This window comes from Vitis vinifera, chromosome 14 (assembly GCF_030704535.1).
Source record: "Vitis vinifera cultivar Pinot Noir 40024 chromosome 14, ASM3070453v1".
NCBI lineage: Eukaryota > Viridiplantae > Streptophyta > Magnoliopsida > Vitales > Vitaceae > Vitis > Vitis vinifera.
This window is the reverse complement of record NC_081818.1, coordinates 9,478,578-9,550,666: the sequence shown is the minus strand read 5'-3', so window position 1 is coordinate 9,550,666 and position 72,089 is coordinate 9,478,578. Positions and strand designations below refer to the sequence as shown.

Here is a 72,089-nt window from a genome sequence, read left to right as displayed (position 1 = left end):
CTAGAGGATACCAAACTCCATCATCCTCTTGTTTACCCTTTGCTATTTAGATTTGCTCAAACATTTTCTGCTCCCATCTTTTGTAGGATTATACAGGTTTAGAATTCTGCCCATTCAGTACTATTCTTTCTGAGGACTAAGATAATTTATCAATAAGCCTAGGAATTTACAAATCGTCTTTGGAAATGCAAGAACTCAAAGCCAGACTAAGGTCTAGTCTTGCCCATCTATAAACTGCACTTAATTTTCCTTCCAAAGCTTCAACAAGGATATTTTATTCACTGATGTCATAACAAAAGAGGAAAAAAAAAAATGGTATTTCAAGCACAAGAACACAACTGTTTTGCGTGATTTAGGCATGCATAGCTATCCGGAGAACAGTGACAACCTGCTGCTGACGGGTGCAAATCAAAGAGGCATACAGTGCATTCCCTCTCGTTGATGGCACCAAAATTGGTATCCATCTTCAATGCCCATGAAGAAACACAAAGAAATTCCCTCATCATATGCTTCATCTCAACACGTGCCTTGAGCGTTCTTGCTAAGATTCCATCCTTTCCACAGACCTATTTCCATCTTAAGTTATCCAAAGTATTTTTCTTCAATAAAGTTCCCAATTAGCTCTCACCACTTCATCCCTGTTCATGTACAGTCGTAGGCACCGTTCTATCAAATTCTGGACAAGTTCAATATCTTCACGCAAAACTTTCCTGCTATCATTGCTTGAAATGCATATTGAATCTGAGTCTGCCACGGGAGCCTCTATTGTGTTGTTCTGGTGGTCACTTTGGGACTCATGTGAAACTTGGGTTGAGGACTGTATTTCTTGTGCACTCTGTGAATCCTGTAAGATCTTTATTACATCCGAATGCAAGTTGAACTTGTCTCTCTGTTTAGCTCAAGTATCTCCCAGCTGCAGCTAAGGTTATCTGATTACTAAGTTCAAAAGTTTGCAACTTGAGATAAATTCATCTTACTGTTTAAGCATATATCCTCAACTGAAAGCTCCTCATTTTCATCTTTCATGCTGATCAGCATTTGTTCATTGTTTGGCATAAATTGAAGATCAAAATAATCAGGCACATGTTGACTTGAAGGATAAAAAAAGGTGAACCGTCTGCACTGATACAATACTGCACAGCTGAATAATCCTCAGTGGTTTCATATACAACATCAGGAATTTGACAGATGCTGGACTCTGTATGATTGACATCGTGTGAAGATATATCGGCATCTCTGAAAGATATTGTCATAGATGCACATGAATATTTTCCTCCTGTAACTAGGTTCCTTGTACTCTTTTCAATTGCAGGCCCATAACTTCCTGAACCTTTGTCTGAGTTCTCTGTGACCATGCTGTTTGAAGCATATTCAGAATGAATTTCCACTCCCATGTGCTTGAATTGAGCTTCAGTTTCACCATTAAGGTGATTAAGATTCAAACCATTGGTATAATCTGAAGCATTGTTAAAATTTCCTGCAGCAAAACTAAATGCAGTTCTACAATTAGGTTTTTCATATTGGATTTCCTTGCTATCAATTCTGTTGTATGACTGAGCATCTTGAGAAACCCCACTCCTCTCCTTGTTTGCTTGTTTTCCTCTCTCCGCTGGTTCCTCCATTCTGTTTCTTCTCAGATAAAGGCCTACAATGATCTCGAGCATACTGCCATGCGTGCATCTATCATAGAATAGGGTGAAAATTCTGATGCTTTTCATCAGACGCTAGCTTAAAGTCCAAGATAGATGAGAATTTCTGTCAAAAAGATTTAAGCCCACTGGACTCTCCATGTTGTAATATCCTTGCTTTGTGATCACATATTGTTGATTGCCTCAAGTCAACTAGCTGAATAGAACCTCTTGAGCTGTTATATGCCAGCAGATTATAGTGAATCGAATGGAACTCAACCGCTGTTATCACCTCAGTAAGATCCTCCCTGTTTGATGGTTTCATGATATTAAAACATTGATCATTGATTTCCAGGTCCCACAGGTTTAATGTCTCGTTTGTTGAAAGAATAAATAGCGATCCACTGGGTGTTGTACACCACCTTACTTTGCTGATCTTCTCTTCAATTTCCAAGCTCCTTAAATAATCAAACTAGGGCTCGTAACTCTAAAATTCGGTCTTTGGCAGCGAAATCCAATCATTCCTGTTCATATCAAGAATGCCACTAATTTAAATTATCTCTCGTTTTTGGGCTAACACATACTCCATGAAAGAATCAGATGCCATCTTAGAAGCCTCTCTATCCAACATTCCTCTTGTTTCAGCTCTAAGTCTTTAATCCAGAAACTTCTCTTCAAGGCATATAATAGCCTGGAGGCAAGTTGACATTGGAAGGAAGCACATTTCTTCTTCACGAACTCCTATTTCATGAACTCATTAAGCCTGAAATTAATGTCACAAACACCAGTAGGTAATATGAAAGGCCCCATTCAGTGTATCTGTTTTCATATGGTTGATTATTCAACAACTTTCATATACACCCAAAGAAGGTTTAAATCCAACCAAAGCTTAGGCCATGAGTTTATACTGTGACTCATTTAACTCCATCAACCCATATCCCTTCCCGTGAAAGGAATGTTATATCCATTGAAGCATCATTGCTTGAACAATTCAGGTCAGAATGGAGCCTGGCACGATTGGCAAGTTGATTTATGAGAAGTGGAGGACCACTTGCACAGGTTGGCTGAATGGAACTTGTGTTTGCACGCCTTGAGAACAAGGCGAGGAAGGCTATGATTTGCGGTGTGGTTCACACTGTTACAGGTGGGGCACTCCTCAATATCTTCAAATTCCTTGTCAAAATTATTCTTCCAAATCATACTCAAAATCACCATATATATCCAGTTCCAGGTGAGAATCCATTTCAAATGTATTATCAAGTCCTTCTCTGTTGTCCTTTGAGAGATCATCTTCATCATTAAGACCTTTAGCTTCCTGGTGTGGGCTACTGGGAGGACATTGAGATTACTTTAGAAATGCCATCTCTCTCTGTTATGCCATGATTGAGGGGCTTGCTGCAGGAAACTTTTCCTAGAAAACAATACTAAAGCCAGAAAGCTTGGGGTTAATACGACAGACTGAAATGGATGACACGCTCCCATCCACTGCGTGATGGATGTGACCCCTTGATATAGAACTGGCAGTCTCCTAGTTGAAGATAGAACTTATCGAGCCAAAACTAGACGTTGCCTTATTAAAGTAAGCACCCATTGGAATGATTTTCTGATTACCATTATTATAAACAAGGACTAGTAAAATATTGTTGTAATCACTCTTATGTCGAGCTATACCAACTAAAAACAGTAGCCTTCCCTATTGTAGAAGTGCCCCATCCCTATAAGTATACCATTGTCAGAGCCCCTCGCTTTATTCACTTCAACTTTTCTAATTCCTCTGTAATTTAACTATGAATCTGTTGTAGTATTAGGCACAGAAGAACCAAATGGAGAATCACTCCTGAGTGGATACCCAAGCCTCTTTCTTATCGTCCAGTGACCTAATAGCTTTAGGACCATTCTTGGTGATATCACGCTTCCATCCTTCATTAAAGACAGGTTTGAAGTGGAAATATAAACTGCCAGGTTTAGTATCAACCCAGTCTCAACCATTTCATTACTCAAAATATTCCAGATCCCACCAGGAGCAAGAACCATGATTTGATCCCTTGCTGCAAACACTCGGTGAGAAACTTTCTAGTGCGGAGATGACCCCATGCTCTTTTCATGACACGAAACCCAAAAAAGTAGATTCTTTCATCAATCATGCAAGTAACATAATTACCAGAGATATCTTCATAGTTTAAATCTACCAACATCCAATTCAGAAATTCACGAAGAGCTCCTAGAAACAGTGGCAACCTCTGCACCCATCTAACCCCAAGCAACCCCCACTGTACACAGCCTTTATAAAGTTTCCACCTTTCTTGGAATACTCATTGTCTCCATAGCCGAGAACACCAAAGCAAAGAAGAGGAAGAAACGTAGATACAGAAGCATAGAAAAAGAAACCAAGAAAGAAAGAAAAAAAACAGGGGAAAGGAAGACAATGGGTGGGTAATCAGAATAAGTCACATTTCATGCTCTTTAAATGGACTTCAAAATCAAGTGGGACATCAAAATATAATTAAAGGAAAAAAGCACCAGTAGCAAGGCTTATGATATATAGCAACATTAGAGCAAACCAAGTTACCCACAAATAGGGCTATAAGGACAAATAAATCAACAATATTAAAATCTATGATCAGCCTAGAACTTAATTAAAAACAAACATACAACCAGATATCCATACCTAAAGCAAAGACGCGATGCCCATAAATAACAAGAAAATATGAAGAATTATACGATGATCAAGAAAACAGAGAGCGCAGAGCAGCCATACCCAAAAAATGCTCCTCTGATTCTCACTTTTCTGCCCAGTTTCCTCCTGGCGTGCGCTGATCATGTCTGCTACCCGTAATGGTGCATATTCATGTTATCAATGGGAGTGCGTGTTGTTCCTCCAATCTCATTAAACCGTTTATGTTGGAGAGGAATTCCCCTTTCAAATTTGTAGCATGTTCGTAAAGGATGTGGTGTTCCCCTCTTTGGTGCATGGGCTACTCATTTTCTCTTCTCCATGATTCCTATTGATCGTTCTTTTCTCCTTCTCTCCCCTGCCCCATGCGTGCTGCCAGTCCCCCCTTTTCCAAAAACCTCCTTCTGTTTATTCCCTCTAATCTTTCCTTTTTATTCTATCTCTGTTTTTTTTTCAAAAGGAAACTTTCTTTTCTCTTACCAAAAAAATCTGCCACTTTCCTTTCTCCAAAATTCTGGTAATCCTCCTTCCAAAATAGACGGCAGCCCGTTTCCTCATGCCCAAAAAGCCAAGAAATATGATTTAGAAAACTTATAATGAAATAAAATAATAATAATAATAATATAAAATAAAATGAAATGAAAATGATGAAGAAAACCACATAAGCCACATAAGTCATGCAGGTCATGCAATCATGCAAGTCATATAAAAAAGTGAGTCTAAAAGTGCCTAATGAGCCAAGTGTGCTTAAGTGGGTCTAAGTGACCTAAACATGCCTAAGTGTGCAATCCTAAAAGTGCACCTAAAAGCTATCTTAAAAAGGAAGGAAAAAACCTAAGTATAAATTAGGGTTACCAAGAATCACAATGGGGTTAGATAAATCCCTCAACCAGAGTCTCCGAGGTGGCTAAAAAAAAAGTAAATAGTATGAGTAGTAATGGGCCACCAAGGAACTATTGTGGAGCACTGGAAGTGAACTTAAAGACATGTGCTAAAGGGGTAAAATTGAGGGTCTACAACATGCCAAACTGAGTTTTTATTTCATGAAACAAAGACTGAACTAAAAAACCAAGTTCTGGTCTATCTTTTAAGAAAAATAACTAAATGACTCTTGAATAATTATTAACAAAACTTAGGGGATCCTTAAATCTTAAAACATTAGGAGCATGACATGGACCCTAAATGTCTGAATGAACAAGATGAAAGAGGACTAGAACTCCTCTTGTTGACTCTAGCATGAAAAGTAGACCTATGATGTTTGCCTAACTCATAGGTATGACACTGCAACTAGGATTTTGATATAACTAGAAATCTCATAAGTTAAAGAATGCTACGTGGAGTGTGATCCAATCAATACAATCATTAGGTGGAAGAAATAGAAGTATGTAGAGCAATTGGAGCAAGAGGTGGGCCAATAAGGTGATAAACTTCATTAGCTTTACGCCCTCCACCAATTGCCTTCTTCGTGGAAAGATCCTGAAGTACAGAATAGGAAGGGAAGAATTTTACAGAACAACTAGGAGACTTGGTTAATTTGCTTACAGATAAAAGATTCATAGGAAAGTTAAAGACATATGATATAGGGGACAATGAGAAGTTACAAGCAGGACAGTCAGTTCCTTCTCGCAGCACTTAGGATTTAGAACCATTAGTCAGGATAACAGATGAATGCATGGAAAAATTAGAAAGGTCAAAAATACCAAAAGATTTACTAGTCATGTGAGAAGAGGCTCTCAAATTTATAATCTAAGGAGAATGGAAGGTAGCAGAAAATAAAGCAATTGTAGCACCTTAGTGAGCCAAAATAGCAATCTGTGTGAAACTAGACAAGTATACTCTTATTGTGTAAGCATGATACGAGTATAAACATTACTAAAGGAGGAAACCATGGGCTCGAAAGAGTTCTCCACTTTGTCACAAACCACCTGACTTTGCCTAAATAGTTTGACCAAACTTAAATATGACATTTCTCTGACATATGAATAATTTTACCATAGTGGTCATGATATCTATATCTTCAACATGAACCATGTCCTCCCTCTAGATCTCAGCCTCTAACTTGCTTTGTAGATTCACCTTTCTCATGACTAGTTGAAGTAACAATAGCTGCAACTTCTTTGTTTTCCATAGAAGAATACTCCACAAAAGAATCTAGATTAACATGTTGAAGGCAAGAGTAGACACTACTCAGGATAGGTAACTGTTAACGAAAGAGGGTATTACTCTTAGCACAAGAATACCTTAGACATAGACTAGAAAGAAACTTTACTACTCTAAATTCTTCTTGTTGCCTTTGTAACAGTCAATATCATTAATGATAGGATGATAGTGATACATGTTGAGTTTCTCTCACATACCTTGTAGTTGACCATAATATTCACTAACAAAATCTGTGTGCTAGAATAAATACTTGCATATCTTAAATCCTTGAAATATTTTTATCTTACGAGCACCTTTCCCATAATATTTCCTAAATTCATTTGGCAGTGTCAAAGAGCATACCAATAACATCGATACTAGGTTTCATGCTATTCTATAATCAGGTCATGATTACTAATTTCTCCCTATGCCATCATGTTATTCCATAATCAGGTCATGATAATTGATTTCTCCTTATGCCATTGTTCATGTCTTTTGGATCACTAGGAGGAAGATCATCAGAAAAAATTTATTGGCTTTTGATGGGTATATAGGAGAATATATTAAAGAGCGCTAGCAAAATACACAACTAAGTACACACAAAGTATACAAAAAAGACATAAATGCTAGCAAGAGAAAAGGGTAGAGCAAAAAAAAAAAACCACCTAATAGCAGCCAACCCTAACACCTTACAAACCTAGGTAAAACGTTGGATGGATAAGAAGCCATCTGAGAGCCCTTCTGTAACCAAAAACCAATAAACAAGTTGTAAGTGAAAACAACGACCTCATAGCGAAAGAACTCAAACCCTATTGCTCCCCGCCCTTCCCCCTAATTGAGAGGAGAGAACAATTGTAATTCACCGAGCATTCAAGCTTTCAAATTTCCCTCTCCAGACAAGTAGACTAAAATTTCCTACTTCCCCTTAAGACTTTAGCCTCATGTCCTTTTCTTGATTCCATTTTCCTCAAAAGTGATTTCCTTTTCAAACCCCACCACTTGCAACCCCAAAAAACTACTGAACTTTGGAAACTTACTAGGAAGACTTGCAGAGCTAAGCTCCTCCCCCTGCGACAAGCAACAAGCCTCCAAGGTTTTGTTGACTTCGAGATCCTCATCCCTACCCACCAACAAGTACCTGAAGGACCTTTTTCTTCACTTCCAGTAAGATCTAACAACCTTCCATCTTAGAGCAACATTCAAAGTGACCAAGAGCCAGAAAAAAGAGTTTCCAGGGAGGCATCGCCTTTGCCTTACCTGTCGATCCATGAATGACAACGAGAGGCCCAACCGGAGATGAAAAAGGAGTCGAAAGGGTGGGCCTACCTTCGAAGCCTATTGCTTTAGCCAAAAGGGCTTCATTCACCCCCAAAACCCACCTTGCCGACCCTTGCTCTACTGCCTTTAGAAGAAAATTGTTGAAGAGCTCTAATGAGGAATAAGTGTCGCCAACGAAAGGAACCCTTAAAATGAAACTAATACTCAATGTTTCAAAAGACATGGGTTGGGTTTCAAGTGGCCTAGACTTATGAAGCCAATACCGATTCCCTTTGCACAAACTTAAAAAAGGGGATTTGGGTCGGCCTAAGAAAGAAGGGGTCTCACCATCATTCTCGTTAATGAAAGCCCTCCGACCCAACGACCCACAAGAGGGCCCAAAAAAGGCCCCACCCAAATTATTAACCAACTTTGATTGCTACGATCCTCCAAAACTTGCACACTGCGACCGGACACAACTCCCAAATCCGGCTAGACAAATGCTCTGGCCTGCAAGTTTACCGCATCACGCCTCCCTTCTTTCCCCTCCACTCTCCTAGTTGTGCACAACATTCCTCCTTGTTATCCCTATCATTTGGCTTTTCCAATTCCTTTTAGAAACCGACATCCACAACCGTGGCGAAAATTCCCACAAGTGGACAAAAATGACTATATCTTTCCACAACCAATAATCGAGTAGACACCTTTCTTCCACTAGATTTAATGAGTAACCTAGCCCATTTCAAGTGACACATTTCCTCTGTCTCCATGTCCATCAGCATAAAACCTCCACAAGCATAACCCACCCTTTTTTAGGAACTCTTTTCCCTACAGATGCACTGGTACACCCATCACCCTTACCCACACTACACTAACGCAAGCGCCTTCTCTGAAGCACCCAACCTCTGGCTCCCACCAGTCATGCTACAAACTTCTTCCCTTAAACAAGCTAGACGCCAAAATCGAAACTCTTTTAGCCTTAGAAACAGATTCAAACTCAAATAAAATGAGATTGCCACCTAACAAAGACATCTTCAAATCCCCTTTCAAACGCCAAGATTGATGAGTGCAGATGTCCAGAGCTGGCAATCGGTCTAAAGAACCATCTCACCTCCCTACCAGGCACTTCTTAAGGAACCTCAAATTACTAAAACCTCCTTTGACTCACTTTCTATCCACACATCATTGCCCAACTCCCTCTTATCTCTATTCAGCATCTCTGCAAATGAAGCAAACTTAGATAGGTTGTCATCTCTCTTTTCCTCCCAACATCTGATCAGCTCCTTTGACTCCTCCAAAGGTCTAGACACAATGACTACTCTAATGCTCCTAAGACTTGTAGCAAGAATCTTCCAACCCCCTTGGGGAGCCTTTCCTTTTGGGAGAACTAAAGAAAACCTTTTTTCCTCTACGCACACAGTTGGGCACAACAAAAACCTTTCAGTTTTGTTGCAGCGCAGCTCCAACTTGTAGCCCTTTCCCCCTTTATTCCACAACCTTCTAAAAGGCTCCCTGAACTTCCCTTCACAGCAATCTTCCACCCACTCAAGGAGCCAAGAAAAACCCCTCTCCCCAAATCTGATCCAAGAGGAAAAACCCATACTTCTCTCAACAATCTTCCTACTGACTTACCTTTAATCTACTCAAAAAAGATTTCAAAGGACTTCGATTCCACATCAAAACAACTTCCAACAAGAGACGTCTTCTTCAACCTTGCTTCTTCCATGGTCACATCGTTGCTTCTGCAACAAACTTTTTGAATTCAATACCATCAGAAAAAAAATTATAATATGTCCTTTGTCTTAAGATATATTTCACAACTTTAGACTACAGTGGATTATTGGATTCATTTAATTTTATCATAGCAAATGGATCTCAATATTGTCTTGAGTTTGATTTCCGATAAGTAGACTATCATTAGAAGTCATTTAACCAAATGATAGATTGAAGTAACTTGAGTAACAAAATGAGCAAAGGGCAATGTCCAATTGAAATTAGTTTTGCAACTAGGAGTTAGGGTTTTGAACTTGCTTTGATACAATGTTAAACAATCAATTTTCGTAAAATCTTAGGTTGTTAGGATTTAGGTTCATAATGTATATCATTCTCTCTAACACCTTCTCTCATGTGTCCCCATACCCACATGAGAAAATATAGACATGTTTATGGGGCTTTTTTAACTTTTGCGGGAATTTTAAAAAATTATAATTAAAAAATGGTAGTTGTGAAAATATTGATAGATTTACGGCAATTTTGGCCACCTGGAAAGTGTCTTTTGAAGAAACGTCTTCCACAATTTTCAAAATCATGAAAGAATTGAATTTAAGCTAAAGGTGTCTCTTCAAGAAACACCTTCTACAATTCCAGAAAATTGGATTTATATTAAAGGTGTCTTTTGAAAAAACACTTTCCACGTGGCAAAAAATCCAATATGCATTAAAGGTGTCTCTTGAAGAGACACTTTCCACAATTTGACAAATTTGAATGTCTTATGAATTTGATTTTAAAGCTAAAGATGTCTCTTGAAGAGACACCTTCTACAATTCCTAAAAAATTTAATTTATACAAAAGGTGTCAAAGGTGTCTCTTGAAGAGACACCTTCTAGAATTCCAAAAAATTAGATTTATACTAAAGGTGTCTCTTGGAAAGACACTTTACACAATTCCACAAAATCCAATATATATTAAAATTTGTGGAAATGATTTTAAAGCTAAAGATGTCTCTCTTCAATGTATGAAAATTATGGAAAGTGTCTCTTCAAGAGACACTTTCAATATAAACCCAATTTTTTTTTTAAATAATGGAAGATGTCTCTTCAAGAGACACCTTCAATATAATTCCATTTTTTGGGAATTGTGAAAGGTGTCTCTTGATACCTTCCACAATTTTAAAAATATTGGGTTTATACTGAAAGTGCTTGTTCAAAAAACACTTTCCACAATTTCCATTCAAACAGTGGAAAATTTTGAATTTATGCTGAAGGTGTCTATTGAAGAGACACCTTTCATAATTACAAAAAAATGAAATTATATTCGGACACCTTTCATAATTTTTAAAAAAATTGGGTTTATACTTAAAGTGTCTCTTGAAGAGACACTTTCCACTATTTTTCAGTGAAAATTTCGAATTTTGAAAAGGGACATTCTACAATTCCCAAAAAATAAAATTATACTAAAGGTGTCTTTTCAAGAGACACTTTCCACAATTTTCATTATTTGTTAAAAAATTTTGCTTTATACTGAAAGTGTCTCTTCAAGAAACATTTTCCACAATTTCTATACACAGTAGAAAATTTCGAATTTATGCTGAAGGTGTCTCTTGAAGAGACACCTTCTACAAAAGAAAAAAAAATTCTATCTCTTAATTAGTATTACCTACTGTACAACCAAATGTTTAAAGTTTATCACCTGTATACATTATAATCAATATTTTGACATTCAATCCAAAACCAATGAAAACAAGTAAACCAAATGTCAAAATCAGCACCTTTCCAAAATAGTAACAATATTATTTTATGTAAAATTAGTCCAAAATAGATAGAATACTATAGAACTTACGTTAATAAAAAGTTAGTTAATCCAAAATATAACAAGTAAAAACATACATCTTAAGTATTTGTCCAAAATAATGATATGCAAAATACTAATAGTATCCAAAATATAAGTCATATGTAGTAACATCCTCAATGTGTACCGCACGAAGGAGCCTTCCTCTTCCGTAGTGGACGTCTATGATGTGCATGTTCCACTATTGGCTCTATGGGGCTAACATGTAACCCTCCATGAGCTCCACGACCACGTCCTCGACCACGATTAGTCTTTTATCCTTGTTGATCATCATTTGCTATATGAACTACCTCCTCATGAACCAATGTAGCCTCTATCGATGGTGGTGATGATGCAACAAGTGGTACTACAGGTGGGGTGGATGGCACCTCCATAGGTGTAATAGGAGTCTCCTGAACAGGTGGCAGGCTAATGTCAGTCGATGGTGCATCTCTAAGAACAGATGTATGCCTAATCCCTCTCGTATGAGCCCCTCGACCTCTAGTCTGTACACCTCCTGATCGAGTAATGAATGATATCGGCTGTTGATGAGGTGGTGGACTACTCCTCGTATGAGGCCTTCCTCCCCTAGTCCGTACACCTCCTGATCGAGTAATGGATGTATCAGCTGTTGATGAGGTGGTGGACTACTCCTCATATGAGGCTCTCCCCCTCTAGTCCGTACACCTCCTGATTGAGTAATGGATGATGTCGGCTGCTGATGAGGTGGTGGACTAATGTCAGTCGATGGTCGCACTCGGGCAACAACTGGTATATGCCTAATCTCCCTCGTACGAGGCCCTCGTCGTGTAGGTCGTACATCTCCTGATGGAGGCTAGAGTTGTGTAGTAGCATCAACACTAAATGGAGCATTTAAGCGATCCATCTCATGTATGGCCTCTAATACAGTAATACATAGCCTGCGAATGCGAAAATCATCTGGAGGTGCAATATAATATATCTGGTGTATGTTGGTAGTCTGTAAGTCAAATAAGAGTTAAATTAAATTCTTATAAAAATAAAATAAACTTTAATAAAAAGATAAAACATGAAAATTACCAATAGCTCATGGAAGGACCCAATCCGAGTAAGAAACCGATTAGTAATGGAGCGATACCACACCATGTATGGATCATGATACCCCAATGAACCTATAACCATCTCGCCTCTATCAATATGCTCACGCCTAGAGCTCTAACGTCGAATGTAGTCTTCATGTCGAGTAGTCCAATCAACATCATGTCTACTTCTCAAATCACATTTGTGTAAGATTGACTCATTATCACATGGTTGAGGAATCCCTTGACGAAATCCAAACTGCCGCAATACTCAATCAGGTCTATGTCATTCAATAATGTGGAAACATATCAAAGGTGAGATAGTGCACCATATATCTTTCCCAGTAGTACAATAATCAAGAAGACCAACATTCATGTCATCAACATAAGGCTGCCATATAATCTGTACCCAAGAAACGTTAGACATAATCAGTGGTTTAGAATTTGTTTAGAGAAACAAGTATAAGAAATGAATCACACTTTTATCACCTGAGCTGCTGTAAGTCGATCAAGATGGTGCCTATACTGAGCTAAGACGTGCATGCTAATCGAAGTAGTCCGAAACTCATCTCTCCACCTATAAAATTAAAACAACAAAGCATAGTTGAATAAATAAAAAATGATAGAATTTAAGTTTATGCATGTATCCTCATAATAGTAAAATTTATCATAATTTTATAATATATACCGAATGGCCAATGGGGTTGGAGGCAGTTGGTCATCATGTGGAGCTATACGTAACGATGAGGTGCAATAAATGGGAACCTCTTCCATACCCATAACTGGAGCAAAATCAGTGGGCCAGATATATCATGTGTATCAATATGAGAGGCTCGACACAATTGTCGATAAAGCCAGGCTAAACATTCACTACCTCAACTATACCTACTAGCAACCTCAAAATCCTCTAGAAGGGGTAAAAACATAAGATGCGCCTTATCGCTAGACTTTCCTGAAAATAGAAAACCTCCAATGAGCTGTAAGATTGTAAGATATAAGCCCTAGTATAACGTTGAATAGACTTCTCATCAGCATTTGGTGCCAAAGTAGGAAAGCTCTGACTCAACCATGTAAGATGAAGGCGCTGGCCATCTATGTCTATATCTCCAGGAGTGAGTCCTAATAGAGAATAACATACACGCCTCCAATCTAAACATGTGCTACCAGTAACTACATCTCCATCTACTGGTAGTCCAATCAACATGGCAATATCCTGTAGTGTAATCGTGCACTCCCCCTAAGGTAAGTGGAAGGTATGAGTCTCAGGTTGCCATCTCTCGACAAATGCAGTAATAAGATGCCAATCTAAGGAAATGAATCCTAAGCGTGCAACACCATAGAAGCCTGCCTGCTGCAACAATGGAATAATACGCCCATTGAGTACACTGGTGCGATGGAAGATCGCCTCACGCCATCTACAATGAAGTTCCTTAGAGTCAACACCTGTCCATGCTATAGATGACCTGTGTGTGGCCTGTCCATGTAGAACTGTCGGATCCAAGGGTCCCGGCTCCATCGTGCGGTGATACCTACATATACCAAATAACCATTAATTCTTGTTATCATTAGTATGATTACAAATTTACAGACATTACATAAAAATATCATATTATCAAAATGGATAATCTTTCATACTTTAATTGTCATGAGGAAGGGGGTTGGAGGATTGCTCTCCATCTTTTGTGGGACAGTTGCGACGATTATGGCCCGCTAGTTTGCATAAGCCACATCGAATCCTAACGCTTGGTTCCTTCAAATCCATTTCATTCCTTGTCCTTGATGATCTAGGACACCCCTTATCCCTCATCGAAGTTGGGTTAGGGTGGAGAATAGGAAAATGAGGATATGGCCAATAAGATTAATGAGGAATGAGATTAAATTCAGGAGCGTAACAATTGGCATAGGCATCCAGCCTATAGTATTTTTCAACTAATTGCCAACTATCAATCCTCATATGAGCAGATACAGGTAGCACATGTGAGCATGGAAGGCCAAATGATTGCCACTTATTACAACTACATGTACCTTCATTCAGCTTAACAACTTGTTTGTTACGTCCTTTATCCATATGAAACCCATGGAGAGCAGTAATTACTTCAAATGTTTCATGAATTCGTTGGAAAATGGTGACAGTGTGTCCACTAGCTTTGGCCTCAGCTCTTCTAAATTTTTCAATTACATACGCTGTGTACACATCTCCAACTACCATTCTAGCACGTATATCTGCTCTACGAGTCTCAAAGTATGACACACATCGATAAAAAGTTAATTGAACAAGTGCAGTGATAGGTAACATTCGCGCTCCTTAAGCACCCCATTAATGCACTCAGCAATATTTGTGGTCATCCACCTATACCAATATCCTAGATCATATGCTTGAGTCCATTTTTGAGTGTCTAACTTTGAAAACCAAGCCACACTTTTTTCATCCAATCGTTTTAACTCCTCCATGTATCTCTCATACTTCCGCGGTTGATGTTGACATCCAGCTCTATACGCCAACTCTTTTAAGACCTTATTCTTAAATTTGTCATTAAAATTGCTTACTACATGCCTAAGACAATATCGATGTTGCGCATGAGGGGGGCTCCATCCAACTGATGGATTTCTAACATCAGCATTTATTCCTGCATGGCGATCTAAAATTAAGCATATCCCTTCTCTTTGAGTGACGTGACACCTTAATGCAATAAGAAACCAAGACCAACTATCTTGTGATTCTTCCTCAACAATTGTAAACGCAATGAGGAATACATGACCATTTCCATCAATTGAAGTAGCAATTAAAAGCTTCCCCATGTATTTTTCATATAGGAATGTACCATCAATTTGTATAATTGGTCTGCAATGCTTGAACCCTTCAACACTTCCCCCAAATGCCCAAAAAACACACATAAACCGCACGTTCCTAGAAATCCCTCCTAAAGGTATTGCTTCCAAACAATTTTTGTTCCAGGATTAGTTGGCTGAAGGATGTTCATCCACTTCGGCAATGCTTGATAAGATTCATCCCAATCACCAAAAACTCTAAGCATTGTTTTTCTCTTAGCTTCACAAATTCTCCTATAATGGACATCATATCCAAATTTATCCTTCACTATCTGATGTAATGTAGCAATAGAGGTAGTGTGATCCCTCTGAACTATATTTTGGATCTTTCTTGCAATCAATGTAGAGTCCAATTGAGAGTGGTCTTGTGATAATTTAGGATAAACACAAGTATGAGGACCTGCGTACTTGGTTATCTCAAACATTCCATGGCTTTTACGACGACATGCATGAAGCCTCCAATTACATCCTTCTTGCCACTTCTTACATCTCACTGCCCACAATTGTGGTTCTGATTCACAAACCACCAAATGTTGATTCTGACATATTGCATAACGTTTTACAACATATTGCAAGTCTTCTTTACTCTCAAATCTCAATCCTTTAAACAACTCATTAGATTCGTTCCACATCCGTTACGTGATGTGAGAGGCTTAGCAGTCATGATATTTATTGCATCCCAATTCTCGAACCCCCAACAAAAGGTTCAACATGCATCCCCAGCTCCACTAGGGCAAACTTGCCCCATGTCATGTAATATGCACTAAAGAAATATATATCAAAAGTTAGAATATAAATACAATATTAAAAAAACACTTTAAATAAAAAATTAATTATAACTATTTTATAATTGAATGAAAATTTTTCATATTATTAATATTAGTAAAAATTTATAGTTTTTATGCATACAAAATTGAGCTTTTTCTTGCCACTGTTGGGGGGATTCGAACCCCCAACAAAAGGTTCAACATGCATCCCAGCTCCACTAGGACAAACTTGTCCCATGATATATGATATGCACTAAAAATATATATATCAAAAGTTAGGATATAAATACAATATTAAAAAAACACTTTAAATAACAAATTAATTATAACTATTTTATAATTGAATGAAAAATTTTCAATTAGTAAAAATATATCATAATTTTATTCATAGTGTTTTTAATATTATTAATATATGATAAATTTATCCAAACATGTAACTGATTCCGTTTACCGTGGAGTTTAGTCTAATTTTCACTATATCCGTATGGATATCAATTTAACATGATGAAAACAAATTCAATCTTATCCAAATCTAAACCGTATCATAAATAACCACACCACTTTATTCCTTCAACTAATGTATGTGGATTGCCTACTAAAGATCAAGAATGAATAAATTATTAAACACGACAACCAAGGATTCGTATAGAAATAAAAATATTTCTTCAACTAATGTATGTGGATTGCCTACTAAAGATCAACATACCTTCTTGCAATAGCTGAGAGCAATGAAACAAATAAAAATATTTCTTATTTATTTTTAATTTTAACAAATAAAAAGTTAGTATATCCATTTTGCCTAGTGAAGAATCTCCTTGGATTTAAATTTGAATTTAAATCTCCTTGGATTTGAATTTGAATTTCAATTCTTGCAGGTACTAATCTAATCAGGTTATTATTTTTTTATTTTTTGCAACCCCCATATGATTCCCAAGTTTTTGCAACCCCCGTTTGATTCCCAAGAAAATCCATCCCCCATTCGCTTTCCGAGAAAATTCATCCTCCTTTGATTTCCGAGAAAATCCATGTAAAACCCCCAAGGAAAACAAAAAAAAAAAAAAAAAAAAGCTTTTTTTTTGCTCCATGCTTTCTGGATTTGTTCTAGGGATCTCTTTGCTTTTGTGCCATTGGATTTAAATTTCACAAACCCTAAATCCATGATTTTTGAGCCAGGCTGAAAAACACAACCTTTCCCCTCAAATCATGATCAGATTACCAAATAGCATCTTACGTTTTTTTATAAAAAAAAATTGGATAGATTTTGTATCCTGTGCGCGGCCTGGACTAGTAGGAAATATTGGGAAATTTATTTTTTTTCAACTTTCCCACACTTTTTTGGCAACCAAACAAAATCACAACAAGCCGAACCACAAAAAAAAATAAAACTTTCTCCATAATTTTTAGTCTACTCAGCTTCATTGTAAAAAAAAACGAAAACTTTATTTTTTTTTACAACTTTCCCACACTTTCTCAGTGACCAAACATAACCACACCACCAAATATAACCACAAAACTTACAGAAAACACCGGGGGCAATGGTCTCTCAGATCTGCACTTCACTTCCTTCCTATTGGTATTGAGGCAAGGATCTCCACCCCATGATCAACGTGCGGGATAATGGGTTTTCGGGCAAAGGAGTTTTGATGCAGAGAAGAAAAATGGGAAGGGAAATGGAAATGGGATAATGGGTTTTTCACTTCTCATCCTACGTGTTAGCTTATGTGTTCAAAAGTGCCGTAGAATTGGAATTATTTTCCAATCTACGGTATTTTAAATATTATTTTCCCTAATAGCAGTACATTTATCAAGAATCCCATGTTTGTGAACAAACAAATCATGGATAGTCTCTTTTGGCTTGCTTGTGGACTCAATAAATTAAGGCAATAAAAATGCGGAGAGGTTAGAACTTTAGAGTATAATTGAAAATAATACACAAGCATGAACCTGATTTTTTCATTCTCTCTTATGTCACAAATTATAATTGGATTATATACATGATATTACATTAATGTGTACCTATATAAATTGTATACATATATGCATCTATGACCTCGCCTATAGCATTCTTTGCTGACCTTTCTTTTCATTCTTGTAGTCCTTCCTCGGTGCAAAAGTATGAGAATTTGATTTTGGTGGGATACAGGAGCTGCCATTCAACAATTGGTTCATGGACATTGCCAAACTAGCTGCAAAAGGGCACTCGAGGTCCATTTAATTTCAGATAATTGATGGAAGTGTATAAATTATGAAAGGAAATATCAGAAATCTAATGCAAAAGTTTTATTCTCCTTGATATAAAGTTGGGTTTGAAGAAAGAAGGCTGTAATCTCTTCGTTTCTTGTACACTAATGGTTGCTTTAGCTGTTTCTATGAACAATCGCAGTGTGCCTTTGATTCATCTTTGCTCCAAGACTATGAAGAAGGTCAAAAACATTATTGCCAATTCTTGTCAGTTCTGGGACGACAAAACCGAGTCGGTAGAGTTTACATTTTGTGGTTGTTTTTCTGGAAATCTTTCCGTAATTTAGACTATGGATGCCCAGATATAAAGCCTCTAACGACTTTTTTGAATTTTCTCATGAATCTGAGCTCCCTAATCCTTCAGTGCAGGAACTTTGGAGGAATTTTCAGGGCATTTCTGAATATATTATAGAAATTTAATGGTTTCCCTGTCATGATTAATTCGAGTTTCTGCTGAAATTTACAGTAGCGGCTGTTTTCATCAATTATTACAAAAAGTTTGAAAAATGATCACATCAAACTGATAATTAGCTGCTGCTATTACAACTGTGGCTTCCATGTTCTTCAATGGCTGAACTTTCCATGGTTTGGTCCTTTACATATGATAAAATATTAATCTTCATTTCCTTGGGAGTCAAAATGCTAACCAAGTGTTGGTGAAAGTATTGATAAATGTTTGTTTGCTGGATGTTTGGCCCAAGATTTCCAAATTGAATGACCTCATTCACTGGCTTTTTAAAGAAAGGCTTACTGTTTTTTAATCTTTGTCTTTTGTTTTCTCTTGCCACTTCAAGAATCAACCGAGTTCAATCTAACTTGATGCGTATTTGAGTGAGGCCCTGTTCTCAACCTAAGTTGTCCAATAAAACCCTAATTCTACCCATTTTTCTGAACTTGGATTGAAATTGGATTTCATTTTATTACATTTATATATATTCAAATTTGATCAGGTTGGCACAAATTGGTTGATTGTGCATATGATCAAATTGGGTTGGATTGAAGTTAGAACACTTAATTAAATTTAGATCTATTTAACAAAGAATTTGTTAGTTTTAGTTTACTAGCATGGCTAAAGTCGACAATTTTGTTTTGAAAGGCATTTGGAGTCCGTTTGATAGTGATTTTAGGAAGCACTTTTAATATATAAAGTTTTTTTGGAAAAAAAAAAAAAATAGGTGTTTGGCAAAACTTTGGAAACAATTTTTAAAATATGAAAAATCACTTGTAGTATTGAAAAATGACTGGTAGTGTTTTTTAGGAAACATTTGATAAGTGATTCTTCTAAAAATGCTTCCAGGGAGAATACTTCCACTAAAAATATTTCGAATAAAAATAGTATCCAATACATTCTTAATCACCCGTTTGATGGTAATTCTCAATAAAGTACTTTTAATCTATAGTGTTTTTGTTTGTAATGTTTTTATGAGAATAGTGAAAGTGATTTTGATAGTATTTTTTATAATATACCACATAAAAATAAAAATGCTTTTAATATTAATAAATGATAAAAAAAATACATAAAAATTCATTATAAAAGGGAAAAATTATAACAAACCAATATTTTTTCCGTGAGAAAAGAATACAAATAATATCTAAATATTTGTATTATTAGAAAAATTAAATTAATAATTTTATTACAAGAAGAAAAGTTTGAAATTACTTATAAAAAGATCTAGACTATAACAAATATTTATCATAAGATAATATTTTTTCAAAGCAAAATAAAGTACATAATTACATATTAGCTTAATTTATCTATAAACTTAATACATTATTTTTATACGTAATATCAAACCCATTTTCACTTATTTTAACTCTTTAATATAAAAAAAATGATGATTTAAAAATACATAAATTTTGAACTAATTATAGTTATATTTAACTTCTTATATACTTTTCATGATAAAATCAAATATAAAAAAAAAAAAAATCATTTTTTTAATAATTTTTTTTTTACATACTGAACATTGAAGATAAGCTAAAAGTGTTTTTTGACTCTATTTAGATTTTAAAATAATTTGAGAAAAATAAAAATTGAAATAAAATATAGAAAAAATAAAAATAAAATTGGGTTTGAAGTTGATAAAATTTATCATATGATTCTTCACATTTATTTCTTCCTTATTTTTCTATGCAATAATTTTTGTTTTAATAAATCAAACAATACTTTTGGGTAATTAAATATATAAAACCAGTTAATTAATTATGTGTTGATGTAAATAAAAGATATAGCATCAATCACTCTTCGGTCTTCAATCGTTCTCTTGTTAGATTAGTACAAAGATTCTAAAAAATCCTAATAAATAAAGATGATTTTTTGGAGCCTCCTTTTGTCCATGAGCAATTGATTTCCAACTCAATATCCATCCATATGAATTATTGTTGTGATCTCTTTCTCCAATAATGTCATTGTCTCTTTTTCTTTTTTGTCCTTTTCTTCTTTTGGAGCCCCCTTTTGTGCCCAAAAGATTGATTTTCAAATCAATATCTATCACTATCAATTATTACTATGACCCCTTTCTCCGACAATGTCATCTTTTTTTCCTTTTTCTTTTTCTCCTTTTCTTTTGCTTTTCCTTTTGAAACCTTCTTTGTGCATAACAGATTGATTTCCAGCCCAATATCCACTAATACGAATTATTGTTGTGGACCCCTTTCTCCAACGATGTCATTTTCTCTTCTTTTTCTTTTGGTATGATTGCACTCTTATCATTTTCTCTCCAACAATGTCATTTTGTCATTTTCCTTTGGTAGGAGGTCTTTCTCTCTCTTGTTCATGAACTAAGACTAAGTTTCAATCTTTTTAAAAAACACATTTTAGCACGTTTTTTAAAAACACTTTTACATAAAAAGTGTTTTTGAAAGCAAAAATTTAGGAAAATACTTTTAACATAAAAATGTTTTTGAAAGAAAGATTTTAAAAACATTTCAAAAATTAAAAAAAAAAAACACTTATAATATTCAAAAATCATTTATAATATTTTTTGAAGAAACGTTTATAAGTGATTCTTCTAAAAATACTTACGAAAAAAACACGCTATCAAAAACACTTTGAATATAAATAATGTCAAACACACTCTAATATTGTTTTAGAAAACTAATAAATTTTATATATATATATATATATATATATATATATATATATATATATATATATATTTGATTTTATTCTAAAAAATATAATAAAAAATTAAATACAATTAAAATTTATTAAAAACTTATATTTTTTAAATTTATTTAATTCTTATATAAACAGTTAAAATTCAGTTATATAGGTGTGAAATAATATATAAAAATAATTTATTAATTTTTTTGTTTTTATTTTCTACTTATTTTTATTTTTATTCTTTATTTTCTTTCCTTTAATTTTTTCACAAACAAAATGTAACCTAAAAAATTAATAAACTTCAAAAAAATTAATAAAATTTTATAAGTATAAAACTATGTCTCCATGATTTTCCATACATTGTCACTTAAGGATTTTTTAAAAATTTATTAACTTATCTATTAGCAGTTTATTTATTTAATACATTGATCATGTTAGGACCAAAGATTTTATTATTTAAACAAGATTATTAATTGATTAAATATTTATTTATCAAGGTTTTTACTATTTGTATTTATACATTTATTTTTCTTTTTTTTTTATCTTGTGTGTATAAATAGTAAAAAATTGAAAAAAAACACTTAATTAATTTTTTATTATATTTGAATTGTTTCATTTAGATGATAAACCAAATAATACAATTTTGACTGTTTCTTTCTTTTGGGATCTTCAAATGTTTAAATAAATTATGAGAAAAAGAAAACAATATGAAAAAAAAATGATGGGAGAAGAGAAAAATAGGAGAAAATTCGCTATGTTTTTCTTACTTCTTTTGATAAGGAGACTATCATTAGAAGTAATTTAAACAAATGATAGATTGAAGTAACTTGAGTAATAAAATGAGCATAGGGCAATGTCCAATTGAAATTAGTTTCACAACTAGGAGTCAGGGTTTTGAACTTGCTTTGATACCATGTTGCACAATCAATTTTCATATAATCTTAAGTTGTTAGGATTTAGGTCTATAATGTATATCATGCTCTTTAACACCTTCTTTCATGTGCCCTCATACCCACATGAGAAGATATAGAAATGTTTGTGAACAAACAAATCATAGATAATCTCTTTTGCCTTCCCCGTGGACTCAATAAATTAAGGAAATAAAAATGCGGAGAGGTTAGAACTTTAGAGTATAATTGAAAATAATACGCAAGCATAAACCTGATTTTTTTCATTCTCTCTTATGTCACAAATTAGAATTTGTTAGTTTTAGTTTACTATCATGGTTAAAGTTGACAATTTTGTTTTGAAAGGCATTTGAAGTTCATTAGATAGTGATTCTAGGAAACATTTTTAGTATAAAAAGTCTTTTTGAAAAAATAAAAATAAGTGTTTGACAAAATTTTAGAAACACTTTTTAAAATTTGAAAAATCACTTATAGTGTTTTTTAGGAGACGTTTATAGGTGATTATCCTAAAAGCGTTTTCAAATATAACACTTTCACTAAAAATACTTCAAGTAAAAATATTGTCAAACACATTATTAATCACCCCGTTTGATTCTAATTCCCACAAAAGTACTTTTAATCTATAGTGCTTTTGTTTGTAATGCTTTTATGAGATAGTGAAAGTGATTTTGATAGTATTTTTTATAATATACCACATAAAAATAAAAATACTTTTAATATTAATAAATTATCAAAAAAAGACATAAAAATTCATTATAAAAGGGAAAATTATAATAAACCAATATTTTTACCGTGAGAAAAGAATGCAAATAATATCTAAATATTTGCATTATTAGAAAATAATAATTTTATAACAAGAAGAAAAAGTTCGAAAATTACTTATAAAAAGATCTAAATTATAACAAACATTTATCATAAGATAATAATTTTTCAAAGCAAAATAAAGTATCGCTTAATTTTTTTAATCAAATTTTAAAAATCATTACATTTTCAATATAAATCTTTACAAAATGGATGCAAACAAATATTAATTTTTCACTTTTATTATTTTTTACTTGTTTCTAATATTTTTGAATATATTTTTAAAATAGAATTTTATTTTTAATCAATTTATATGCTTGTATGATTATTTTTTAAAACAATGGTAGAAAAACAAATAAAAACAATAGAAAACAATTAAAAGATGTTACCCGGAAATATTTTATTTTTTATTCTTAAGAAGATAAAATAAAAAATAATTTTTAATTATCAAATGTATTTTTTTGTTTTTTTAATAACAAAAAGTTGTTTTAAAAAACAATTATCAAATAGATGTTATATTTAATATCTGTTTTTGAAAATATTGTCAAAATAATAATGTATTTTTTTGTTTTTTTAATAACAAAAAGTTGTTTTAAAAAACAATTATCAAATAGATGTTATATTTAATATCTGTTTTTGAAAATATTGTCAAAATAATAATGTATTTGAGAGTGATTTAAGAAAGTATTTCTAATTTTTTTAATGCTAGAAAGAGAAAATTATTCGAATATTAAAAATATTATAAACACTTTCTAAAATCACTTTCGCCTTCGAATCACATGTTTAATAGTGATTATCATAAAAATACTTTTAATTTATAGTGTTTTTGTCCGTAAAACTTTTATGAGAATAGTAAAAGTGATTTTGGTAGTATTTTTTATAATACATCACATAACATAAAAACGTTTTTAATATTAATAAATTATTAAAAAAAAAACATAAAAATTCATTGTAAAAGGGATAAATTATGATAAACCAATACTTTTTGGAAAAAAAAAAATACATAGACATTTATGATAAAATGATATACAAATATTTATATTAGTAGAAAAATAAACAATAATAATTTTGATTACTACAAGAAAATTTTGAAAATTACTTACAAAAAGTACAACAAGCATTTATTATAAGATAATAAAGTATATAGAAAAAAAAAAATAGAACCAGGCTCGACATAAAGCTCTCAGCAAGTATACAACCAGGCTCGAAACAGTAAAGATTCTTTGTCATGGACCAAAGCCAAAATAAAAAAATAGAAAAAGGAAGTAGGCGGACAACAATTCAAAATGGGAGGCAACAGGCTGTCAATGGGTGGTGGGATCAAGATAGTTTGAAAATGACATGACATGTGATTGTAAAGTTTCACCTCTTTCATCCCAGCGGAAAACAATTCAAAATAGGAGGCGACAGGCTGTCAATGGGTCTGATTTTTTTTTGGAGAATTGTGCATTATATCGCACTTGATAATTAATAAAAAGTACTCCAAATATCCATTATTGATTAAAAGGATTTGCGGTAGGAATGGATAAAAATATCCCTGACATAAACCCATTATTTTTATACCATCATTCTTCACATGCCACTTTTATAAAATTCTCCTTTATTTAATTATTTTTTTATTTTTCATTATTTTTTAAAACTCTTTTAAAAATAATTAAAAAATCAACATTATTTTTTATTTTTAAATTATAAATAAACAAAAATTATATTAATAATTCAAAAACTATTTTAGAAAATACTTTTAAAAAAATATTAATTTAAATGAATAAAAATTATCTTTTACATTTTAGAAGTAAATAATTTAATAATTAAAATACTATTTAAAATAAATATATTTACTACTTTTTTTCTTTTATACTAAAAAATATTTTTAATTTTTTTTTTACTATTATAAAATGAAAAGTTTAAATTTTTTTAATATTATGTTTTTCTAATTTTAATAATTTTTTAAATTTAGACTGGTAATAAGTTATATGAAATATTGTAAATTTGTTTATTACGGAATTTTTTTTAATGATTTGAATTAATTGAAAATTTATTAAAATAAGAAAAAGAAAAAGAGAGAAAGAGGATGGATTGAGAGTTTTAATCTTAAATATCCAACTAAAATGTTTTCATATTTATAAATGGATTATTTATAATTTATTTTCTTTTGATTCTTTATCTTAAATTTCATCTCAACTTGTTTTTTTCTTATATTTTCATGTTTTATATTATATCCTTATTTAAGGTGATTTTCATCTAATTTATGCTCCATTATATTCTCTTTTTTATTTTAATGTGTTTCTAAACCTCTTTACGTAATAAAAGATTTTATCATTTTTCATCTATAAAACTTTATACAAAAGATATCATGTATGAGGAAAAAAAAAAGAGAAATTTATGATATAATTACATGCACATATTTTAATATGATACATTTGCCTGATTTGATGACATTGTATTTTAATAATTTAAACCATGCTAAGTTCACATTTATTTTAGATTTAAAAGAGTATTATAATATTTTTCAAATTATTAAAGTATAATACATTATTCAATTTAAAATTAAAAATTATCACCATTAATTAAAAGATGGTCATGTTACAAAATAATATATTAAGACAATCTCTATGTATTATCCATAAAATAGAGAAAATATTCAAATAATTATCTATAACTTGAAAGATATTTATATAAAAATTAGCTTTTATGTGTGTATATATATATATATATATTAGATAAAAATAATAATAATATTTTTTAAGGTGTTTAAAAAATATTTATTATATATTTTGTAAGTTTGAAAAAAAAGTTATAAGGTATTTAAAAAATATTTATTAAAAAATATAGTAATAATTATTTTTAATTATTGATTTTCAATATTTAATTTACTGGGTGTGGTTTTTGGGAGAAAAATAATTAGTGGAAATATTGGCACGTTTGTGGTTAGGAAATAATTCACATGGTCCCACCATGGGAGAAAGGTAAGGTGAATGAAGAGGGAGAGAAAGGGAAAGAGAGGATGAGAGAGAAGTGGGAAGCCGCCGGAGAAAGAGGAGAGTTGACACGTGGATTCCTTTATGAGATCTTTAATTTTATAATTAATTGTGGGTGACTTGGCTTTTAGAGCTGGCAGCCACCATCAGAATTTGGTGAAATAATTATTAAGGAGTCACCTCAATTATAGGAAACACCATGCCCCAGGCCACATGGTTGATGAGAGTAGCATGAGTGTGAATAGTTTATCCAATGTGAGGCTGTCTCCTTTTCTCATCCACCCAATGGAATGATTGGAATCTCCACACGAATATTCCCACTTAGACCTCATAAGTCATATCAAATAAGAAAATCAATCAACCTTGTCCCATATTTCAACTTGGCCTCCTAATCCTAATTCTTTATCCATGAAGGACCACTACAATTCCAGGGTATTTCCTAACAACTTAATATTTATTATTTAATCGCTTAACCTAACTTTAAATTAATCTATACTTAAAATATTGGCTTAAAACTTTTTTTTCTTAATTTTTATTTTGAAGTATTAAAGTTTTATTTGATAAAATTAACTTAAAATTTATTTTAAATCTTCAAATTAATATTTTTATCTTCATAAATTATAATTAAAATAAAAAAGTCAAGTAACAATAAAGATGATGAAGTATTAGAATTGATCGTGAGGATAACTATAACAAATAGAATTTTAAAAATAAAATAAAGATATAGACTTAAAAATAAATTAATCATTTTTACTTATTATTTAAAATTATTATTTTTACTTTAAGTTACAATATTAAATTAATTTACCAAATATACTTAATTTATTTAATAATTTAAATTAAATTATTAGATCATTTTAAGTCATTAAACTAATTTATCAAATACTCGTTCCAATATCAATTATTGTATTGTGAGATAGTAATCTCTACACAATAAAAGCCCACTTGAAGTGGACAAAGAAAAAAGGGGAGATGACATTTTTGAAATTACATTTTTCTAAGCCAGAAAATATTGCTAGAAATTTCTACTCTCATTGAGTTTTTTTTTTCTTGGTTCAAGTTGGGTGGGTCCACTTGAATACCCAAACCTATTTTCAATTGAAAATATAATAAATAAAATGAAAACTTTTGAAATATATATAAATATTCAATATTTTTGTCCAAAAAGTAAGTTAAAAAACTATTTTTGGTCATAAATAGAATTTTATTCTTTAAAACATTATCAAAGAGTTACTAATCTTTCATCTTGAAGCCTAGGGATTGACAATTATTAACATCACCATCAAAATATGAAATTAAGTCTCCTTGGGAAATTATACTTGTTTTTTATTTTTAAAAATAGATACTTCCATATTAAAAATCAAATTAAAAAAAAAAAGATTTATCTTATATTCTTGAAAATCACTTTCAAATTTTAAATTTTGAAATAATAAAAAAATTTATTTCTTAATTTTTTTTAATCAAATTTTAAAAATTATTACATTTTCAGTATAAATCTTTAAAAAATGGATGCAAACAAATACTGATTTATCACTTTTATTCTTTTTTAATTTTAACATAATAATAATTGGATTACGTGACATTAAGCAATTGATAAGACTTATTTAAATATTTTATTAAATATAATTAATTAATAGATATTAATCACATCAACCCCACGTTTTCGTTGTAAGGTCGGCCGCATGTATGAGGACACCTGCTCTACTCAGAACACACGCTTGGTTTAGTTTGTTTTTGCTTCTAAATATTCACCGCACAACCATACACTTCATTTTTGTTACTGCCAACACGAAAGATCTACCAATAATTCAAACTTAAATTCGGGGGGCCCAAAATTATTTTATCGCTTAGGACTCATATTGAAATCAATTAAAAGCGACTTTAATGCTTGAAAGCACATTCCTGCCAAAAAAGTGCATATTTGATAAATTATTAAACATTGCTTTAAAATCTAAAGAATCACTTAAAAATAATTTTGAACAATCATTTAAGTGATAATTCTTTCAAAAATCATTTTTATTTTATTTTATAATACATGATAAAAAAATATTATCATAACAATTTTTTATTTATATTTAAATATTAAGGTGTTGTTTGAGAACTATTCCTGAAAACATTTTTTAATTCAAAAACACATATTTGATAAGCTTTTGATAAAAAATAATTTTTTGAAAATTTCTTTAAAAATAAGTTGTTTTTTAGAATAGATTTTAGATATTTTTAATTGTTTTGTAGAATGCTTGTGGCAACAATTCATAATATTAAAAATATTTTTGAAAACCTTTGTATTATACATTACTACATAGTACCTTCATAAAAAAGATGAGAAAATTTCATTTTTCATATTTGAGTTTTGAAATATAATTTTATTTTTGAAAACAATTTAGAAGTATTTCTAAAAATTATGGTCATGTTTGATAACTGTTTTTAAAAAAATAATTTTTGAAAACTATTTTCTAATGATTTGTAGAATAAAAGTTTGTTTGGAACTATAAATGTTTTTATCTTGTTTTTAATATTTTTGAATATATTTTTAAAATAGAACTTTATTTTTAATCAATTTACATACTTGTATAATTATTTTTTAAAACAACTGTCAAAAAATAAATGAAAGCAACTAAGAGATGTTATTTGAAAATATCTTATTTTTTATTCTTAAGAAGAAAAAATAGAAAATAGTTTTTAGCTATCAAATGTATTTTTTTATTTTGAATAATAAAAAGTTGTTCTCGTAAACAATTATAAAATAAATCCTATATTTGACATCCGTTTTTTAAAATATTGTTAAAATATTGTATTTATGAAGTGCTTTTTTGCATACACTTTTTGTTTTTTACATTTGAAAATAGAAAATAATAGTAACTTGTTATAAAATATAGTTCTTTATTTTTAAAAATATAAAATAAAATTTGTAGCTAAATGACATCTAATTAATTGATTGGTAAAATATTTAGATAATGTTTGCATCCCAAAGAATTTGAAATGAAAAAAAAAAAATGAAAGAAATGAAAAATAAATTATTTTTATATACTATTTTAAATAATTTAATATGCAATGTTTACTAAGCTGCCAAATGTTCTCAATTCGCATATTCATTTACCAAGTTTAACCCGGTTGGAACCCGATATTAGAAAAATGGATATCGATTTGGCTTGAGTTGAATCTCGGATTGGACCGGCTGTAGACAAATGAGTTTGGTGGGTTGAGTTTGGGTCAACTGATAACTCGCTCGAAGCCGCTGGACTTGCACCCTAGTTGTGAAATTATTTAATTTTTATATAAAAAATTAAATTTCAATTAGATAAATGTAAAATAATATATAAAAATAATTTATTAATTATTTTTTATTTTTTTTTATTTTTTCTTTCATTTTATTTTTACTCTTTATTTTTCCCTTTATATTTTTCATCAACAAAAAATAACCTAAAAATTAATAAAATTTTAAAAAAATTTAATAAAATTTGACAAGTATAAGAGGTTGTCTTCTTGATTTTTGGTCATTTAAGATTTTTTAAAAATTTCATTAACCTATCTATTTGGCAGTTTATTTATTTAATAAACCAATCCGGTTGGATAAAAGATTTTATTATTTAAATAAGATTATTAATTTATAGAGCATTTATTTATCAAGGTTTTATTATATTTATTTACAAATTTATTTATTTTTTCTTATTTTATTTATAAAAAATAAAAATTTGAAAATGTTTAATTTTTTAATTAATTTTTATTATATATTTTTTTTCATACTTAGATGAAAACCAAATAATACAATTTTGACTATTTATATATTTTTTGGATCTTGAAATATTTAAATAAATTATGAGAAAAAGAATATATATATATATATATATAATGATTGCAAAAGAGAAAAACAGAAGAAAAAAAAGTGGAAGAAAAAAAAAGTTTTATTTGTGCTTTTTCTTACTTCTTTTTAAATAAACGATGAAAAGATTAAAAATTTGTAAATATTTATATAATATTTCTTATATAGAATTTTCTTTTACAATGGGAACATATATATATATATATATATATTTTTTTAAATTTTATATGTTATAATTTTTACCTTTTGCTTTCCTATTATTTTTCAACTTTTTCATGATGCCAATAAACCCTTAAACCAATTATACTTTGGTTAACCCAAATATTCAAAGATATCAATTTATTATTAGAAACTGCAATTGTATATCAAAATATTTGAAATACATTCAAATAATACGAATAAGTTAACAAGGATGAGTTTTTGTTTTTATAAAAATGAATTTTGATTTTGATTTTGATTTTGATTTTGATTTTTACTCTAATCAGTAATTCAAAACACAATTCATGACCTGGTTTGGGTTTCAGTTTAACTTTGAATGATTGAAGGGCCTTGTACGAGCTTTGTCTCGTGACTCTACGTTTTCATCCTCATTCTCGCTAGGGATTTTCATTTTCATTTTGCTGGGTGAGAGCTGTCTTCACATTTCATTGCTGAAATCTTTCATTTCCTTGTTTCCTTTCTCAAATCATCAGCCTTAACATCTCTGCTTCTGTTCTTCAAGTTGAATCCAATAGCAGCCATATGCTTTTTCTCTCTATTCCCCTCCATAGCCCTTTGTCAGATCGTTTGCAACTCTCCCCACCCTCATACTCATTCTGATCACCAGTACTCATTTTCACTCTCATTTTGCCCATACGTCTATGTCGCTCTGCTCCTTTGCTTGCTAAACTTTTCAATTTCTTTGATTTCTGTTTTTGCGACACTGATTCCCGTAGCTAGCAGCCTGTTGTTAGTTTACTGCTTCTGTTCTTTTGGTTTTCTGTCATCGATCTGATCTGTGTTCCAAAAGAGAAGAAAGGAGTCGCGAGTAGAAAATGGTAGAAATTGTTCTTTCGGTTGCAGCAAAAGTTTCAGAGTACCTGGTTGATCCAGCTGTACGTCAGCTGGGTTATCTGTTTAACTACCGTGCCAACATTGAGGAACTCTCTCAACAGGTTCAGAAGCTGAGGGATGCCAGGGCTAGGCTGCAGCACTCTGTGGATGAAGCTATTGGGAATGGACTTATAATCGAAGATGATGTTTGCAAGTGGATGAAACGTGCTGATGGGTTCATACAAAATGCTTGCAAATTCCTTGAAGATGAGAAGGAGGCGCGGAAGAGTTGTTTCAATGGGTTGTGTCCTAATTTGAAGTCCCGGTACCAGCTAAGCAGGGAAGCAAGTAAGAAGGCAGGGGTTTCTGTTCAAATCCTTGGAGATGGTCAATTTGAGAAGGTAGCATATCGTGCCCCTCTGCAAGGGATAAGGTGCAGACCTTCCGAAGCTTTAGAATCAAGAATGTTGACTTTGAATGAAGTCATGGAGGCCTTAAGGGATGCCAATATCAACAGGATCGGGGTATGGGGGATGGGTGGTGTGGGGAAGTCCACGCTGGTGAAACAAGTGGCTGAACAAGCTAATCAAGAGAAGTTATTCGAAAAGGTGGTCAACGTATCTGTGTTGCAGACTCCAGACTTAGAAAGAATTCAAAGGGAACTTGCAGACTGGCTAGGTATGAAATTTGAGGAGGAGAGTGAACAGGGAAGAGCAGCTCGACTACATCAGAGGATGAAGGCGGAGAAGACCATCCTCATCATCTTGGATGATCTTTGGGCCGAACTTGAGTTGGAGAAAGTAGGAATTCCTTCGCCAGATGATCACAAGGGATGCAAATTAGTGCTAACTTCTAGAAATAAACAAGTCTTGTCGAATGAGATGAGTACTCAAAAAGATTTTCGAGTTCGACATTTGCAAGAAGATGAAACATGGATTTTATTTAAGAACACAGCTGGCGATTCCATTGAAAATCCAGAGTTGCAACCTATAGCTGTTGATGTAGCAAAAGAATGCGCGGGTTTGCCAATTGCAATAGTAACTGTGGCAAAGGCATTGAAAAACAAGAATGTGTCCATTTGGAAGGATGCCCTGCAACAACTGAAATCGCAAACCTCCACAAACATAACAGGAATGGAGACAAAGGTATACTCAAGTCTGAAGTTGAGCTACGAACACTTGGAGGGAGATGAAGTGAAGTCATTGTGCTTGCTTTGTGGCCTATTTTCTAGGTATATCCATATTAGGGACTTGTTGAAATATGGTGTGGGTCTGCGATTATTTCAAGGAACTAATACATTGGAAGAGGTGAAAAATAGAATAGATACATTGGTTGACAACCTCAAATCCTCAAATTTTTTACTAGAAACTGGCCGTAATGCAGTTGTTAGAATGCATGATCTTGTTCGAAGTACTGCCAGAAAAATTGCATCCGAGCAACATCATGTGTTTACACACCAGAAGACTACTGTAAGAGTGGAAGAATGGTCAAGGATAGATGAACTCCAGGTCACCTGGGTAAAACTGCATCACTGTGATATTCATGAACTTCCAGAAGGGCTGGTATGTCCAAAACTTGAATTTTTTGAATGTTTTCTAAAGACCAATTTGGCAGTGAAAATCCCAAACACATTTTTTGAAGGGATGAAGCAACTCAAAGTATTAGATTTAACTGGAATGCAACTTCCATCGCTGCCCTTATCACTTCAGTCCCTTGCAAATCTTCGAACATTGTGTTTGGATGGATGCAAGTTGGGAGACATTGTTATAATTGCAGAGCTAAAGAAATTAGAAATTCTTAGCCTTATGGATTCTGATATCGAACAGTTGCCCAGAGAAATAGCACAGTTGACTCATCTAAGGCTGTTCGATTTGAAGAGTTCTTTCAAACTAAAAGTAATTCCGTCAGATGTCATATCAAGCTTGTTCCGATTAGAGGATTTGTGTATGGAAAATAGTTTTACTCAATGGGAGGGGGAAGGAAAGAGTAATGCTTGCCTTGCTGAGTTGAAACATTTGTCTCATTTAACCGCTTTGGACATACAAATACCAGACGCCAAGTTGCTGCCAAAAGACATGGTCTTTGATAACTTGATGAGATATAGAATATTTGTAGGTGATATCTGGATCTGGGAAAAAAACTATAAAACCAATAGAATATTGAAGCTCAACAAATTCGATACAAGCCTTCATCTGGTGGATGGTATCAGCAAGTTGTTGAAGAGAACTGAAGATCTACACTTGCGTGAATTGTGTGGTGGTACTAATGTTCTTTCCAAATTAAATAGGGAGGGTTTTCTTAAATTAAAGCATCTTAATGTTGAAAGCAGTCCAGAGATTCAATATATTGTGAACTCGATGGATCTGACTTCATCACATGCTGCCTTTCCTGTTATGGAGACCTTGTCTCTCAATCAGCTGATTAACTTGCAAGAGGTATGCCATGGCCAATTTCCAGCAGGGTCCTTTGGTTGCTTGAGAAAAGTGGAAGTGGAAGATTGTGATGGCTTGAAATTTCTCTTCTCGTTGTCTGTGGCTAGAGGCCTTTCCCGACTTGAAGAAACAAAAGTAACCAGATGCAAGAGTATGGTTGAGATGGTTTCCCAAGGAAGGAAAGAAATAAAAGAAGATGCTGTTAATGTGCCTCTGTTCCCTGAATTGAGATCCTTGACATTAAAGGACTTACCCAAGCTCAGTAATTTCTGCTTTGAGGAGAACCCAGTGCTTTCCAAGCCTGCAAGCACAATTGTTGGTCCTAGTACACCACCTCTCAACCAACCGGTATGTCAAACCTTGATAATCCTTTCTATCTAGTCAATGCTTTTTTAATCACTTCAATTCAAATACTTGGAGACTAGCTCCTCGTTAATTGATTTGAGTCAGCAAGAATCCCTTCATTTAAATCGATCCCAAAACCCATCTGATGAGACTTTACCCGCAAAGATAAAACGTCACCAATCAAAACAGAGCATTGACTGAATACAATTAATAGACTGGTTTTTTAATTTGACAAACAATTTATCATCATGCTTTTATTTTCACTCTATGTTAATATCTGTAATACATCTATGTTGTATTTAACGCTCTCAGAGGTTCTCATGTTACAGGAGATAAGGGATGGCCAACTTCTGCTTTCCTTGGGCGGCAACCTCCGGTCTCTCAAGTTGAAGAATTGCATGTCACTGTTGAAATTATTCCCACCCAGTTTGTTACAGAATTTGCAAGAACTCACATTGAAAGACTGTGATAAACTGGAACAAGTATTTGATCTTGAAGAGCTAAATGTTGATGATGGGCATGTTGAGCTCCTCCCTAAATTAAAAGAACTGAGGTTGATTGGTCTACCAAAGTTGAGGCATATATGCAACTGTGGTAGCTCCAGAAATCATTTCCCTTCTTCCATGGCTTCTGCTCCTGTAGGCAATATCATATTCCCTAAATTAAGCGATATTACACTGGAATCTTTGCCCAACCTCACAAGCTTCGTCTCCCCTGGATATCATTCCCTCCAAAGGCTTCACCATGCAGACCTTGATACCCCCTTCCTGGTGCTCTTTGATGAAAGGGTCAGTTTATCTCTTAGAATCCTTTTCCTTTTAACATTGTTATCAATCAAATTATTGGAGGAAAATAAAGAAAATTTAGATTGAGCTGGTTCTTGACATCTTGTTTCTCTTTTTTTATTTTTATTTTTCGCCAAAATTTAACTTAACTGTCAATAATAGAGTTTAATATAATTAAATGTTTAATTTATTTGTTTTTATTCAGGTTTGAATGATGGACGTTGAATGTAGTTTGTATATATTAAAATATTTATAAAATTAATTATGATATTTTTTCTTACTCTAATTTGAAAAAATAATATTCAAATATCCTAAAATATTTGAATTATTAATATTATAAAAGTTTTATAATAATTAGTTATATAATTATTATGAAAATTTGTATTGGAATAATAAAAATGATTTCTAATTATACTTGATTAGTAAAAAAATGCTAGAAAATTTTCTAAGTTAACACTTCTATACAGTGTACATATCTTTGGATAATGGGTTTATAATTGAAGTATATGTTTGATTATTGAAATCAATTCATTAACTTTTATATTTTTAATTTGGAAAAGAATATCAAATTCTATTTTTTGATTTACAAAACTCATTGAATTATTTACTCTAATGAATATTTAGATGAATGTGAATTATGTTTTGGGTTTTTTTAATTAAGAAATTTATATTAGAATTAGTGGCAGTTTATTTTTATTTTGTTGTGCGATAAATGTATAGAATTTTAGTTTGATTTAGAATTTCATAGATTTAAGTTTATTATCTAAATAAAGGAATTTTTTATTGACAAATAAAAAGTATTTAAGTCATTTTTTTTTATGATAATTTTTTGTAATTTATAATGAATTCATTCTCATCCAAATTACACGGTGGTGGTTTAATTTTTTTTAAGACAATTAGATAAGAATCAATCAAAATATTTAAGGCTTAAAGTAATTTGCTTTAACAATTAAATAAAAAATTGGAGAAAAAAAAAACCAAACAAACGAGTCTTTTGGAACTTTTCAATTGTATAACAGTTGTATTAAAATGAATTCCACGAGAACTCTGCTATTTCTTGATTGATTTTTTCCTTACAAATTCTTATAGTTTTATACTATGAAATTCAACTTGTTTAAGCATGTACATTTTCCTCCACCCTTCTTTAAGATGCAATTTATTGTGTTTTTCTTTTGAGGTCCCTAATTCTAGCTGGTTCTAGACATGGATAATTTTCTTTTTTCAGTTAGTCAAAATATATAAATAACAAAATGGTGGGATGAACTCTGCAGGTTGCATTTCCTAGCTTGAAGTTCTTAATCATCTCGGGACTGGATAACGTGAAAAAAATATGGCACAACCAAATTCCTCAAAATTCCTTTTCCAACCTAGGAAAGGTGAGAGTAGCATCATGTGGAAAATTGTTGAATATTTTTCCATCTTGTATGCTGAAAAGGTTACAGAGTCTACGGATGCTGATCTTACATGATTGTAGATCATTAGAAGCGGTTTTTGATGTGGAAGGGACAAATGTGAATGTGAATGTGAAGGAAGGTGTAACTGTCACTCAGTTGAGTAAACTGATTCCAAGATCGCTGCCAAAAGTTGAGAAGATATGGAATAAGGATCCCCATGGAATTCTCAATTTTCAAAACTTAAAATCAATATTTATTATTAAATGTCAAAGTCTGAAAAACCTTTTTCCAGCATCTTTAGTCAAAGATCTTGTGCAACTTGAAGAACTGGATTTGCATTCTTGTGGGATAGAGGAAATTGTTGCAAAGGACAATGAAGTGGAGACAGCAGCTAAGTTTGTATTCCCTAAAGTAACCTCTCTCAGACTCTCCCATCTACATCAACTCAGGAGTTTCTACCCAGGGGCACATACTTCACAGTGGCCATTGTTGAAACAACTGATAGTGGGTGCGTGTGATAAAGTCGATGTATTTGCATCCGAAACTCCAACATTCCAACGAAGACATCACGAGGGAAGTTTTGATATGCCAATTCTCCAGCCCCTTTTCTTGCTCCAACAGGTAAGGTCTCAAACCTTTATGGATTTGGTTCACCTCATCAAGTTTCATAATTGCCAAGTTTCGATAAATTGTACATTAAATTCTCATGTTATTGTGGCACTCGTAATTAGTTTGCTCAGCGGACAATGCATTGGATTGCCCCCTTGCCACTATTATTTCAACTTTGTAAACCTCCAGATATGTTTATTAAATCTGTCCAATCAGATATTATTTTAGCTCATTAATTTTTCTAGATATCCCTTCAAAGAACCTAGCAATTGAATTTGAATTTATCTGATGCAGAGACCAAAACTATATGCTGGAAACACGGTTGTTGGCCCCCACTTGATCCAGAATTTGACCTAATTCCTAGATTCACAGTTGAACCTTTTTAAGTCAAAATTTGACCTAATCTGGTTATGAAATTAGTTACACACTGTTACCTGTTTGTCACATGTTGTTAGAAGTAGTTAGATAGAGAGAGGGTTATTTAAGTTGTAAACTCTGTTTTCTCGTTAACAAGAAATGCCCATTTTATCGATTCTGATACAAACCAATATTGCAATTTATAGTAAATTTTATTGGTGTCCAAAAATTATTTAATTTGTAAAACTATCAATATAACCAGCCAACTTCTCAAATGCCAAATGATCCTAATTAGGCATTGAGAGGTTGCTGTCCAGTGCATCTTCTCTAAACAGCATAAAATATTATTATATTAATTTTTCCATGTTCATTGCTTGGATCAGAGAAATAAAACAGCATTACTTCTTTGTAGATATGCATATCTTATTTATATGCTAGTTATAACTGACATAACAAATTCGTTTTATTCGAACCATTTCCCAGGTTGCATTCCCTTACTTGGAGGAATTAATATTGGATGACAACGGGAATAACGAAATATGGCAAGAGCAATTTCCAATGGCTTCCTTTCCTAGACTAAGATATCTGAAAGTATGTGGATATATAGATATTTTGGTTGTGATTCCTTCCTTTGTGCTTCAAAGATTACATAATCTGGAAAAACTAAATGTGAGAAGATGTAGTTCAGTCAAAGAGATATTCCAACTTGAAGGACTTGACGAGGAAAATCAAGCCCAGAGGCTTGGACGGTTAAGAGAAATATGGTTGCGTGATCTTCTTGCGTTGACGCATTTGTGGAAGGAAAACTCCAAATCAGGCCTTGATTTGCAAAGTCTAGAGAGTCTTGAAGTGTGGAATTGTGACAGTTTGATAAGTTTGGTGCCATGCTCAGTATCTTTCCAAAATCTGGATACTCTAGATGTGTGGTCTTGTAGCAGTCTGAGAAGTTTGATATCACCCTCGGTAGCTAAAAGTCTGGTAAAACTCAGAAAGCTCAAAATTGGTGGATCGCATATGATGGAAGAAGTAGTTGCCAATGAAGGAGGGGAAGCAATTGCCAATGAAGGAGGGGAAACAGTCGATGAGATTGTGTGAGTGTTTAGCTAGGTTGGCAATTCCGGACAAAATTCCTAAGTGTCCCCTAACTCGGCTTTCCTATTCCTATTCGGACTACTTGACTTTGAAGACTAAGACTTTGCTAAGAGGCCAAGGTATGTAGTCGAGTGTGGAGTGATTGGGTGTGAATCAACCCGGTTTTTAATCTTTAAAATGTGTTAGAAAGTTGGGAAAAATGGTTTTTGGTGCAAGGCTTTTATTCCTCTGTTTCTGGATCGATCCAGGTGTAGGGGTGGATCTATCCAACTAATGTTTTTTTGATCAAATCTCAGCCATTAGATTAAGGGTTTCTTTTTACACTTTAAAAACCCAATCTTCACTCATTTTCTGGGTAGAGAGACTGCTGAAAACGTGGGGAGAGCAGCCACACTCCTAAGTGTTCTTCATTTCTCATTTTTGCTTTCCTAAGTTGGGGTTTTTGATTGCAAAGAAAATCAACTTCTCTTAATGTTTTCAAAACTTGTTTTCAATGGATTTTCTTGAGCAATAAATGGGTTGATTCATTCTTTCATTCACATCTAAATCTCTCATTCTATTTGGGTTGTGCAAAAACCCATTTTCTTCTTGTGTGGATTCAAGAAGAGGCCGAGATTGAGCTTGGTGCGGACTCCAAGTGTGCTCCAAAAGGAGAAGCTGAAAATGAAGGTACTAGTCAAGTATTCCGGGAAGGATTGGTTGGCTTGAGCTAGGTAAAACCTTGTACTCAGTTTTTTATTCTTCATAGTGGAGTTTTCAATCGGTGATAGGCCCGTGGTTTTTGATCTCTTCGGAGGTTTTCCACGTTAAAAATCTGGTGTTCATTGTCTCTTTCTCTCACTCTATATTTTGTTTTATTTTTGAGGAGTGTTGAAGCATTTGCATGTGTTTTGCATTTATAAATTGTTGGGAGAGTGTTGATGCATACATTGTTGCTTGTGGATGTTTTATTAAGGTTAGGTAATCTTTGTTGGGAGAATTTTAAAATTGTTCTACAACACCTATTCACCCCCCTCTAGGTGTAGTTCATTATTGAGATTCACATTTTCAATTGGTATCAGAGCAGGTTTTTAAAAGAAAAATCATTTTCGGTCCTTGAATCTCAATCATGGAACCTCATCAAGAGGGAGCTTCCATTGGGAGACCACCATTTTTAACCGGCGAAAATTATTCTCATTGGAAAGTGAGAATGCAATATTTTCTCAAAATGCAAAGTGAAAAAGTTTGGAATGCAGTTGAATTTGGTTGGTCTCCACCTAAGGTGTTGGATAGGGAAGGAAGACCAACTAATGTTATCAAGCCTAAGTTGGAATGGGATAGAGGTGACAATGAAGCTAGTGAGAACAATGCTAGAGCCATGTATTCTATCTTTAATGCCATTAGCACGGATGAATTTCGTAGGATAGCCACATGTACTTCGGCTAAGGAGGCTTGGGATATCCTCCAAGTGACTCATGAAGGTACTAATGCTGTGAAAGTGTCCAAACTTCAAATGTTAACCTCTAGGTTTGAGACAATTAGGATGGAGGATCATGAGAACTTTGGAGAGTTCTATGCAAAACTGATGGACATTGTGAATTCTAGTTTTAATCTAGGTGAGCCCATCCCTAATTCCAAAGTGGTTAGAAAAATTCTAAGATCTCTTCCGGAGAGATTTAGAGCAAAAGTCACTGCCATTGAAGAGTCCAAGGATGTGGATTCCTTGAAAGTGGATGAACTTGTGGGTTCACTCCAAACCTTTGAAATGACTCTTGGATCACCTAGGAAATCAAAGGGCATTGCCTTGAATGCCATTAAAGAGGAGTCCTTAGGTTCCGAAGGTGAGGGTAATGAGAAAATGTCGGATGGAGAGGTTGCTAGATTTGCTAGAAAATTCAAAAAATACATGAAGTTCAGGAAATATAAGAAGAAGTCCAATGAAGATGCTAGAAAATGGAATAATTCAATGGGTAAATCAAATGTAAAAGACAAAAAGAAAGACAAGAGTGTCAAAAAGGACCTTGAGGTTGAATGCTTCAAGTGTGGAGGAAAGGGACACTATGCCACAGAATGTCCCTCAAAGAAAAAAGGAAAGAAAGCCATGCAAGTCACTTGGAGTGACTCAGAATCATGTCAATCTAGTGAAAAAGAATCCAATGCTAGTGAGGAATGCACTAATTTCACAGCTTTTATGGCAAGCGTCATTGATGAACCACTCAAAAAGGAGGTACTTAGTGAGTCTTGTGAGTCAAGTGACTCAAATGGTGATGAGATGAGTTTTGACTCTGCATATGAGACTTTGTACAAGGAGTGCTTAAGTCTCAAACAGGAACAAGTTGAGTGGAAGACTTCTAAAAGGAGTTTAATCAGTGAGATTAAAACTCTAAAGGGAGAGAAAAAATCTTTGCTAGATAAGATTGCCTTTCTTGAGGGCGAACACTTTGACATGAAGAAAAAGTGTGATGAATTGAAGAGTGAAACTCAAGTGTTTAAAAATGAGTTGAGTCTTAGGAAAGAAGAGTCACATCCTAGCTCTAAAAGACTTAGTGATTTGATCAATTTAGGGAGGAAATCATTTGATAAAAGAGGCTTAGGTTTTGTTGATGAAGCTACCACTCCAAGTAGTGGTAAAACAATTTTTGTCAAGTCTTGTGAAGAAGTAGTCCCTAAGAAAATTCCTCCAAAACTGAAACTTCATTGCACTCATTGCACTAAAATGGGACACACCATGGATAGATGTTATGCTAGGATGTTTGAGAGTTTCCAAAGAAAGTTGACCAACCTAATGAATGAATCATTCACTTTGAGAAATAGGTTGTTACAAGGAGGCAAGAGAGTGTTCATGAAAGATTCAAATGTCCCTCATTATAGTGGCTTCCAAGGAAGCACTTCAAATGGAATGACCAAAGTCACAAATGTAAAACAAATATGGGTGAAAAAGAGTGAGCTTAATTGCCTTGTTGTTCACACTGCACTTAGAGCTAGTGAGTTACACTCATGGTATTTTGATAGTGGTTGTTCACGTCATATGACAGGTAATAGATCATTCTTCACTAATTTCACTGAATTTGATGGAGGAAATGTGACTTTTGGTGATGGCAATGTTGCTAGTGTGAAAGGGAAAGGCACAATTTGTGCTCCCGGGATCCCTAACCTTGAAGAGGTTTTGTATGTGGAAGGACTGAAAGCTAACTTGATTAGCATTAGTCAAATATGTGACAAGAAGTTCAATGTTCAATTTTCACAAAATTTATGTAAAGTGTTTGATTTGAATGGAAATTGTGTGATGATTGGTTTGAGAACTTCTGATAATTGCTATGCTGTTTGTCAAAATCCTTCTACCTCTTTTTCTTCTTCTCTTGTGTGTGGTAGTTCAAAAATTGAATCAATCGATTTGTGGCACCGTAGGTTGGGTCATTTGAACTACCGTGACTTGATGAAGGTTGCAAATAATGAAGTCATCAAAGGGATTCCTAAGCTTGGAAAACCCTCTAATCCTATTTGTGGTCCTTGTCAAAAGGGAAAACAAACAAGGAGTACACATAAGAGAGTTGATGAAATTTTGACCTCTAAACCTTTAGAACTCTTACATATGGACCTCATGGGACCAATGAGAACTGAGAGTTTAGGGGGCAAGAAATACATTTTGGTGATGGTTGATGACTATTCTAGGTATGCATGGGTTGCATTCCTAAGAGATAAGAGTGAGGCATTCATAAATTTCAAGGACATTGGTTTGAAAATTCAAAATGAAAAAGGGCATCCCATTGAAAGAATTAGGAGTGATAGGGGGAGAGAATTTGACAATTCAAATTTTTTTGAATTTTGTCATTCTCTAGGAATCAAACATGAGTTTTCCGCTCCTAGAACACCTCAACAAAATGGGGTAGTTGAGAGAAAAAATCGTGTCCTTCAAGAAATGGCCCGAACAATGCTAAATCAGCATGAACTCCCTACACATTTTTGGGCTGAAGCCATCAACACAGCTTGCTATACTTCCAATAGAACTCACATGCGTCCTCATACTAGGAAGACTTGTTATGAGTTGTGGAAAGGTAAGAAACCCAGTGTGAAGTACTTTAGGGTGTTTGGAAGTAGATGCTATGTCTTGAAAGATCATGAAAATCTTGGAAAGTTTGAATCCAAGAGTGAAGAAGGGATATTCTTAGGATATTCCTCCAAAAGTCGGGCATATAGAGTATACATTTTGAGTTCAAAATGTATGGTGGAATCAATCAATGTGATTGTGGATGATATGGGATCAAGGTCAAGAGAGTGTGATGATGATAGAATTGATGTGTCAAAAGATATTGAAGTGATTGAAGAAAAATCTGAAGATGAAAAGTTAAGTGAAGATGAAGAAAAGAAAGATGAGCAAGGAAAGAAAGGAGATAGGGGGAGAATTGAGCCATCAAAGAAAAATAAGTCAAGGGTACCTAAGAACCATCCTTTGAGCAATGTGATTGGGAACTATGAGGATAGCATGGTAACAAGAAGACAATCCAAGCTAAATGAGGTAAGCTATGTTTGCTATACCTCCCAAATTGAACCAAAAAATGTTGAAGAAGCCTTGAATGATGAAGCTTGGGTAGATGCTCTTCATGAAGAGCTAAATCAATTTTCTAGAAATGATGTTTGGTTCTTAGTGCCTAGACCAAAAGATGTGAATGTCATTGGAACAAAATGGATTTTCAAAAATAAGATGGATGAAAATGGTGTGATTGTGAGAAATAAAGCTAGGTTAGTTGCTCAAGGGTTCAAGCAAATTGAGGGAATTGATTTTGATGAAACTTTTGCTCCAGTTGCAAGACTTGAATCCATTCGAATACTCTTAGCTGTAGCTTGTGTATGGAAATTTAAATTGTTTCAAATGGATGTCAAGAGTGCCTTTCTAAATGGGATCCTTAATGAAGAAGTGTATGTGGAGCAACCCAAAGGGTTTCAAGACCCTAGGTATCCAAATCATGTCTATAGACTTAGAAAAGCTCTCTATGGTTTAAAGCAAGCTCCTAGAGCTTGGCATGAAAGACTCACATCCTATCTTCTTAAGAAAGGATTCATGAGAGGGGGAGCTGATCGAACATTGTTCATTAGAAGAAATGATGAAGTGTTCTTGGTAGCACAAATCTATGTGGATGACATTGTGTTTGGCTCTACCTCCAATGAGTGCGCTTTAGATTTTGCCAAAGAGATGAAAAGTGAGTTTGAGATGAGCATGGTAGGAGAATTGACCTATTTTCTTGGTTTCCAAGTGAAACAACTCAAGGATGGGATTTTCCTATCCCAATCCAAGTACGCAAGGGAACTTGTCAAAAAGTTTGGGCTTGAGTCAACTAAACATTTTAGGACACCAATGCCAACCAACCTAAAGCTAAGTAAGGATGAATCCGGGAAAGGGGTAGAGGAAACATTGTATAGGAGCATGATTGGTAGTCTCTTGTACCTCACTGCTAGTAGACCGGACATAGCTTTTAGTGTTGGAGTGTGTGCTAGGTATCAGGCATGTCCTAAGGAATCTCATCTCATAGCTCTTAAGCGTATCATTAGGTACATTGCTGGTACTTTAGAGCTGGGTCTTTGGTATCCATTTGACACGCATTCTGATGTAGCTTGCTACACTGATGCCGATTGGGCTGGAAATGTGGATGATAGAAAAAGCACTTCAGGTGGTTGTTTCTATATTGGAAATTGTTTGGTTGCTTGGATGAGTAAGAAGCAAAACTCTGTTTCGCTTTCCACAGCTGAAGCGGAATACATTGCTGCCGGTAGTTGTTGTTCCCAACTTTTGTGGATCAAGCAAATGTTGAGAGACTATGGGATTGATCAAGGAACCATGGTAGTGTTTTGTGACAATACTAGTGCAATCAACATCTCCAAGAACCCTGTTCTGCACTCTAGAACAAAACACATTGACATTAGACATCATTTCATTCGTGACTTAGTAGAAGACAAAGTGGTGTCATTGGAATATGTTCCAACTGAGGGTCAAATTGCTGATATTCTTACTAAACCTTTGGATGTGTCTAGGTTTGAATCACTTAGAAAGTCCATAGGTTTATGCACAGTCAATTGACTTTCTCTAGAACCTGTCTAGGACTCCTTCTTGCATATCCTTGAGTCCTAGTTGTCTTCCTTTGTTCCTAACTTTAATCAAGTTGATGTCCTTTTGTTTTGGTTCAATCATTTCTTCATTTTTCCATAAATTTTCAACATTTGTTGAGTTCATGAGAGTGACATGCTTACTCTTTTGTTTAAGAGTTAAATTGACTCTTAATGATCTTAAATGCTTCAAGATGTTTTTATCTCCATGGCTTGATTGGTAAACATGATATTGAATCCTTGCTATTTTGATTTGATTAGATAAACCTCAAAAGGTTAGCTTCATTTCTTTTAAGTGAGTAATAGCTCATGGTTGAATCTTGTGATTACATAAATTGTGAGTAATGTTCTTTATAGTCTAAATGCAAACTTATGTTTATCTAATGAGCATTAAAAAGTGAGTAAAGTCATCCAGAATATCCTTGAGTGTTTAAGATTATTCTTCCTTGATTGTTTGCCCTCTCTTTGAAATTAAAAAAAAAAAAAAAAAAAAAATATTAAGTTTCCCAGAATGGTTATGGCTCCTTGGCAATGTTTCAAGGGTTAAAAAGCCTCCATTGCAAGAGTGGGACATCCCATATGTTGTTATGTTGTAAAGGCCACCTTAGTGATCCTCAAATTTAAAATAAAAAAAAAAAAAAAAAAATGATCCTAAGAGTGAAGCTCATGTTTGTGAAATCATTTCAATGCTCAATGTGAAAAACAAATGTTGTATGATTTTTTTTGGGATGTGAATAAGCCGTGTTAAACAGAAATCCGGCCAAGAGAGGTGCAAATTGACTTCTTGGAATATTATCTTGAATTTCTCTAGGAAGGAAGTGTGTCTTGAAAATGATTTTTTGCTTTATGGGTGGATATAGGTTTATAAGTGGAAAGAAATTAACATACTCACTATTTTATGGCGTCATGAGTAAGTCTTCTTTGAGCTTAAACATACTTGTTAGAATGTTGATAATCATTTGTTTTTTACCTATTCATTTAATAAATTTGGAAGGTTCTTCAATCTTTGTGTTTATTAATTTTGTTTAAAGTTAAGCTCTTGGTAGCATTCTTGTTCAATATGAATCAATTCTAACTCATTGATTGAAAGATAAGTATGTCATCCTATTGAATCTTAGCTATGGTGAATCAAATTTTCAATGTTTGGAAAGCTTGTTGGACTTCTTGTGTTTTTATTGTAGATTTTTTGCCTAAGTCATTTTTCAGTAGGGTGTCGATCGATCTGCTGAATGTGTGGATCGATCCACTGTGTGCACAGTCTTGTCACCGAGAGCCCTTGAACGATGTGTCGATCGATCCACCAAGATCGATACCATTTGACTCCAACACTTAGAAATTTTTTGTGAAAAGTTTCCTGCAGTTGCATAAGTTTGTTCCTTCACCGAGAGCTCTTGAACGATGTGTGGATCGATCCACCAAGATCGATACCACTTATGCATTTGTGTCAAATTCCATTTCTGCCCTCATCTGGTTCAACTCCTTTGGTTTAATGAATCAGGGGTATTTTCGTAATTTTTTTTATATTTAAAAAAAAAAAAAAAAAAAATTTCAAAATTTCAAAATCCCTAAACATGTTTTCTTTGTTTTGTGTGAAAATTTCCAATTGTGTCCTCAAATGGTTATACTCATGGGTTAAATGGATGAGGGGCATTTTGGTAATTAAAAGTAAAAAAAAAAAAAAAAAAACTCAAAAACCCCAAATCTGGTTACTGGTTACTCGTCTCATTCATTTCTTTCCAAGCCCTAGGGTTTTCGTTCCAGAGAAGAACCCTTCGTCTCTTTTATTCGCCGTCGTTTGGTTCGTTCCGGCCGTTGTCACCGGAAATCTTCGCCGTGCACAGCTCTCATTCTCGTTTCTGTCTGCTGTCGGCATTTCGGTGTACTGTAAGCTCATCTTGTCTCATTGTTTTTCTCTCTGTTTGTCGCCTGTTTGTCGCTGGACTGCAACTCCATTTCCGTTAGTGGGCATTCGTTCCAGCTTTTCTTGTGGTATCACTGATCTGATATCTTCCCCGTCAAAGGATTGCTGATCTGGTAGCCCTTGGTCGTCACAGCTTTTCTCGTGTGTACAGGTTGGTTTTTCTTCCATTGGTGTTGTTGGTTAGTTTTTGTGTGAGATTTTCTCACAGTAGGCTATTTGGGTGGATTATTTGGGAAATATGCCTCCAAAATGTCGTAAAAGCAAAGCCCCTGTTAAAGGGTCATCCTCTAGAACCTCAAAAGGTGCTCGAGATGAAAATTTATCCATCATTCCTTCTATCCAGCCTCCCAGTATCCCCAAGGCTCCTGCAAAAACTTCAATTGATGGGATTCCCTTCAATGCGTTCCCGGCAAAATTATGTAGAGACCAGTACACTAAGGTTTATCGTCAGAGGTCTCTTGTTCTTGAGAGACAACTTCATTTAGAATCCTTTCTCGACACACCAATTCCAGACCTATTTGTAGAACTAGGATGGCTTCCTCTAGCAAACTTCACTGGGTCTGCTTGTGCTCCTATTGTCCGAATGTTCTATTCGAACATTATTGAGCATGACTTGGATCAGTCCTACCTCCAATCAAGTCTTTTTGGAATTGTTGTTAAAGTCACCCCTAAGATAATTGCTGAAGTCTTAGGCATCCCGTTGGTTCAAGCACCCTCTGTGAGTGATTTGGAAATCACCTCTGACCTGTTGGATAGAGTGTCTATTGACTTATGGGGAGAGGTCCGAGGTCAGCTAGGCTCAGGGGTGCACACTGGTGGTTTATCTCGTCCTGCTTGGGTGTTAGCTACTTTTCTATCATTCTCAGTTTATCCCTCCTCTCATCGGGCAAACATTTGTAAGAATGGTTGCATTCTCTTGTCTCGTATCCTTCATCGGGAACCCATCAATCTAGCATCTTGCATTTTAGATGAGATGATTTTTCGAGGTGATCCTACAGTGTCTAAGAAGGAGGTTCTTCCCTTTGGCATTTTGATCACACAAATCTGCCAAAGGGCTGGAGTTGTATTTCCTGTCAATTCTCCTTTTCTTATGCCAATGGGTCCCATTGATACCTCGTCTTGGAATCGACGTCAAGGACAGATTAAGGGTGCTCTTGGTTCTAAGAAGAAGGTGTGCCATAGTAGAGCCAAGAGAAAATTTGGTGAAAGTGACGCTGATTCAGATGTAGATTCCACTGTCCTAGCTGAAATTTGTGCTAGGTTTGATGCTTTGGATGAAAAGATTTCTGCTCAATCCACCTTATTGTCTGAGCAGATTTCTCAACTTCAATCTTATATGGAGAGAGGTTTCTCTCTAATTGATGGACAAATGCTTTGCAACATGGATCAGCTGCACGCTCTTGAAGATTTTGTCCATAAGCATCTCTCTTAGCCAAGTAGCAGCTAGTTATCATTTTTTGGACAGCTCCTTGTCTTGTGTAATTTGCTTATCATGTTCATTTTGATCAACTTATGTACATGGCTTATTTTGGACAACTCTTTGTCTCATTCTGGGACAAAAAGGGGGAGACATTTTACACTTGACAATTGACATGATCATGACATTGTGTTTTGTGCTTTGGATATTTGATATGTTGATCATGATCATATTGTTTTGTATTTGTGGTTATTGGACATGGTTATTTTGACTCATGAATGTTATTTTGACTCATGGATATATTGATTATCTTTAGGCAAATGATATATGTGGATATCTATGTGTTAATTTATTCAAATCTTGTGGAAGTGCCTTGGAATATGTACAGGTGCTACTAATGCTTTTCTTGAGATTTATTTGCAGGTATTGTAGTACCTAGGTTGTGGTTTTGAGTGAGTGAGGGGTCTTGTATGAGAGTTGGGTGGGGCTTACTTACTTGTACTCATTCGTGTTGTAAAGGGTTTTGTCCCAGAATTGCCAAAGGGGGAGATTGTGAGTGTTTAGCTAGGTTGGCAATTCCGGACAAAATTCCTAAGTGTCCCCTAACTCGGCTTTCCTATTCCTATTCGGACTACTTGACTTTGAAGACTAAGACTTTGCTAAGAGGCCAAGGTATGTAGTCGAGTGTGGAGTGATTGGGTGTGAATCAACCCGGTTTTTAATCTTTAAAATGTGTTAGAAAGTTGGGAAAAATGGTTTTTGGTGCAAGGCTTTTATTCCTCTGTTTCTGGATCGATCCAGGTGTAGGGGTGGATCTATCCAACTAATGTTTTTTTGATCAAATCTCAGCCATTAGATTAAGGGTTTCTTTTTACACTTTAAAAACCCAATCTTCACTCATTTTCTGGGTAGAGAGACTGCTGAAAACGTGGGGAGAGCAGCCACACTCCTAAGTGTTCTTCATTTCTCATTTTTGCTTTCCTAAGTTGGGGTTTTTGATTGCAAAGAAAATCAACTTCTCTTAATGTTTTCAAAACTTGTTTTCAATGGATTTTCTTGAGCAATAAATGGGTTGATTCATTCTTTCATTCACATCTAAATCTCTCATTCTATTTGGGTTGTGCAAAAACCCATTTTCTTCTTGTGTGGATTCAAGAAGAGGCCGAGATTGAGCTTGGTGCGGACTCCAAGTGTGCTCCAAAAGGAGAAGCTGAAAATGAAGGTACTAGTCAAGTATTCCGGGAAGGATTGGTTGGCTTGAGCTAGGTAAAACCTTGTACTCAGTTTTTTATTCTTCATAGTGGAGTTTTCAATCGGTGATAGGCCCGTGGTTTTTGATCTCTTCGGAGGTTTTCCACGTTAAAAATCTGGTGTTCATTGTCTCTTTCTCTCACTCTATATTTTGTTTTATTTTTGAGGAGTGTTGAAGCATTTGCATGTGTTTTGCATTTATAAATTGTTGGGAGAGTGTTGATGCATACATTGTTGCTTGTGGATGTTTTATTAAGGTTAGGTAATCTTTGTTGGGAGAATTTTAAAATTGTTCTACAACACCTATTCACCCCCCTCTAGGTGTAGTTCATTATTGAGATTCACATTTTCAGATTGCTTTCTACAAATTACAACACATGGTACTTCTATGTTTGCCAAACCTCACAAGCTTCAATTCAGGGGGCTATATATTCTCATTCCCATCCTTGGAGCATATGGTGGTGGAAGAATGCCCCAAGATGAAAATTTTCTCTCCAAGCCTCGTAACTACACCAAAGCTAGAAAGAGTAGAAGTGGCAGATGATGAGTGGCATTGGCATAATGATCTAAATACCACAATCCATAATTTGTTTAAAAAGACACATGGTATGTATTGATTCCCCAATCTTAGTTACAAAGGATGATTTAATATTTTCTTTACTTGCTATGAATGATTACAGTGTGACTATTAGAGAGACCATCAAATATGAAAGAATTTTACCTTTCAGTGTCTTTAGATTTTTCATACCTATCCTCGATTTTCTGTTTGTTTTTCTATATTTAAATGATATATCGATCCCCTATTAAGTTGCCATGCTCCTTGCCAGCCAGTACTTATTTTATGTGCAATCAAGCTAGGATGTACTGTATCATTTTTTTTAGTATTATATTAAGTTATTGTGATACAAGTATTTTCATGATGCAAGACTTTTATTAGATTCCTCAAGTGCAATTTATACTTGACATGTTGTTATACCAATTAGCAACCATTAAAATGAAAGCTTGTGACTATTTTTTTAAATATTATCCTATAATCAAAGGAAATGATATTGTCAAATGTTCTTTTATTCTATTTTGAAAAAAAAAAAACAAAGTAGTTTCGAAAACCTCTCTTGAAACCACAAAACCATTAACTAGTAATTGGGTTCTGCAATTTGTGTATAGAGTGAAAAACTAGGTGAGGATCGATCACCTATTGCTAGGATCTTTTGTTACCTTTCAAATGCTAGATGCTTTGTGATCTTTTGATGCTGAGATGAGTGAATTTCCCTGATTTGAGGATGCCATCTGACCTTCTAAATGGCAGAGATGTATGATTTCCATATGCCAAAGGTTGTCTTATCTTCCAATCCTAAGATATATTGATTGCTTAATAGTATGATGTTAATTCCCGATGTCATGTAGTAAGGAGGCCAAGATAATTGTGGACTTGGATTGGCCAAACTCTATTGCTAATACTAATTATTTTGAGATAATACTTATTCAGTTAAGTTATTATCATGTTGAATTGATTATTTTGTTAATTATAGACTATTAAACTTAAATTGGTATTTTCTAATTCGATCAAATATAATATATGATATATTTGCCGTCACTAGTAATTGTAATATGTTTATTTAACCTTTTTAAACACCCATAATGATTTATTTATGTTTTTTTTAGGTAATGTTGAGGTTGAGATTGTGGAATTAGGAGTTGGTTCAACATTATGATTATGCCATTTTTGGTTCTTGGGAATGTTACCGTGGCTGAATTTCTAACCATGCTAATGCAGTATGTATCACTTTATCTCAGTCTATTTGGTTATATTTTAGGTTTATATAGTTGGATGGTATGCTATTTACACTACAACAAAATTTTACATTTTGCTACCATAATTTTATGCAGAAATAAATTTTTATGGAAAAAATATGATTTTTGTAATTTTTTTTATGATAAAAAAGATTTTTTTAAAGATGAAATTTGTACTCATGAAAAAATATTATATTTAACCACATCATATATCCATAACAAATGATTTTCCATAAGATTTTGACATGAATTTTGTCTTGAATTATACCATATTAAAATTAAGCCTAATTTAAGTTACTTTAATATTAATTTCACACAAATTAATTAGAAAAAATGGTCTTAAGCATATCAGGTGGCAAATATATTTTTCACATGTCATGTGATTTTAGAAAAATCAATAATTATTTTTTGGATTTAATCAAGCATTTTTTTTTTAATATATATACACATAGATCATTTAATGTTAAACATTGTAAACTCAAATCTACTTATATTCCTTGAATTTTTTCTCTGCAACCAAACATGGGTGTTTTCCGAAGAAACCTAGCGCTTCTACACACATGGCGGTGGTGAAAGCAGAGAGAGAAGTGTCACAGATGTTGATGGAGTTGGGTTGTCGGTGCTCTCCTCGTAGCCCTTTTACTATGGCAATGAATCCAATGATTTCGCTCTTCGATCACAGCAACAAACCCTGCCACCATGTGAAGGTATTTTCTTTTACCGTTTGTTTGGTTTCTAAGAAAATCGAGCAAAAGAAAAGAAAAGTGAAAGTGAGGTGGTTAGTCTCAGATGAGAAGAGGGTTCCTTTTTCATTTCCTACATTTTCTCATTAACCAATTACATGGTTTGATTTGAAATTTTGTGCATTTTGGTATTTGAATTTTGAATTTTTCTCAATCAAAGAATTAGTTTTGTTTTATTAAATTTTCTCGAAAAGATGAACTCCAACTTGAGAGTTGAACCTAAATAAGAATCACTTTTTTAATTGTTGAAAGGATTGAAATTTTATAGCTAATTATTATTTTATTATAATTAGTTTTGCAATTAATTATGTTTTTATTATAATTGGTTTAGATTATTGAACGATTTTGTCATAATTATGAGCATAGAGTTACTCCATTGAGCTTGCTTTCATTGGTTGAATGACAAATTAGACTTGAAATTGATGCAACTATTTGTGTTTCAGCTTCTCATTATATATTTGCCTTTGACATTTTGCCCAAATATTTCAAATAAATGTTATGTTTTTTTTTGCAAATTATATATTTATTTATTGCTTACAAGTTAAAAGTCTCATGTGGAAGCGGCTGGATGATGATATTGACTCTTTTATGACTCATGTTTTGCCAATTTAAGATCTTATGTTGTGTTGTTATTGCACTGCTAAGTGGGTTTTTTGTTTTTGAATGAATATTCAACTTTGAAGGAATTGACTATTGAGTGTGCATGTTAAGTATGCTTTTTTAGATTTTTGTTGTTATTAGCCATAGGTCCTCAATGAAGCAGTTACTGATTGTACTTCTCATAAATTTTGGACCTTTAATCTTGCAAAAGGTTCAAGGTTTTTTTCTTTTTATTAATTATTATTTTCTGACTTTTAGCTATAGGCTTTGCCTAAGTTAAGACGCTTGTCTCTCTTTTAATTTAATATCCTTATGGGATTCCTTTCATCTCAACATCATTGTAGGAAGTAAGGGGATATTTTCTGTGGTCAGTGTATTCAAGGTATGATTAATTGAGTCATTAACATTTCTTTTTATTTTTCCTATTGATTATTGATGGCTTATGGTCTCAAGTTTTATATATCATGGGTGACTTTATTTATTTATTTCAATTAAACCAGTGATATATGAGATTAATGATTTGAATTCAAGAGTTCCATTTGCTCACCGTGTGGGACTTCTGTCAGATGAACTCTATAAGGTAAGTTGAGCCTCTTTCATAACCCCCTTCTCAGGTTTCTTAATGAAATATGTATATATATATATATAATGTTTTATCCCTGGTTAGTCTTCGCTGTTTGATGCGTAAGCCCTACCAATAGAAGAACTTTCTGGAGCCATGTAGTGAGGTGTTTCTCCAATTGCTTTGGTGGAATGGTGAGTTTGATTACTTGGATTAATGATTGATTTTTGGGAAGAGAGAAAAAAAGGCCATTAGAGAATCCATTTTAAAATAAGTTAAATCTGAATTCATTTGTACATTATTCTTCAACTCTGCCTTCATTTTCATGTTCTTTTTTTGGCAGAAATTGTTAGTGGAATTGTGTCCAATGTGGCCTCTGCCCTTGTGAAATGGCTATGGTCATTGAAGTCTACCACCAATATAGGTACATATCATTTACTGATCTCACGTTTAGCTTTGTCCCTCTTCTTCTTGTGGTTATTTATACCTATAGGCTGGACATTGCTCTTTGCAATTTTGTGGTTAATGGGTTTGATGGGATTTAATTTTTCAAAAATTTCTAGCTGTTCCATGATGAATTTTGAGCCTGGATATACCATGGAAACCATGTTTGATGGTAGTAAGCTCAGAGTCGAACCATACTTTCTAGAGGTATCCCCAAGTGGCGAGCTTCTAGTTTTGGACTTTCAAAACAGTACTATTTACAAGATCTCATCCCCACTCACTCGACGTAAGCTACTTTTAATATAATGGTTAGGAATTGTTATTAATTGAGTGTGTCTAGCTGAGTTCCATCTTTCTAGAAAGTTGTAGTCTTTACTTGGTTTTAATAAGTTTGCCTTAACACCCAGTTCAAGTTCCATGGTAGCTGGGCTTATGTTTTATATGGTTCAGGCAAAAAAGGTCAAGTCAGATTATATGTTATTGATTATGGTTCTACTTAGTTTCTTAGTTGTTTTGGTACAGTTCTACCTATTTTGCATATTAAAGTTGATTGATGAACTGCAGATGGTAGACCCAAGCTGGTTGTTGGCTTGCCTGAAGGGTAATCTAGGCATGTAGATGGGAAACTAAGAGAAGCAAGGATGAACCATCCAAAAGGGCTTACAGTGGATGAGAATATGGCTATCAGGAAAATCAGTACTGATGCAAGTAAACTTTAGGTATGTAAGGCATTCCCTCAATTAATGAACACAACTATCTTCTCAATCAATCATCCATGATACTCATTTTTAATTAAGATATCACCTCTTTTCGTCAATTAGAAATCTAATAACCTTGACTTTCATAACATTATTTACCTTTTTTTTTTTCACATGCCCTGTCTCTCTCTATATATATGGCGCTGTCTATTTGTGTCATAGATGGACTAAGCCATCAAATTGGTATTGAACCCAAGGATTTTATTTATGCAGGGGTTACAACATTGCTAGAGGAAAGTGGGGGCGAGGAGAAGGTCATGTTGATGGTCCAATTCAAGATACAAAGGTCTCAAATGATTTTGACAAAGTTTACATTGGAAGTAGCTGCTCTCTTATGGTTATAGACAAAGTTCTCAAATGAAAACAAATACCCATAGTTTGTCTATACAGAGTTTTTATTGTTCAGAAAGTTATTGTTGAGCAAGAAAATGTTTCTATCAACCATTTCATTTGAAATGTTAATATTGAATTTATTCGAAAAGATATTTAAAATTGAAGCAAGGGAAATGAATTAAAGATGAAACATGTGAGATGCATAAGAATAATTTTTTGTAGTAAAACATATTTCACCATCAATTTTATTTTGTGGTAAAAGGGTAATTTTTCACTATGATTTTTTTTTTTTATATAGCAAAAAATTGACCTTTGACCATGATTATTTTCATAAATAAAAAATGATATGTTGCTATAAACTTGTTTTATGGCAAAAAATAACATGTTGCTACAATTTTTTTTTTTTTTTTGTGGTGAAAAGTGGCATGTTGTCACAAATTTTGTTGTAGAAAAATTATTTATTATTGCTATAAAATTAAGTTTTATGGTTAAAAATAATTGCTCATAGATTTATAGCAACAAACTTGCAACAATAATTTTTTATAGAAAAAAATATTCTATTACAAAAAATTCTCTTTTAACCATAAATTAATTTATGGAAAAACCCCTTATTTGTTGTAGTGTTCCTACACTATTCATAGTTGTTGAAATTCCTTCATAATTGTGGATGGTTACTATTTGAGTCACATTATGAATCTCCACTTGGATCATGGTGTAAATCTCTATTTGTTGATTTATCATTGCTTATATTTGGTTGGGCTTGAAGCAATCGGGGCTTGAGGCATGAAAAGGGCATCAAATTAAAGCATAAATTTAAGGTTCTACAAGACTCATCATATGAGGACCATCAAATTTGAGATTAAGAGCTATAAGTACTAGCAACAAAACTGCTATAGGTTAAAAATATTTTTGTCAAAATCAATCCCAAACCCTAAATAAGTATAAACCCCAAGAATTATAGAAGCTAGAATCCAAAGCATAGCTTTTACCGGGAAGGACCATTTTTTATTTAAGTAAAATAGTAATCAAAATATTTTATTCAGATTTGGTCTGAAAGAAAATTATAATATGGATTAGGACAAAATAGTAAAAGATTTTTTTTTTTATAGAAGTTAGAATCCATACCTTGCATGGAGTTCAAATTTTGTTTAATGTGTTTTTGCTTAGACTCTACAAGCTAGAGTCATCAACTATGAAATAGACAAATTGTGAAATTTATATTCAATATTGCTTATGATATCTTCAGACTTGATAGTGATACTAACATATTAAATTTAAACTATTTAGATTTTTAACAATTCAGTTATATTTAAATTTTTTACTCACAAGATGAGGAGATAGGGTAAAAGAATAATAGTATGTATATTTGATGATATTAATGGAATAGTAATAATTTGCAAATAGAGCTTGTCAAATGAAAACTATATGTCAGGAAGAATTGAATTCTATTCATATATGAGACTGTAAATTGTAAAATAATTCAAAAATTATTTGATACATTAGAGGATAAATTATAAAATAATTTTACATGGTTAACAAATGATATTTTGAATTGAAGATGTTTGTATGAAAAAACAATTTAACACTCCCCTCAAATTTACAAGTTTTCTTCTAAATTGATATTGTGCTATACCTTATGGTATCTTGACTCCAACTATAAAGTCACCAACCAAGAATTTGTCGGTTCAATAAACTACTAGGCAGCAAACAAGGATGGAACGTGAACATAGAGAAACATAGATTTGATCTAGCTACTACATTGAGACTATTGCTTGGCATTAAAGACATGACCATATGTAGAAGAGAAAAGAAAAAGAAAAGACACATGACTTTGGCACCCTCTATGGGGAAGATGCAACCATGTCAGAAAGATTGGAGCAAAAAGAAAGGTTTATAAGGGAGGACCATGCTATAAGAGAGTACTTTCATCAAATCATGGAGTGTATGGAACAACAAAGAGTGCATTTTGATCAATAGTTGAATAATTAATGCAACAAAATGAAGATTTGATGAAGGATAACGAGGAGATGAAGGCTTGATTAAAGATAAGGCATTCTCAATCCACAAGTTGAAAGCATTAGATAAATGTAAGTTTTTCTCTCTCTCTCTCTCTCTTAAGGATGAGTAGTTCAATTTTTAAGTTATAGGGTCCCTTATATTATTGACGTTGCATTTATTATTCTCTCTCTTTTGAAATAGCTACATTTTGAAGTTAGCTAATGGGGCAAGCCAGGGTAGGAGGTTACATATATGGTATTGTGAGTAGATAGGACTTTTAAGTAAGGGGATCTACCTTTAACAATTGAAGCCTTCAAAATGGCTTATAAAAATCTCATTTCGTGTCCTTATCTCTTATGGTTGATATACTCTTAATTGCGGGCCTTAGTGTGAAAAGATCCATATGAACACTTCACAACTAAAACAAAGGCAAATATATATAGACTTAAAAGATATGAAATGACACTCAAATTTTTGTCCACCATACAAGTAAAAAGGATTAGTATCCCCCACCTTTAACATCAACCAATAATTTTTATATTTATATATTATTTAGAATGTATACTAAAATTTTAATAAAAGTATCTACAAATATAGAGATAGAACCGTAATCAAACAAAATTTTACATGTTTATAAACATAATGTTTCCCAGGGATGCCCATTGTTTGATTGATCCAATTCCGACTATTTTATAAACCAAAGCAATACAGCCACTTTAGTTAAACTTAAAAGAGGAAATTGATTGATTGGTTTTAGTTCCGACCAAACAAATGCATGCATGTAGGTAAAACTAGTGATCCATACATGCATGCATAATGAGTGGTCCATAACCATTAAAGGCTAGACTTATCTATAGAATGAGCCATCGATAACACCCAGAGACTAGACTTATCTAGATACAACGAGGTGCACATAAATGCAATCCATAGAACTAGTGATCCATAGCACCTAGAGGCTAGACTTATCTATAGAATGAGCCATCCATAGGACCATAACACCCAGAGACTTGACTTATCTATTTGCATCAAGGTGCACATAAATGCAGTCCATAGAATGAATGAGTGATCCATAGCACTGAGAGGCTAGACTTATCTGTAGAACAAGGTACATAGGAACTCATTACGACTAGGTACATATAAATTATTTTATTTCATTTTTAGATGCATCTTTATTTTTAAAAATAGATACTTCCATATTAAAAATCAATTTTTTTTTTAAAAAAATAGATTTATCTTATATTCTTGAAAATCACTTTCAAATTTTAAATTTTGAAATAAAAAAAAAAATTATTTCTTAATTTTTTAATCAAATTTTAAAAATCATTACATTTTCAATATAAATCTTTAAAAATTGAATGCAAACGGATACTAATTTATCACTTTTATTCTTTTTTAATTTTAACATAATAATAATTGGATTACGTGGCATTAAGCAATTGATAAGACTTATCTAAATATTTTATTAAATATAAGTAATTAATAGATATTAATCACATCAACCCCACGTTTTCGTTGTAAGGTCGGCCACATGTATGAGGACACCCGCTCTACTCAGGAGTCGGAACACACGCTTGGTTTAGTTTATTTTTGCTTCTAAATATTCACCGCCCAACCATACACTTCATTTTTGTTACCGCCAACATGAAAGATCCACCAATAATTCAAACTTAAATTCGGGGGGCCCAAAATTATTTTGTCGCTTAGGATTGATATTGAAATCAATTAAAAGCGACTTTAATGCTTGAAAGCACATTCCTGCCAAAAAAGTACATATTTGATAAATTATTAAACATTGCTTTAAAATCTAAATAATCACTTAAAAATAATTTTGAACAATTATTTAAGTGATAATTCTTTCAAAAATCATTTTTTTTATTTTATAATACACGAAAAAAAATATTATCATAACAATTTTTTATTTATATTTAAACATTAAGGTGTAGTTTGAAAACTATTCCTGAAAACAATTTTTTAATTCAAAAACACATATTTGATAAACTTTTGATAAAAAATAATTTTTTAAGAATTTCTTTAAAAATAAGTTGTTTTTTAGAATAGATTTTAGATATTTTTAATTGCTTTGTAGAATGCTCGTGGCAACAATTCATAATATTAAAAATATTTTTGAAAATATTTGTATTATACGTTACTACATAGTACCTTCATAAACAAGATGAGAAAATTTCATTTTTCATATTTGAGTTTTGAAATATAATTTTATTTTTGAAAAAAATTTAGAACTATTTCTAAAAATCATTCTTAAAAATTATGGTAATGTTTGATAACTGTTTTTTTTTTAAATAGTTTAAAAAAATGATTTTTGAAAACCGTTTTCTAATGATTTGTAGAATAAAAGTTTGTTTGGAACTATAAATGTTTTTATCTTATTTTTAATATTTTTTAATATATTTTTAAAATAGAGCTTTATTTTTAATTATTTTATATATTTATATAATTATTTTTTAAAATAACTGTCAAAAAATAAATGAAAACAATTAATACATCTTATTTATTTTTTATTCTTAAGTAGGCGGGTGACAGGCTGTCAATGGGTGGGATCAAGATAGTTTGAAAATGACATGACATGTGATTGTAAAGTTTCACCTCTTTCATCCCAGTTTTCAACTCAAAATTTATTGGTCTGATTTTTGGGAGAATATTGCATTACATCACCTTGGGCAAAAGGTCCTTCAAATATCCATTATTCATTACAAGATATAGGATATGTGTGGAATAGACAAAAACACCCCTTTAACTTCTACCCATCATTTTTATTTTTATACCCCTCTTTTTTATGCCACTTTTATAAAATTCTCCCTTATTTAATTATTTTTTATTATTTTTTTAAACTCTTTGAAAAACAATTGAAAATTTGGAATTATTTTTTATTTTTAAATTATAAATAAACAAAAATTATATTAATGATTTAAAAACTAGTTTAAAAAATACTTTTGAAAAAAATATATTAATTTAAATGAATAAAAATTATATTTTATATTTTAGCATAAAAATGTTTCTAGCATAAAAAGTGTTTTTGAAATAAATAAATAAATAAATATTTTTCAAAATTTTGGAAACACTTTTAAAAAATTAAAAAAATCATTTATAATATTAAAAAAAATCACTTCTAATATTTTTTAAAGAAATATTTAATAAGTTATTCTTGTAAAAACACTTCTATAAAAATATTTCAAATTAAAATATTATTAAACACACTCTAATACACTTTTGGAAAACCAATAAAAAATATTTTTAATATTTGATTTTAACATAAAAAAATGTAATAGAAAAATAAATACAATTAAAATTTATTAAAAACTAATATATTTTAGAATTATTTAATTGTTATATAAAAAGTTAAAATTCAATTACACATGTGTGAAATAATATATAAAAATAATTATTATTTTTTATTTATTCCTATTTTTACTCTTTATTTCTTTCCTTTAAAATTTTCACGAATAGAAAAAACCTAAAAATTAATAAACTTTAAAAAATTTAATAAAACGTAACAAGTATAAAATAGCGTCCTCATAATTTTCTATACATTGTGTCACTTAAGGATTTCTAAAAAATTTGTTAACTTATCTATTAAGTAGTTTATTTATTTAATATGAAAATTACTTACAAAAGTACAACAAACATTTATGATGTTTATGATTAGATAATCATTTTTCAGAGTAAAATAAAGTATATAATTATATCTTAGCTTAATTATATAATTAAATTTTAATTTTAATTATATGATATTACGTTTTAATTTTAATTATATCTTAGCTTATTCCTACGCAGGGATAGATGATATTACGTTTAAATTTTAATTTAAATTAATGACATTAGTTTGTCCTTAATTGATAAAACAAAGTAGAGTTGAACCTGGTAATTCAAGACATTGGATGGAACCATTCCTCTAAGTGATTACATGTCACAAACAAAAACTAGAAAAATGATTGTCTTAAAATTTTATAATAATAAATATGTAAATAATATGAATAAAATAATGTAATTTTTTTAAATTATAGAATTAGGATATACAACCTCTAATACATAGTCAAAATTAAATAATAATTTTTTATTTTCACATTTACATATTATATAAATTTTATTTAATAAATTATAAATATTAATATATTTATAATTATGTGTGATTTAATTTAATAATATAAAAATAAATTTATTAATTTAAATTTGTTTATATATTATATAAATTTTAGCTTCCTATAATTATTTTTAGCTTTAATAATATATAAATTAAATGGATAACTGTTTGGCTTGATTGAAAAAAACTGATTTATTCTCTCATCCTCACTGTACCTTAATGTCGGAGGCTGGGGTCAGAGTTTTCACCATGGAGGGGTTGCCTCGTTTCGGGGTTATCTTGTTGAATTTCCGTTGAATCGTATATAACTGATTGTCTAAGTTTCGGGTTTAGCCCTTGATTGGCATAAGGGTCTATTCCTAGGACTCTTTCTCGTGGGAATATTCATGTGGAGATTCCAATCATTCCATTGGGTGGATGAGAAAAGGAGACAGCCTCACATTGGATTTTGTCGTATTGAAACTATTCAAACTCGAAAACTTCCACCTGTGTTTTGAGGGTCTGGAAATTCATCAGGCGGTCGACACAAAAGGAGAGTTGACACGTGGATCGTTTATGAGAGTGGATTTCCATTTCTTTAATTTTATAATTAATTGTGGGTGACTTGGCGGATAGAGCTGCCAAGTGGTGCCAACCACCATCAGAATTTGGTGAAGTAATTATTAAGGAAATGAGACCTCAATTATAGGAAACACCAAGCTCAGGTCACATGGTTGATGGGAGTGGCGTGGAAGTTTTCGAGTGTGAATGGTTTCAAAACGACAAAATCCAATGTGAGGATGTCTCCTTTTCTCATCCACCCAATGGAATGATTGGAATCTCCACACGAATATTCCCACTTAGACCTCATAAGTCTTTGTCCCATATTTCAACTTGGCCTCCTATTTCTTTATCCACGAGGGACCACTATAATTCCAGGCTATTTCCTAAAAACTTAATATTTATTATTTAATCACTTTACCTAACTTTAAATTAATCTATACTTAAAATATTGGTTTAAATTTTTTTTTCTTAATTTTTACTTTTAAGTATTAAATTTTTTTTATAAAATTAATTTAAAATTTATTTTAAATCATCAAATTAATATTTTTATTTTCATAAATTATAATCAAAATAAATTATAACCTATACTTAATATCTGCACTATAAAAGCCCACTTGAAGTGGACAAAGAAAAAAAAGAGATCACATTTCAAAAATTATATTTTTTTAAAGGCATAAAATATTTTCAGAAACGGTTCTTTTCGTTATTATTATTTTTTCATTGGATTAGGTCTGGTCAACCTACTTGAATACCCAAACTTATTTCCAATTAAAAATATAATAAATAAAATGACAACTTTTAAAATATATATAAATATACAATATTTTTATTAAAAAATTAAGTTAAAAAACCATTTTTTTTATAATTAAGGTCATAAACAGAATTTTATTCTTTAAAACAATTAAAATTTTAAAAACATTATCAAAGAGTACTAATCTTTCATCTTGAAGTCCAGGGATTGACAATTATTAGCATAACCATCAAAATATGAAAGAAAGTCTCCCATGGCCTGCTTGGTACATTACACGTCTTCTTTATTTTTAAGAATAGAAACTTCCATATTAAAATAAAGTTTCTTATAAAAAAAAAAAAAAAAAGAAAGAAAGAAAGAAAACTAGATTTATCTTATATTATTAAAAATCACTTTGAAATTTTAAAATTTTGAAATAATAAAAAATTATTTCTTAATTTTTTTAATCATATTTTAAAAATCATTACATTTTCAATATAAATCTTTACAAAATGGATGCAAACAAATACTAATTTTTCACTTTTATTATTTTTTACTTGTTTTTAATATTTTTTAATATATTTTTAAAATAGAACTTTATTTTTAGTCATTTTATATGCTTGTATGATTATTTTTTTAAACAATTGTCCAAAAATAAATGAAAACAATAGAAAACAATTACAAGATGTTATCCAAAAATATTTTATTTTTTATTCTTAAGAAGGTAAAATAGAAAATAATTTTTAATTATCAAATGTATTTTTTTGTTGTTTTTTTTTTTTTTATAATAGAAAATTGTTTTTGAAAACAATTATCAAATAAATGTTATATTTAACATTTGTTTTTGAAAATATTGTCAAAATAACAATGTATTTGAGATTGATTTAAGAAAGTATTTCTAATTTTTTTATGTTAGAAAAATGAAATTATTAAAATACTAAAAATATTATAAACACTTTCTAAAATTACTATCATATTCAAATCATATATTTAATAGTGATTATCATAAAAGTACTTTTAATTTATAGTGTTTTTGTCAGTAACACTTTTACAAGAATAGTGAAAGTGATTTTGATAGTATTTTTTATAATACATCATATAACATAAAAACGTTTTTAATATTAATAAATTATTAAGAAAAACATAAAAATTCATTGTAAAAGGGATAAATTATGATAAACCGATACTTTTTCCAAAAAAAAAATAGATAGACATTTATGATAAAATGATGTATAAATATTTACATTATTAGAAAAATAAAAATATAATAATTTTGATTACTACAAGAAAATTTTGAAAATTACTTACAAAAAGTACAAAAAACATTTATTATAAGATAATAATTATTCAAAGCAAAAAAAGTATATATAAAAAAAAGGGAAAATTGTGTTTTCATGGGCCAATATGCTAATAATATTGTTTTTGGAACCCAGGTTTGAGAAATATGAAAAACATCTGTTAATGTGGAAACTTATATCACATTCATGCACTCTAAGCCGGCTGTGTTTTTTCTACCGAGCTTGCCCCTCCAGGTATCCACGTCAGTAGCCCATCTCAGTCCGGGGGATTTTCAGAACCCAAATAATTCCAATTTCGAAGAAAACAAATTTCCCTATATTCTCTGGAAAATCAATTCTCTGGAAACCGCATTTCTCCTCCAAAATCAAACCCCCAACCATCCCTTAAGCTGAAAACAAACGCAGAAGCATCCCTCCTCAGCTCCATTGTTTCTCTCTCTTCAATCCCATGATTCTAGAGAGAGAAAGAAAAGAGTTTCAGACTACAGCAATGGCCAAAGCGCGTGACCGATCATCCAAGCCTCTCCACAACTTCTCCTTACCATGTCAGCAGCCCATCTCAGCACGGGCTGAAACTGAACCGGTTTTCTTTTGCAAAATCAAACACAAAAAACATCATAGGCGACTGACCATTGTTCCTCCCTCTGTCTCATTTGGTACCCATTCCTCTCATCTTTCTACACTCTGTCACGGAGGCGAAGCAGAGGTTTCCACAAGAAAACCCTAGTGTTCAGCCGTTCTTTTTTCCCTCTCTCTCATTTTGGCAGCCATTCCTCTCATTTGTCTTCACTCCGTCACCGAGGCGAAGCAGAGAATCTTGTATATTTTTCAACAATTTCTCTCATCTAATTTCTGAAGCCTTTAATCCCAAACTCCAATCTAGTTTTCTATCTTCAACCCCTTCTCCTCTCAAAGTCCTAACCATTTGGACCCGATCATCCCAATTTCGTCACCCCTCCGGATCGAAGAGGGTGTGAAAATTTGCAAAATTTCACACATTTGAAAGTATAAACCTTTACTTGAAAACCTGAATCAAAATTTTTGTTGCTTGTGGTAATTGTGAAGAACCAAATGGAGCACTTCATTGAAACAAGGTCGAGTTAAGAAGACGGCTTGAGGAGGGTACGTGTTGACTGAAAATCTGGTTTAGGATAGCGAATCGGAATGGAAACGACAACTCATATATATTTGGTTCATGAAGAAGAAATCTCGTGTTCTTCTCATTGGATCACATTTTTTTGTAACCTTCACATCAAATGTGAAGGTAATTAATTTGTATTTAGGGTTGTTTTTTTAATATTTTTTTTGTTTAAAATGGAGCAGAAGAGTGATTTTCGAGTGGTTGTTGTATTTGCAATTTTTCCTCCATTGGTGAGGGCATAGGTTGAGGCGAATGTCGATTTTGGATCGCATGAGCGGCTGTTCGATCTCAATATTTTTGTGTATTGGAGACTCATGAAATGGAAAAATGTTGTGGACATATTTAGAAATTGGGTGGAAAACTTGTGTATTTATTCAGATTTTTAGACTGATGGTAATAATTGATGAATATAATTAGGCAATATCATATATTGGCGAAAAACTTGATAATTCAATCATATATGTTGAGAATAATAATAATAATAATAATAATAATAAAAATTAAAATGCATAAATTATGTGTTGGTTAGTAGAAATTGTTGGTAGTGTTTGTGAATTTGTAATGTTTGTTGGAATTTGTAGTGTACATCTTTTGTCAACGAAGACAGAATTGTTTCATCGCATCAGGTACTACCTTAATGCAAAACATGTACTACCTGAATGGTCTTGAGGTACTACATTAATGTACATCAGGTACTATCTTAGTGCATATTTGAGAAATGTTGTTGTTGTGTGACTTAAGACACAATTAGTTCATTTCATTACACATTACAACATGACATTGTTATGTTCTCATAGGTTACTCCATCGGTGGCGTATGTAATTATAACAAATTTCATGTACTACCTTAATGCACCTCAGGTACTACCTTAATGGTCCTGAGGTACTACATTAATGTACATCCGGTACTACCTTAATGCACCTGCGAGAAATGTAGCTCTTCTATGACTTTAGACACAATTAGTTCATTTCATTACCTATTGTAGCATGACGTTGTTATGTTGTCATAGGCAACTCCATCGGTAACTTATGTAATCATAAGAAATTTCAGGTACTACCTTAATGCACTTAAGGTACTACCGTAATGATCTTCAAGTACTACATTAATGTACCTCAGGTACTACCTTAACGCACCTGCGAGAAATGTAGCTATTCTGTGACTTCAAATTTTTATTAGTTCATTTCATTACCTATTGTAACATGACGTTGTTATGTTGTCATAGGTGACTCCATCGACCTGATGTAATCATAAGAAATTTCAGGTACTACCTTAATGCACATAAGGTACTACCTTAATGGTCTTCAGGTACTACCTTAATGTACCTCAGGTACTACCTTAACGAACCTGCGAGAAATGTAGTCATTCTGTGGCTTCAGATTTTTATTAGTTAATTTCATTACCTATTGCAGCATGACATTGTTATGTTCTCATAGGTTACTCCAACGGTACCTTATGTAATCATAAGAAATTTCAGGTACTACCTTAATGCACATAAGGTACTACCTTAATGGTCTTCAGGTACTACCTTAATGTACCTCAGGTACTACCTTAACGCACCTACGAGAAATGTAGCCATTTTGTGACTTCAGATTTTCATTAGTTAATTTCATTACCTATTGTAGCATGACACTACCTTAAACCATATTCAATAAATTTTGCTCTCCCGACAATTTTTCACTCTCAGTATTTATTTAATCATACTGTTGTTTTCTCATTTTTCTGGTTATGTCAAGTTACGATGGTTTTGGTTGGATACGGAAGGTGATCATGCGAAGCAAATATTTATTGGTTTTCTACCACATTTATTTTTTCTATAACAACCTGTACATGGTTTGAAGCACAAAATTAGCAAAATGCACAATCATTTAGGAACCCTAAGTAGCCCTTGCCAATGAGGATGCACAATAGTCTTGAACCCTAGTAGATCAGGATTTGAAGGACGCCATTGCAAACTATTGGTATACCAGCAAACTATTTCTAATGTAGTAAATCAAACCAAACAAACCTCCCAACTTACCAATAACATTAACAGAAGATGCTATGTAAAAGCTTACACAATAACTAAATATGAAAGGAAAGCCGTCAAACAATTTACTAATGTGAGTATAGAAGGATAAACTGAAACTACATTAGTGTACAAACAAATAGGTTCCAGTCTATGTTTGTTGTTCTCTTATGAAATTAGTATCATACCCCATAATAAACCTATCACTTTGGATCACATCTTACAATCACAGTTGTTGTCCAATCAGTCGCCAATACAACACTGACCAGTACCCTTAACTATAATAAAAGAACAAATACTGTCACTACTGTCACTTCAGCTGGAAGGGATGCCTTTGCCTGAGACTGTGGGACCAATGGCTCGGAATAAGTGGGAGTTGGTGATGGTCCCATTCCAACTGGCGAATGGGGGGTTGGTACGAGGCTGTCTTTTGGTTCAATTTCCTCAGCTAATGGCTGCCTCACTCGTGTTGGCCACATTGGTTGATCTTTAGTGTGGTGCTCTGGTGATGGGCAAGGGACGGAAGAATTCCCCTCTGATCCACCGGGCCGACAACGTAATGCACCCACATCTCGCACCAAAGACAAAGCTAATCTAAGCATAGTCTTTGATGTCTCACTGATGCGGGCTTCAATAACCTGTTATAAAGTGGAACAAAAAATATTATAAGCATAGTATTGTATGGAGTCTGTATGGAACAACATGTATGAGTGATTAGTGGCTATGCAATACCTCTGTAGCATCGTCACCGGCTGTGGAGGTCGAGGCTACTGATGGTACCTGCATGTGAGGTGTGCTTTGTGGCTGCTCCTGTGCCTGCACAATGCACCATAAGTTGAATTAGAGAATAACTCAAACCTGAATTTGTCCAATATAACCCAAATAACTGACATTGAAAAAATCATAATGTGTTGGATTTAGATTGTATTAATTTTGGATTGGGCTCAGGTTTGGTGCAAACCCTACCCAACCCAACCAACTCAAGTTGCAACCCCAACCATAATTCATAATTGGGCAATTTACTCAACTGAAATCAAAGACAGAAGGGAAGCCAAGCGTGAAAAAAACTGTGCTTCTGGGTTTGAGTCCCAACAAGATAAGAGCTGAAAACTCTGAAGCTACCCAACAATTTCAAACCGCAGAACATAAATTCCCCGGATATAGCATTCTCTTGTAGCTAGAATCCCACTTATTCTGCTATGAATTCAGAAATGCATTGTAAAATCATGAAGGAGAGATGCAATGGAATTTCAAATTTTATTTCACTTCATTCCCAATTTACATTGATGGTGTGTTATTACCGTTAACTTTTATGACCAGAATATTTGAAATTCTGAGTAACCATCCAAACCTCCTCCTCTATACCTGCAGAAACAGTTATCACATCAGTAATCCACCAGAGTCAGAATCAAAAGAAGAATGAATGAATATACAAACTATCTAGAGATAGAGAGAGAGTGTGTGGAGAAATGGAACTAGGAATTGTTACCTTTGTTGATTCAGGTAAGTCGGGGAGTTTGTATGTATCAAGTGTTATTTCTGTCAGCCACAAACCCGAAAAAATTGACTGCAAGATGAAGCAAAAAAAACTCAGGTGTTATCAAGATGAAATAGAGAATAATACAGATGGAGCATGAGGAATAAAATCAGCAACCCTGTGTTTGGAGGTCGAGAAAACCAAGATAAAAAAAGGGCAAAATAAAATTTTGAATCTATAAAGAGAACATATCCCGAACAAACCCAGATAGATCAATTAGTTTTAATCACCTGCAAAAGATTTCCTTTTCTCAAAGTCTCAAATAGTTCCAATTTCTCTCTTCCTAATTTCTGTTTTCCTAAATTTTGTCAGAAGGGAGCAAAACAAAACAACAACCAAAACCCAAACTCTAACCCTTACAAGAACGAAGACTGCACAACTATTCGGCCGCCTGTTTTCTCAAGAACCAAACAGCAGAAAACCCAAATATAAAATTAAAATAAACTCACATCCAACTGCGTCTGCACTATCCTCGCCCTTTTCTTGGGCCTTCTCGACGGCCGCGTACCGACCATCACCATAAAATCATCCCTCACCTCCTCTCTCGATAGGGACACCGAAAACTTCGGTCTCTCTCTTTTCTTCTTTTTCTCCACTACAGCCGCCTCACAGGGGACCTTACAAGCCGCTTTCCGAGTCCTGAGATTCCAAGGCCTCTCTGAATTGTCCTCCAAAATGGAGTGTCTCATCTTGTCGGCGGCCTCTCTGAGATCAAGCATGAGTTTCTGGCGAATGGCTTCGATTCCACCATTGGCGTCGGTCTCGGCGTTTTGGAACGAAATCACAGATGTGGGTATGAGGGAAGATGAAGAATTAGAGGTATTTGGAGAGAGTTTCATGCATCTAAGGAATCTCTGATTGCCCCATTTCAAGCATGGTAAGGAGAAGTTGTGGAGAGGCTTGGATGATCGGTCACGCGCTTTGGCCATTGCTGTAGTCTGAAACTCTTTTCTTTCTCTCTCTAGAATCATGGGATTGAAGAGAGAGAAACAATGGAGCTGAGGAGGGATGCTTCTGCGTTTGTTTTCAGCTTAAGGAACGGTTGGGGGGTTTGATTTTGGAGGAGAAATGCGGTTTCCAGAGAATTGATTTTCCAGAGAATATAGGGAAATTTGTTTTCTTCGAAATTGGAATTATTTGGGTTCTGAAAATCCCCCGGACTTATATGGGCTGCTGACGTGGATACTTGGAGGGGCAAGCTCGGTAGAAAAAACACAGCCGGCGTGCATGAATGTGATATAAGTTTCCACATTAATAGATTTTTTCATATTTCACAAACCTGGGTTCCAAAAACAATATTATTAGCATATTGGCCATGAAAACACAACTTTCCCTAAAAAAAAAATAGAACTAGGCTCGACATAAAGCTCTCAGCAAGTATACAACTAGGCTCGAAACAGTAAAGATTCCTTGTCCTTGACCTGAATAAAAAAAAAAATAGAAAAAGGAAGTAAGACGGACAACCATTCAAAATGGGAGGCAACAGGCTGTCAATAGGTGGTGGGATCAAGATAGTTTGAAAATGACATGACATGTGATTGTAAAGTTTCACCTCTTTCATCCCAGCAGAAAACAATTCAAAATAGGAGGCGACAGGCTGTCAATGGGTCTGATTTTTTTTTGGAGAATTGTGCATTATATCGCACTTGATAATTGATAAAAAGTACTCCAAATAAAAAGGATTTGAGGTAGGAATGGACAAAAATATCCCTGACTTAAACCCATTATTTTTATACCATCATTCTTCACACCCACTTTTATAAAATTCTCTTTTATTTAATTTTTTTTAATTTTTCAATATTTTTTTAAACTCTTTTTAAAATAATTAAAAAATCGACATTATTTTCTATTTTTAAATTATAAATAAACAAAAATTATATTAATAATTCAAAAACTATTTTAAAAAATACTTTTGAAAAAAATATTAATTTAAATGAATAAAAATTATCTTTTAAATTTTATAAGTAAATAATTTAATGATTAAAATACTATTTAAAATAAATATATTTACTACTTTTTTTCTTTTATACTAAAAAATATTTTAAAATTTATTTATTTTTACTATTATAGAATAAAAAGTTTATTTTTATTTTTTAATCTTCTTCCTTTCTTATTTTAATAATTTTTAAAATATAGACTTTTGGTAATAAGCTATATGAAATGTTGTAAATTTGTTTATTAATGAATTTTTTTAGCGATTTGAATTAATTGAAAATTTATTAAAATAAGAAAAAGAAAAAGAGAGAAAGAGGATGGATGGTGAGTTTTAATTTTAAATATCCAACTAAAATATTTTCATATTTATAAATAGATTATTTATAATTTATTTTCTTTGATTCTTTATCTTAAATTTCATCTCAACTTGTTTTTTTCTTATATTTTCATGTTTTATATTATATCCCTATTTAAGGTGATTTTCATCTAATTTGTACTCCATTATATTCTCTTTTTTATTTTAATGTGTTTCTAAACCTCTTTATGTAACAAAAGATTTTGTCATTTTTCATTTATAAAACTTTATACAAAAGATATCATGTATGAGGAAAAAAATAAGAGAAATTTATGATATAATTACATGCACATATTTTAATATGATACATTTGTTTGACTTGATGACATTGTATTTTAATAATTTAAACAATGCCAAGTTCACATTTATTTTAGATTTAAAAGAGTATTATAATATTTTTCAAATTATTAAATTATAATATATTATTCAGTTTAAAATTAAAAATTATCACCAGATGATCATGCTACAAAATAATATATTAAGACAATCTATGTATTATTCATAAAATAGAGAAAATATTCAAATAATTATCCATAGCCTGAAATATATTTATATAAAAATTAGCTTTTACGTGTGTGTATATATATATATATTAGATAAAAAAAGAATAATAACATTTTTTAATGTGTTTAAAAAATATTTATTATATATTTTGTAAGTTTGAAAAAAAAATTATGAGGTATTTAAAAAATATTTATTAAAAAATATAATAATAATCATTTTTAATTATTGATTTTCAATATTTAATTTACTAGGTGTGGTTTTTGGGAGAAAAATAATTAGTGGAAATATTAGCACGTTTGTGGTTAGGAAATAATTTACATGGTCCCACCATGGGAGACAGGTAAGGTGAATGAAGAGAGAGAATGAGAGAGAAGTGGGAAGCCGGTCGGAGAAAGATCAGAGTTGACACGTGGATTGCTTTATGGGAATGGATTTCCATCTCTTTAATTTTATAATTAATTGTGGGTGACTTGGCTTTTAGAGCTGGCAGCCACCATCAGAATTTGGTGAAATAATTATTGAGTCACCTCAATTATAGGAAACACCATGCTCAGGCCACATGGTTGATGGGAGTAGCGTGAGCTTGAATAGTTTCAAAACGACAAAATCCAATGTGAGGTTGTCTCCTTTTCTCATCCACCCAATGGAATGATTGGAATCTCCCCACGAATATTCCCACTTAGACCTCATAAGTCTTTGTCCCATATTTCAACTTGGCCTCCTATTTCTTTATCCACGAGGGACCACTACAATTCCAGGCTATTTCCTAAAAACTTAATATTTATTATTTAATCACTTAACCTAATTTTAAATATATCTATATTTAAAATATTAACTTAAAACTTTTTTTTTTCTTAATTTTTACTTTAAAGTATTAAAGTTTTTTTTTTTATAAAATTAACTTAAAATTTATCTTAAATTTTCAAATTAATATTTTTATCTTCATAAATTATAATTATAATAAAAAAAAGTCAAATAACAATAAAGGTCATAAAATATTAGAATTGATCGTGATGATAACTATAATAAATAAAATTTTAAAAATAAAATAAAGATATAGACTTAAAAATAAATTAATCATTTTTATTTATTATTTAAATTTATTTTTTTATTTTAAGTTATATTATTAAATTAATTTATTAAATATGCTTAATTTACTTAATAATTTAAATTAAATTATTAAATAAGTCATTAAACTAATTTATCAAACACTCATTCCAACATCAATTATTATATTGTGAGATAATGTCTGAGCACGATAAAAACCCACTTGAAGTGAACAAAGAAAAAAGGGGAGATGACGTTTTTTAAAAGTAAGTTAAAAAAAACTATTTTTGGTCATAAATAGAATTTTATTCTTTAAAACAATTAAAAAATTTTAATCAAATTTAAAAAATCATTACATTTTCAATATAAATCTTTAAAAAATGGATGCAAACAAATACTAATTTTTCACTTTTATTCTTTTTTAATTTTAACATAATAATAATTTGATTACTTCGCATTAAGCAATTGATAAGACTTATCTAAATATTTTATTAAATCTAATTAATTAATAGATATTAATCGCATCAACCCCATATTTTCGTTGTAAGGTCAGCCACATGTATGAGGACACCCGTTCTACTCGAAACACACACCTGGTTTAGTTTATTTTTGCTTCTAAATATTCACCGCCCAACCATTCACTTCATTTTTGTTACCACCCACATGAAAGATCTACCAATAATTCAAATTTAAAATCGGGGGGCCCAAAATTATTTTATCGCTTCGGACTGATATTAAAAGCGGCTTTAATGCTTGAAAGCACATTCCTGTCAAAAAAGTACATATTTGATAAATTATTAAACATTGCTTTAAAATCTAAAGAATCACTTAAAAATAATTTTGAACAATCATTTAAGTGATAATTCTTTCAAAAATCATTTTTTATTTTATTTTATAATACATGATAAAAAAATATTATCATAACATTTTTTTTATTTATATTTAAATATTAAGGTGTTGTTTGAAAACTATTCCTAAAAACAAATTTTTAATTCAAAAACACATATTTGATAAACTTTTGATAAAAAATAATTTTTTGAAAATTTCTTTAAAAATAAGTTGTTTTTTAGAATAGAATTTAGATATTTTTAATTGTTTTGTAGAATGCTCATGGCAACAATTCATAATATTAAAAATATTTTTGAAAACCTTTGTATTATACGTTACTACATAGTACCTTCATAAACAAGATGGGAAA

General features: G+C 32.4%; 3 protein-coding genes across 8 annotated transcripts; 2 read left to right on the top strand and 1 right to left on the bottom strand.

Annotated features, from left to right (window-relative positions):
- The first annotated feature begins 30,317 nt into the window (after positions 1 to 30,317).
- LOC132252560 (disease resistance protein At4g27190-like) lies at positions 30,318 to 38,148 on the top strand. Its single transcript, XM_059742515.1, has 4 exons — positions 30,318 to 33,567; positions 33,894 to 34,352; positions 35,621 to 36,364; positions 37,193 to 38,148. Exons 1-4 carry the CDS (start codon positions 30,790 to 30,792, stop codon positions 37,802 to 37,804), a joined length of 4,593 nt encoding a protein of 1,530 aa, XP_059598498.1. The 5' UTR covers positions 30,318 to 30,789; the 3' UTR covers positions 37,805 to 38,148.
- Positions 38,149 to 38,710: 562 nt separating this feature from the next.
- Positions 38,711 to 53,889, top strand: LOC109123924 (retrovirus-related Pol polyprotein from transposon TNT 1-94). Of its 5 annotated transcripts, XM_019225060.2 has the most exons (9): positions 38,711 to 49,074; positions 50,131 to 50,241; positions 50,799 to 50,966; positions 51,947 to 51,984; positions 52,103 to 52,182; positions 52,270 to 52,358; positions 52,508 to 52,588; positions 53,173 to 53,327; positions 53,580 to 53,889. In XM_019225060.2, the coding sequence occupies exon 1, from the start codon at positions 38,910 to 38,912 to the stop codon at positions 43,851 to 43,853; it is 4,944 nt and encodes a 1,647-aa protein (XP_019080605.2). In that variant the 5' UTR covers positions 38,711 to 38,909; the 3' UTR covers positions 43,854 to 49,074; positions 50,131 to 50,241; positions 50,799 to 50,966; positions 51,947 to 51,984; positions 52,103 to 52,182; positions 52,270 to 52,358; positions 52,508 to 52,588; positions 53,173 to 53,327; positions 53,580 to 53,889. The 5 variants fall into 5 exon arrangements, with proteins under 5 accessions (XP_019080605.2, XP_059598494.1, XP_059598495.1 ...); XM_059742511.1 differs by lacking the exon at positions 51,947 to 51,984; XM_059742512.1 differs by lacking the exon at positions 53,173 to 53,327.
- Positions 53,890 to 65,645: 11,756 nt separating this feature from the next.
- LOC109123925 (uncharacterized) lies at positions 65,646 to 68,167 on the bottom strand. Of its 2 annotated transcripts, XR_002031775.2 has the most exons (5): positions 67,500 to 68,167; positions 67,003 to 67,080; positions 66,815 to 66,878; positions 66,246 to 66,329; positions 65,646 to 66,151 (listed from the first exon to the last, which is right to left on the bottom strand). XR_002031775.2 is itself a non-coding variant. In XM_019225063.1 (3 exons), exons 1-3 carry the CDS (start codon positions 68,019 to 68,021, stop codon positions 66,873 to 66,875), a joined length of 606 nt encoding a protein of 201 aa, XP_019080608.1. In that variant the 5' UTR covers positions 68,022 to 68,167; the 3' UTR covers positions 66,752 to 66,872. The 2 variants fall into 2 exon arrangements, 1 of the variants encoding a protein (XP_019080608.1); XM_019225063.1 differs by lacking the exons at positions 65,646 to 66,151; positions 66,246 to 66,329 and having other exon boundaries at positions 66,752 to 66,878.
- Positions 68,168 to 72,089: the final 3,922 nt, after the last annotated feature.

What these genes read in the sequence shown, in the direction of transcription:
- LOC132252560 (XM_059742515.1), top strand. Translation starts at nt 30,790, where the DNA reads ATGGTAGAAATTGTTCTTTCGGTTGCAGCAAAAGTTTCAGAGTACCTG. An exon ending in CACCACCTCTCAACCAACCG is followed by an intron (nt 33,568 to 33,893) that starts GTATGTCAAACC and finishes CTCATGTTACAG; the next exon opens with GAGATAAGGGATGGCCAACT. An exon ending in CCCTTTTCTTGCTCCAACAG is followed by an intron (nt 36,365 to 37,192) that starts GTAAGGTCTCAA and finishes ACCATTTCCCAG; the next exon opens with GTTGCATTCCCTTACTTGGA.
- LOC109123924 (XM_059742514.1), top strand. Translation starts at nt 38,910, where the DNA reads ATGGAACCTCATCAAGAGGGAGCTTCCATTGGGAGACCACCATTTTTA.
- LOC109123925 (XM_019225063.1), bottom strand. Translation starts at nt 68,021, where the DNA reads ATGATTCTAGAGAGAGAAAGAAAAGAGTTTCAGACTACAGCAATGGCC. An exon ending in TAGTGCAGACGCAGTTGGAT is followed by an intron (nt 67,081 to 67,499) that starts GTGAGTTTATTT and finishes TTCATCTTGCAG; the next exon opens with TCAATTTTTTCGGGTTTGTG.